General features: G+C 44.6%; 3 protein-coding genes across 7 annotated transcripts in view; 2 read left to right on the top strand and 1 right to left on the bottom strand.

Annotated features, from left to right (window-relative positions):
* LOC110515851 (phosphatidylinositol 5-phosphate 4-kinase type-2 alpha-like) overlaps window positions 1–9,697 on the bottom strand; it is a 49,954-nt gene extending 40,257 nt beyond the window's left edge. For 2 of the 3 annotated variants that reach the window (XM_036943733.1, XM_036943732.1), the window contains exon 1: window positions 9,036–9,697. In XM_036943733.1, the coding sequence (XP_036799628.1) occupies window positions 9,036–9,170 (135 nt within the window). In that variant the 5' untranslated portion in view covers window positions 9,171–9,697. The remainder of the gene's footprint in view (window positions 1–9,035) is intronic. The other variant, XM_036943734.1, reaches the window with a different exon arrangement.
* A 7,162-nt stretch (window positions 9,698–16,859) lies between these two features.
* On the top strand, window positions 16,860–38,403 carry armc3 (armadillo repeat containing 3). Of its 3 annotated transcripts, none has more exons than XM_036943737.1 (18): window positions 16,860–16,991; window positions 17,215–17,263; window positions 17,361–17,478; window positions 17,728–17,853; window positions 18,056–18,124; window positions 18,244–18,419; window positions 18,521–18,715; window positions 18,921–19,104; window positions 20,269–20,421; window positions 20,504–20,612; window positions 24,905–25,154; window positions 25,320–25,456; window positions 25,643–25,811; window positions 27,183–27,283; window positions 33,674–33,772; window positions 34,063–34,263; window positions 34,454–34,616; window positions 38,351–38,403. In XM_036943737.1, exons 2-18 carry the CDS (start codon window positions 17,216–17,218, stop codon window positions 38,363–38,365), a joined length of 2,313 nt encoding a protein of 770 aa, XP_036799632.1. In that variant the 5' UTR covers window positions 16,860–16,991; window position 17,215; the 3' UTR covers window positions 38,366–38,403. The 3 variants fall into 3 exon arrangements, with proteins under 3 accessions (XP_036799632.1, XP_036799630.1, XP_036799631.1); XM_036943735.1 differs by lacking the exon at window positions 38,351–38,403 and adding an exon at window positions 34,702–35,727; XM_036943736.1 differs by lacking the exon at window positions 38,351–38,403 and adding an exon at window positions 34,702–35,728 and having other exon boundaries at window positions 16,980–17,110.
* A 15,582-nt stretch (window positions 38,404–53,985) lies between these two features.
* Window positions 53,986–62,816, top strand: LOC100135934 (lipocalin). Its single transcript, XM_036943738.1, has 6 exons — window positions 53,986–54,270; window positions 54,529–54,668; window positions 54,743–54,822; window positions 54,898–55,011; window positions 62,377–62,478; window positions 62,598–62,816. Exons 1-6 carry the CDS (start codon window positions 54,181–54,183, stop codon window positions 62,615–62,617), a joined length of 546 nt encoding a protein of 181 aa, XP_036799633.1. The 5' UTR covers window positions 53,986–54,180; the 3' UTR covers window positions 62,618–62,816.
* The last annotated feature ends 8,013 nt before the right edge of the window (window positions 62,817–70,829 follow it).

Here is a 70,829-nt window from a genome sequence, read left to right on the forward strand (position 1 = left end):
CTACCACCAGGTACTACTACTACTACTACCACCAGGTACTACTACTACTACTACTACCACCAGGTACTACTACTACCACCACCACCAGGTACTACTACTACCACCACCACCAGGTACTACTACTACCACCACCACCAGGTACTACTACTAATACTACTACCACCACCAGGTACTACTACTACTACTAGCACCAGGTACTACTACTACCACCACCACCACGTACTACTACCACCACCAGGTACTACTACTACTACTACCACCACCAGGTACTACTACTACTACCACCACCAGGTACTACTACTAGTACCAGGTACTACTACTACTACCAGTACCAGGTACTACTACCACCACCACCAGGTACTACTACTACCACCACCACCAGGTACTACTACTACTACTACCACCACCAGGTACTACTACTACTACTAGCACCAGGTACTACTACTACTACCACCACCACCACCACCACCAGGTACTACTACTAGTACCACCAGGTACTACTACTACTACCACCACCACCAGGTACTACTACTACTACCACCACCAGGTACTACTACCACCACCACCACCACCACCACCACCACCAGGTACTACTACTACCACCACCACCACCAGGTACTACTACTACTACCACCACCACCACCACCAGGTACTACTACCACCACCACCACCACCACCACCAGGTACTACTACTACCACCACCACCACCAGGTACTACTACTACTACTACCACCACCACCACCACCAGGTACTACTACTACCACCACCACCAGGTACTACTACTATTACTACCACCACCACCACCAGGTACTACTACTACCACCAGCAGGTACTACTACTACCACCACCACCAGGTACTACTACCACCACCAGGTACTACTACTACCACCACCAGGTACTACTACTACTACCACCACCACCACCATCAGGTACTACTACTACTACCACCACCACCACCAGGTACTACTACTACCACCACCACCAGGTACTACTACTACTACTACTACCACCACCAGGTACTACTACTACCACCAGCAGGTACTACTACTACTACTACTACTACCACCACTACTACCACCACCACCAACTACTACTACCACCAGGTACTACTACTACCACCACCACCACCAGGTACTACTACTACCACCACCACCAGGTACTACTACCACCACCACCACCACCAGGTACTACTACTACTACTACCACCACCAGGTACTACTACTACTACTACTACCACCACCACCACCACGTACTACTACTACCACCACCACCAGGTACTACTACCACCACCACCACCAGGTACTACTACTACTACCACCAGGTACTACTACTACTACCACCACCAGGTACTACTACTACTACCACCACCAGGTACTACTACTACTACCACCACCAGGTACTACTACTACTACCACCACCAGGTACTACTACTACCACCACCAACACCACCTTGTTTTGGGATGAGTTGGACCGCAGAGTGAAGGAAAAGCAGTCAAATGCTCAGCATATGTGGGAACTCCTTCAAGACTTTTGGAAATGCATTCCAGGCAAGCTGGTTGAGAAAATGCCAAGAGTGTGCAAAGTTGTCAAGAGAAAGTGTCTACTTTGAAGAATCTAAAATGTATTTTGATTTGTTTAACACTTTTTTGGTTACTACATAATTCCATATGTGTTATTTCACAGTTTTTATGTCTTCACTATTATTCTACAATGTAGAAAATAGTAAAAATAAGAAAAGCCCTTGAATGAGTAGGTGTGTCCAAACTTTTGACTGGTACTGTGTAGATGGTACTGGTACTGTGTAGATGGTACTGGTACTGTGTAGATGGTACTGGTACTGTGTAGATGGTACTGGTACTGTGTATATGGTACTGGTACTGTGTATATGGTACTGGTACTGTGTATATGGTACTGGTACTGTGTATATGGTACTGGTACTGTGTAGATGGTACAGGTACTGTGTAGATGGTACAGGTACTGTGTAGATGGTACTGGTACTGTGTAGATGGTACTGGTACTGTGTAGATGGTACAGGTACTGTGTATATGGTACTGGTACTGTGTAGATGGTACTGGTACTGTGTAGATGGTACTGGTACTGTGTAGATGGTACTGGTACTGTGTATATAGATTTTTAGCAAATATTTTCTTACTTTTAAAATAATTCTGCATTGTTGCTTAAGGGCTTGGAAGAAAGAATTTCACAGTAAGGTCTACACCTTTTGCATTCGGTGCATGTGACAAATAAAATGTGATTTTACACACACCATTCACTTCTGGTGGGGCCTACTGTACACACATTGATAGCCATGCAGGGCAACGAGGGCACTAGGATATCTACTGCTGGTGACTAAAGCTATATTTTAAATCAATGTCCTTGTCTCCTCTGGCATAACATTATTTCCCTCTGCTCTACACCATGCTACAGTGGACACCTGTCTCTCACACACACACACACACACACACACACACACACACACACACGAGTAGAGGGCGCAACAGAGGTCCTAACCCCAACTGTGCACAAAAGACGACCTCTCCTGCTTCATCAAGTTGCCCCTCTCCAACCCGACCACCCAGACATAAGAAGTGACAGACCATGTGGAAAGACACACACGTACACCACACACTGAATGTGCTCGGCTGGTCCCTGGGGAATCCAGGTCCTTTGTGAGATCCCATCTATTCTGTTCTTCATCCATATTCACCACATAATAGTTGTAGGTCAATCCTGTGGCTATTAATAGGAACAGCCTCTTACGTCACACACAGACATAGTCACTGGCTCAGAAAGACAGGGGAGAGAGAGCAAGGGGTAGAGGGATGGAGGAATAGGCAGCAGGAGAGAGAGCGAGGGGGAGAGGGACGGAGGAATAGGCAGCAGGAGAGAGAGCGAGGGGTAGAGGGACAGAGGAATAGGCAGCAGGAGAGAGAGCGAGGGGTAGAAGGACGGAGGAATAGGCAGCAGGAGAGAGAGCGAGGGGGAGAGGGACGGAGGAATAGGCAGCAGGAGAGAGAGCGAGGGGGAGAGGGACGGAGGAATAGGCAGCAGGAGAGAGAGCGAGGGGGAGAGGGACGGAGGAATAGGCAGCAGGAGAGAGAGCGAGGGGTAGAGGGATGGAGGAATAGGTAGCAGGAGAGAGAGCGAGGGGGAGAGGGATGGAGGAATAGGCAGCAGGAGAGAGAGCGAGGGGGAGAGGGACGGAGGAATAGGCAGCAGGAGAGAGAGCGAGGGGGAGAGGGACAGAGGAATAGGCAGCAGGAGAGAGAGCGAGGGGGAGAGGGACGGAGGAATAGGCAGCAGGAGAGAGAGCGAGGGGGAGAGGGACGGAGGAATAGGCAGCAGGAGAGAGAGCGAGGGGGAGAGGGACGGAGGAATAGGCAGCAGGAGAGAGAGCGAGGGGTAGAGGGACAGAGGAATAGGCAGCAGGAGAGAGAGCGAGGGGGAGAGGGATAGAGGAATAGGCAGCAGGAGAGAGAGCGAGGGGTAGAGGGATAGAGGAATAGGCAGCAGGAGAGAGAGCGAGGGGGAGAGGGATAGAGGAATAGGCAGCAGGAGAGAGAGCGAGGGGTAGAGGGATAGAGGAATAGGCAGCAGGAGAGAGAGCGAGGGGGAGAGGGACGGAGGAATAGGCAGCAGGAGAGAGAGCGAGGGGTAGAGGGACAGAGGAATAGGCAGCAGGACAGAGAGCGAGGGGTAGAGGAATAGGCAGCAGGAGAGAGAGCGAGGGGTAGAGGGATGGAGGAATAGGCAGCAGGACAGAGAGCGAGGGGTAGAGGGATAGAGGAATAGGCAGCAGGAGAGAGAGCGAGGGGTAGAGGGATAGAGGAATAGGCAGCAGGAGAGAGAGCGAGGGGTAGAGGGACAGAGGAATAGGCAGCAGGAGAGAGAGCGAGGGGTAGAGGGACAGAGGAATAGGCAGCAGGAGAGAGAGCGAGGGGGAGAGGGATAGAGGAATAGGCAGCAGGAGAGAGAGCGAGGGGTAGAGGGACAGAGGAATAGGCAGCAGGAGAGAGAGCGAGGGGGAGAGGGATGGAGGAATAGGCAGCAGGAGAGAGAGCGAGGGGTAGAGGGACAGAGGAATAGGCAGCAGGAGAGAGAGCGAGGGGGAGAGGGACAGAGGAATAGGCAGCAGGAGAGAGAGCGAGGGGGAGAGGGACGGAGGAATAGGCAGCAGGAGAGAGAGCGAGGGGGAGAGGGACGGAGGAATAGGCAGCAGGAGAGAGAGCGAGGGGGAGAGGGATGGAGGAATAGGCAGCAGGAGAGAGAGCGAGGGGTTCGAGTTGCCGAAGGGTCGAGTTGCCAAACGTCAGCCTCAACCTTACAACAAGGGTTTTGCCACCAAGTACTAAGTCATGTTTTGCAGAGGGGTCAAATACTTATTTCCCTCATTAAAATGCAAATCAATTTATAACATTTGTGTCATGTGTTTTTCTGGATTTATTTGTTGTTATTCTGTCACTCAATGTTCAAATAAACCTACCATTAAATTTACAGACTGATCATTTCTTTGTCAGTGGGCAAACATACAAAATCAGCAGGGGATCAAATACTTTTTTCGCTCACTGTATGTATGATGATGATTCACCAGAGGTGTACAGACATTCTAGAAAACAGTATTTCTCATCCTCCTGTCCATGGATGGAGTGCCACAGGTTCCTGCCTGTCATGTTGCTGGACGGCAAAACGGCTGGGCTGCATGTCAACAGTCAGGGTGTCTCTCTCTAAACTAAGTCCTATATCCTCAGGGTGTTAAGACAGAGTAGGAATGTCTGAGGCTTTGGGTGTCAGACAGAGTTTGTTAATCCCCCCGTGTGGAGAGGGAACTATCATCTGCTGTCACTCACTACCACCAATCACACAGCCGAGGCTTTAAAATCACAAACGCAATTTGTGATTTGAATGACCTATGGTAGAGGTGCTGCATCAAATCAAGTAATCTAGTGACTCCCCTGTTCTCTCTACCATGGCCATCTAGTGACTCCCCTGTTCTCTCTACCATGGTCATCTAGTGTCTACCAGTTGAGTTGTCTACGTCGGTCCTGATGTTTCAGCAACAGGAATGCAGAGTGCTGGCGAGTTTCCAGAAAGTGCTGGGTTTAATTGATGGGTCTCTCAGGAGATAAGGAGGGTTCTGTTTCTTTGCCAGCCTCAGAGTGTGTGTGTGTGTGTGTGTGTGTGTGTGTGTGTGTGTGTGTGTGTGTGTGTGTGTGTGTGTACACATTGTCAGGCCTCCCCCTCTCTCCATTCCAGTGTTGTCGCTAGCAGACATTCCATCTGACCCCTACTCAAACTTGGGGAAAGACAGCAGCTCTCACACAATCAGCAGGCTTTTTCCAACCAGAATTCTACAAGAACCTCAACTATCACCCTCAATACAGTGTTTCCCCTAGGATTTTTTTATTTTATAGCAGAGGTGGCAAAGTTAGCGTTAGAGGGGTAGGGGTAGTGAGCGTGGCCAATGGAGTGGTCTCCGACTGAACATTTTACAGACCCTCCTCTTGGCCACAGAGGAAGGATTTGGCTGTTTTAAAGCAAATTTCCTGAAAATCTACACATTTTGTCATGGGGCTGAGAGATTGTTCTCTTATGCTATCTGAGGGACTCAAATTATAACTAAATTAAATGGGGGCTCCATGCCATGACATTCTTTACATTTTAGATTCTGCCTGTCTAGTTTGTATTTTGGTGGTTGTTAGCTCTTAAAGATGATGTAAACAACATTCTTTACATGTGGTTTTAGTTGTTTAAGTTCACACTGAAAACATTTTATAGTCCCAAATCAAATAACTAGTGGTTTAAGCAGTACGGAAAGAAATAAACTCTAAACCGATCAGTTAGTGCAGTGTTGCAAAGTCCACAAGAAAGAGACTGGTGACCAGGAGGTGGGTACCTGGAAATCAAGCAGCTTCTGGCATAAAACTATTATATCCATCACCCTGTGGAGTGTTAGGCAATGCAACAACACAAAGGTTTGGACATGTTGGCTAGGGCTAGCTGGCTGGGAATCAAACCCAGATACTGTCTGAGACTAAAGAGGACCACATAAGCCCACTGAGCCAGCCCTCTCTGGAGCTAACATAAGTATTCCAGTCCAAGGTGTGGTCACGACAAGCCTGGCGAAGGCAAACTACCACTGGGATAGAATTTCATGTAGGGCTAAACTGTTGTGGTAGTGACACGCTGGTTGAGATACAAGTCGGAAGTTTAGATACACTTAGGTTGGAGTCATTCAAACTCGTTTTTCAACCACTCCACAAATATCTTGTTTACAAACTATAGTTTTGGCAAGTCCGTTAGGACATCTACTTTGTGCATGACAAGTAATTTTTCCAACAATTGTTTAAAGATAGATTATTTCACTTCTAATTCACTGTATCACAATTCCAGTGGGTCAGAAGTTTACATACACTAAGTTGACTTTAAACAGTTTGGAAAATTCCAGAAAATTATGTCATGGCTTTAGAAGCTTCTGATAGGCTAATTGACATACTTTGAGTGAATTGGATGTATTTCAAGGCCTACCATCAAACTCAGTGCCTCATTGCTTGACATCATGGGAAAATCAAAAGAAATCAGCCAAGACCTCAGAAAAAAAACTGTAGACCCTCACAAGTCTGGTTCATCCTTGGGAGCAATTTCCAAACGCCTGAAGGTACCACGTTCATCTGTACAAACAATAGTATCCAAGTATAAACACCATGGGACCACACAGCTGTCATACCGCTCAGGAAGGAGACGTGTTCTGTCTCCTAGAGGTGAACGTACTTTGGTGCAAAAAGTGCAAATCAATCCCAGAACAACAGCAAAGGACCTTGTGAAGATGCTGGAGGAAACAGGTACAAAATTATCTATATCCACAGTAAAACAAGTCCTATATTGATATAACCTGAAAGACCGCTTAGCAAGGAAGAAACCACTGCTCCATAACTGCCATAAAAAAGCCAGACTACGGTTTGCAACTGCACATGGGGACAAGATCATACTTTTTGGAGAAATGTCCTCTGGTCTGATGAAGCAAAAACACAACTGTGCCTCAAGGTATTGGAGTGGTCATCACAAAGACCTGACCTCAATTGGGATATTGAAGTTCTAAACCAAAGTTTGCTGAATTCTTTAGCCTACATCTGAGTGTCTCTTCAAAATATGAATGATCACCATATTCACCATTCAATTCTCTCTGCAATGCTACACTGGCCTTTTTTAAAGGAAGAGATGTTTACTGTACGTGTTATATCTGGCATGCTAAATTGTAGGCTACAGACAAACTGAGGGGTTTTAAATAGTGAGCAGAGGTTATTTATTAGCTGGGCCTGAAAGGATTACCCCAGCCCAGCCAGCAGACGAAACCAGAGTTTGCTTTAAACAGAAGGTTTGTCCAAGAGTAAACTGTGGCTTTGTGTCTAAGAGTGAAGTGTTGGCCAGACAGTGGTGGTCTCTCCCCCCACAAAAGCTTGTGGAAGGCTCCCCGAAACATTTGACTCAAGTTAAACAATTTAAAGGCAATGCTACCAAATACTAATTGAGTATGTAAACTTCTGACCCACTGGGAATGTGATGAAAGAAATAAAAGCTGAACTAAATCATTCTCTCTACTATTATTCTGACATTTCACATTCTTAAATTTAAGTGGTGATCCTAACTGACCTAAGACAGGGAATTTTTACTAGGATTAAATGTCAAGAATTGTGAAAAACAGAGTTTAAATGTTTTTGGCTAAGGTGTATGTAAACTTCCGACTTCAACTGTACCTCCCTTGGATCCTCTTCCTGACTTACACAGATGTGACTGGGACTAGAAACCTCCTGTGGCTCGTGACATGCTAGTCTTTGCTTAGTTAGGCCCTGAGCAGATCACAATCAACACTGTTTCCATATAGTGTGTGCCCCCCCCCCCCCCCCCCCCCCCCCCTCCCTCTTGTCATACACACTAGTAACCCTGCACCCTAAGAGACTGTTTTCATGTAGAATTTTGAGGTGGACTGACCAGCCTCTGATGCAGCGTGACTGAGGGAGAACACCACTGTCTGGCCAACACTTCACTCTTAGACACAAAGCCACGGTTTACTCTTGGACTAACCTTCTGTTTAAAGCAAACTCTGGTTTCGTCTGCTGGCTGGGCTGGGGTAATCCTTTCAGGCCCAGCTAATAAATAACCTCTGCTCACTATTTAAAACCCCTCAGTTTGTCTGTAGCCTACAATTTAGCATGCCAGATATAACACGTACAGTAAACATCTCTTCCTTTAAAAAAGGCCAGTGTAGCATTGCAGAGAGAATTGAATGGTGAATATGGTGATCATTCATATTTTGAAGAGACACTCAGATGTAGGCTAAAGAATTCAGCAAACTTTGGTTTAGAACTTCAATATGCCAAACAATCGCAACATTCTAGTTCCAATGCAAATTAGTATGTTATGTCATGAAACATTGGAACAGTGAGCCTATGTTAGGCTATATGGCTCTAACTGTGCCTTCTGTGCAGTCACAGTGACTGAAAGAGACATTGAGGAAGGGATCGATGATAAGCTCTCTGACATGGGAATATCTGTTCTCTCAAGATACTGGACCCTGAGAGCTCGGAGAGTTTATACCACTGACCCACCCACACACTAAGCTACTTGTAGTATGTCACATCAAGAGTGCAGAGTTGACTATTATTATTACAACTGTTCTATCAGCAATTCACATTGACCAAAGTCAGTGTGGCAAGTAATGGAGAATCGAGACACGACAGACAATCTATCCAACACCCTCTGAAAGGCTAATTAGTTAACTAGTTAGAAGTGAATTGTTGCCAAGTGGAATTTAAAATCAAGCCTGTTGCGATAAGATGCAAATGTGCATTGCCACGACGATAACTACTGCTAGCCGTCATCCCTGATTTGCGCCTGACAGTCTCGAGTCTGTCAAGTCAAATCACACTTTGACACATAGCTGACACTATTTCTAGCTAGTTTAACGTTATGTTTAGTAGTACAGGGTCATGAAAACATCGATTTGACCACCACTAACCAACCCCAATGGACAGACTCACCGAATGGTTGACTCCCCACATGAGGACGCTGAGCAGAGGGTCGCTGGCTCGGAAAAGCTTCACTTTTTGAGCCACGAAGTGTTTCTTCTTCGTCTTGCTCGCAATAGATGCGGCAATGCTGCTCGCTGTAGCCATCTTTAGTGGCAATTGGCTGGATATCACCCAGTCTGTGACAGTTCGTTATGGAGCTGGGAGAGTAGCCTCTCAATGATCACCTACACTCTGCATTTAGCTAGCGAGCAATCAAAAACAACTGTAGTATTTTCTGTATTAGCTAGATACTCCAATTTGCCTTAGGTTTTAGATTCCAACGGAGCTCGCCTGCCTACTACACACTCCGTCCTTAGCTAGCTGTTGCAGAGCAGCGGCTGCACTGGCCAAAGCTAACGATAGCTTGCTAAACTAGAAAGCTAGTCAGTCCTTTTATATTTTCTGTTTCTTACGCGTTCGTTGGTCAGCCCCAAAATATGCTAGTGTCCCAACTGTTATTGCAGTGACAAAGAGGAGAAATCTAAAATCTACGGTGTATCAAATCTGTGTTATTTCCTACGATGCTTCCGGCTCGGTGTTGCGCTGTCAACTGACAGCTCAAAGGAGGGAGGTGATAGCGTTTCATCTACGCCTTCCTCAGTCAGTGGGTGTGTGGCACATCAGCGTCTCGTCAGCAACACTAAAACATTATTTCCGGGTCGCGGAATTTCGGCAATTAACTACACCTTTCTAATAGTAGAAATTTGTAGTTAACCTGCATTTATTCATGATATACAAATGCCCACAATGCAATACACGGTATATTAAATACATATTCGTTTATAGAGAGATAACTTTTCTAGGTGCCGAGGAAAAGTGGGTCTGGGATTATTCTGCGTTCAAAACAACTGGGAACTCGAAAAAGAACGAGCTCCGACTGGGAAAAATCGATTTGAACGGTCATACAACTCTGAATTCCAACTTTGGAAATCGGGTCTCTTTCTATAGCTCCGAATTTTCTGACCTGAAGTTCACTGGCGTCATGATTTGACCAAATCATTTTCAGAGTTCAGAGCTGTTTTGAACGCAGCATTACTCACTAGGGTCTGTAGAATCTAGTGTCCTCCGTAATTATTGGGACAGTGACATTGTTGTTGTTGTTTTGGCTCTGTAATCCAACATTTTGGATTTGAAATTATACACTATGACTATGACGTTAAAGTGCAGACTGTCCGCTTTAATTTGAGGGAATTTGTGTCCATATCGGGTGAACCGTTTAGAAATTACAGCACTTTTTGTACATAGTCCACCCATTTTAGAGGACCCAAAGTATTGGTAAAAATTAATTTATGTGTATTAAAGTAGTTAACCGTTTAGTGTTTGGTTCCAAATTCCCAGCACGCAATGATTACAACAATCGTGTGACTCTACAAACATGTTGGATGCAATTTGCAGTTTGTTTTGGTTATGTTTCGTATTATTTTGTGACCAATAGAAATCAATGGTAAGTAATGTATTGTGTAATTTTGGATTCACTTTTATTGTAAATAAGAATGTAATATGTTTCTTATTAACACTTCTACTGTAATGTGGATGCTACCATGATTACGGATAGTCCTGAATTAATCGTGAATAATGATGAGTGAAAAAGTTACAGAAGCACAGATATCATACCCGCAAGATAATGCTAACCTCTCACCATTACAATAGCAGGGGAGGTTAGCATTTTGGGGTGGTATGATATTTGTGCGTCTGTAAATTTCTCACTCATCATTATTGATGATTCATTCAGGACCATACGTAAATTGTAGGCCTACTATAGTTCGGTGCCGTTGTACTCTGGAATACATGTACAAAACAGGATAACAGTACTACAAGAACCAGAGCGCTGCCTAACCTATGTACACTGATCTCTTTCCTCCATTGGAAAAGCCTATTCAACTGTTACACTTGAGATAACTACGCTCGGTAAAGCGGGACAACTAAAACAATGACTGAATTACAAAATTGAAAGATAATATTGGCATCTTTTTACATTTTATTTTGATGCGCCAGTACATAGTATGCACATTTAAATCACAATTTGGCACAGTGCATTATTTATGACAGTTTTATAACCTTAACATAAAAACATAAAAAGCTACATCACTGATCTTACTATGTGCTTCGCGGGGTGAGCTTCCTAATTGAAGCTTGCTTTGTCCTGTTTTATGACGTCACATAGATGAAGTGACGTGATTTAGATCATGTGATTTCTCTGCAACGGTTGAGTAACACTAGTTTTGATTTACACTTGTCAGACCATTAAATAAAAGCATCAGGATCAAGCAGTCCCAGTTTGTATGATGACCCACTTTTTCTGAATTCACCCTATGTAATTTATAGGCCTACAGTGGATTGCATTTGGGACCAATGGATTGTGTGGAGTAGAAAGTGTTGCTGGGTATTTAGACCTCAGTCCCTCATGAAATAACACCATATATAGATTATACAGACCCTACTGAGTAATCCCAACCTCACTTTTACATCAGCACATAGCATCTCTTTTTCTCTAAAAGGCAATATGTAATTTATAGGCCTACAGTGGATTGCATTGGTACCAATGGAATGGGTGGAGTAAAACGTGCTGCTGGGTATTTAGACCACAGTCCCCCAAGAAATAACACCATATATAGACTTTAGTGCGGGATCAATATGTTCTTAACATTCATTTACTTTAGCTCCAACAATTTCTCAATGTGCTCCACCTTATAAAATTATTTATCTTATATAAATTAGTAATCATCTTTAGTTTTTCCCCCGATGTAGTTATAATTTTGTAACATAATTGTAACATTATGCACTATGCAAAGCTGCAAAATGATTGACTTCATATCATCCTCATAGCGTATTATTGCAGAGTTTTATTTTGAAGGCTAAATATAAAAACGGAAGTCTTAACGTTGCTGCCTGGATTCTAATGTTGCTGCCGTGACGTTAACAGGTGACGGCCAGAACGACGATCCCTCGCGCAGAAAGATTGGATAATGGTAGCGTTCCAGGTAGCCTAATTTGGAAGACACGTTGCGCAGATGACCAAATTGTTAAATCCAGTTCAGCATTTATATAGATTTTAGAGCTATCAGATCTGTATTAGATCTCTATAAAAACGTAAGTAGTGTTTACTATTACTAGAACCCCAGAAATATGACATAATGATGCGATAATATGCGTAATGTAGGCGGCCTGGAACAATACCATTCTGTTCTGGTTTGCCCTCTAATATATACACTGCAATCCAACCTCCCCCAAGGGGTCTCGCTCTTGTCTCACTCACTCTCGCTCTCTCTCTGCTGTAATTCCCTTCTCTCAAATACTGTATTGATACATAATGTGACCTAACCTCATAAATGCTGGTGACTTTTTATTTTAAAGGAATATTATCAGCTGTGCGTGTGTCTATGCACTGTATACATGTCCTTTTGCAACCCCTAATAATGCATTAGTTAAAATCCATACAATATCCGCACACCCCCATCCCCTAACCTTGGATGCTTTATTGAGATGAATCTGTATCACTCAGGGCAGGCAGGCCACTGACAGTGTCCCGCATGGCCAGAGGTGCTGTAATGCTTTTAGAGGGCATTTGGGTGTTTTGGTGCAGAGCAGTGCAGAGTGTGCTTTTTTCAGCTGTGGTTGTGGTGGAGGAAGTCCTATTCTGTCTGTTCTCTCTGTTCTGTCTGTTCTGCCTGTTCTGTCTGTTCTGTCTTCTCTGTCTGCTCTGTCTGTTCTGTCTGTTCTCTCTGCTCTGCCTGTTCTTTCTGTTCTATCTGTTCTGTCTGCTCTGTCTTCTCTGTCTGCTCTGTCTGTTCTGCCTGTTCTGTCTGTTCTGTCCATTCTGTCTGCTCTGTCTGTTCTGTCTGTTCTCTCTCTTCTGTCTGTTCTATCTGTTCTCTCTCTTCTGTCTGTTCTGTCTTCTCTGTCTGCTCTGTCTGTTCTGTCCATTCTGTCTGCTCTGTCTGTTCTGTCTGTTCTCTCTCTTCTGTCTGTTCTGTCTGTTCTCTCTCTTCTGTCTGTTCTCTCTCTTCTGTCTGTTCTGTCTGTTCTCTCTCTTCTGTCTGTTCTCTCTGTTCTCTCTGTTCTCTCTGTTCTCTCTCTTCTGTCTGTTCTCTCTGTTCTCTCTCTTCTGTCTGTTCTGTCTGTTCTCTCTCTTCTGTCTGTTCTGTTTGTTCTCTCTCTTCTGTCTGTTCTCTCTGTTCTGCCTGTTCTGCCTGTTCTGTCTGTTCTGTCTGTTCTGTCCGCTCTGTCTGTTCTGTCTGTTCTCTCTGTTCTGTCTGTTCTGTCTGCTCTGCCTGTTCTGTCTGTTCTATCTGTTCTGTCGTCTCTGTCTGCTCTGTCTGTTCTGTCCATTCTGTCCGTTCTGTCTGTTCTGTCTGCTCTGTCTGCTCTGTCTGCTCTGTCTGTTCTGTCTGTTCTGTCTGTTCTCTCTGCTCTGCCTGTTCTTTCTGTTCTCTCTGTTCTGTCTGTTCTCTCTCTTCTGTCTGTTCTGTCTGTTCTCTCTCTTCTGTCTGTTCTGTCTGTTCTCTCTCTTCTGTCTGTTCTGTCTGTTCTCTCTCTTCTGTCTGTTCTCTCTCTTCTGTCTGTTCTCTCTCTTCTCTCTCTTCTGTCTGTTCTGTCTGTTCTCTCTCTTCTGTCTGTTCTGTCTGTTCTCTCTGTTCTGTCTGTTCTCTCTCTTCTGTCTGTTCTCTCTGTTCTCTCTCTTCTGTCTGTTCTCTCTGTTCTCTCTCTTCTGTCTGTTCTCTCTCTTCTGTCTGTTCTGTCTGTTCTCTCTCTTCTGTCTGTTCTGTCTGTTCTCTCTGTTCTGTCTGCTCTGCCTGTTCTGTCTGTTCTATCTGTTCTGTCTGTTCTCTCTGTTCTGTCTTCTCTGTCTGCTCCGTCTGTTCTGTCCATTCTGTCCGTTCTGTCTGCTCTCTCTCTTCTGTCTGTTCTGTCTGTTCTCTCTCTTCTGTCTGTTCTGTCTGTTCTCTCTCTTCTGTCTGTTCTCTCTCTTCTCTCTCTTCTGTCTGTTCTCTCTGTTCTCTCCTGTCTGTTCTCTCTCTTCTGTCTGTTCTCTCTGTTCTGTCTGTTCTCTCTCTTCTGTCTGTTCTCTCTCTTCTGTCTGTTCTGTCTGTTCTCTCTCTTCTGTCTGTTCTGTCTGTTCTCTCTCTTCTGTCTGTTCTGTCTGTTCTCTCTGTTCTGTCTGTTCTGTCTGCTCTGCTTGTTCTGTCTGTTCTGTCTGCTCTGTCTGTTCTCTCTGCTCTGCCTGTTCTTTCTGTTCTATCTGTTCTCTCTGTTCTGTCTGCTCTGTCTGTTCTGCCTGTTCTGTCCATTCTGTCTGCTATGTCTGTTCTGTCTGTTCTCTCTCTTCTGTCTGTTCTCTCTATACTGTCTGTTCTCTCTCTTCTGTCTGTTCTCTCTGTTCTCTCTCTTCTGCCTGTTCTGTCTGTTCTCTCTCTTCTGTCTGTTCTCTCTGTTCTGTCTGTTCTCTCTCTTCTGTCTGTTCTGTCTGTTCTCTCTCTTCTGTCTGTTCTCTCTGTTCTGTCTGTTCTCTCTCTTCTCTCTCTTCTGTCTGGTCTGTCTGTTCTCTCTGTTCTGTCTGTTCTCTCTCTTCTGTCTGTTCTGTCTGTTCTCTCTCTTCTGTCTGTTCTCTCTCTTCTGTCTGTTCTCTCTGTTCTCTCTCTTCTGTCTGTTCTCTCTGTTCTCTCTCTTCTGTCTGTTCTCTCTCTTCTGCCTGTTCTGTCTGTTCTGTCTTCTCTGTCTGCTCTGTCTGTTCTGTCTGTTCTCTCTGCTCTGCCTGTTCTTTCTGTTCTATCTGTTCTGTCTGTTCTGTCTTCTCTGTCTGCTCTGTCTGTTCTGCCTGTTCTGTCTGTTCTGTCTGTTCTCTCTCTTCTGTCTGTTCTATCTGTTCTCTCTCTTCTGTCTGTTCTGTCTTCTCTGTCTGCTCTGTCTGTTCTGTCCATTCTGTCTGCTCTGTCTGTTCTGTCTGTTCTCTCTCTTCTGTCTGTTCTGTCTGTTCTCTCTCTTCTGTCTGTTCTCTCTCTTCTGTCTGTTCTGTCTGTTCTCTCTCTTCTGTCTGTTCTCTCTGTTCTCTCTCTTCTGTCTGTTCTCTCTGTTCTCTCTCTTCTGTCTGTTCTGTCTGTTCTCTCTCTTCTGTCTGTTCTGTTTGTTCTCTCTCTTCTGTCTGTTCTCTCTGTTCTGCCTGTTCTGCCTGTTCTGTCTGTTCTGTCTGTTCTGTCCGCTCTGTCTGTTCTGTCTGTTCTCTCTGTTCTGTCTGTTCTGTCTGCTCTGCCTGTTCTGTCTGTTCTATCTGTTCTGTCGTCTCTGTCTGCTCTGTCTGTTCTGTCCATTCTGTCCGTTCTGTCTGCTCTGTCTGCTCTGTCTGCTCTGTCCATTCTGTCTGCTCTGTCCATTCTGTCCGTTCCGTCCATTCTGTCTGCTCTGTCCATTCTGTCTGTTCTGTCCATTCTGTCTGCTCTGTCTGCTCTGTCCATTCTGTCTGCTCTGTCCATTCTGTCTGCTTTGTCCATTCTGTCCGTTCCGTCCATTCTGTCTGCTCTGTCCATTCTGTCTGTTCTGTCTGTTGATATGGAGCTAATTTGGTTGATGACTCACTCTCCTCTTGCCAATAGCCTCTGCTGCTGTGGGAGACAGGCAGGCCACATCTTAAAGGCACAGCCACAACAATGCTTAATAGAATAGAATAGTGGGTGTGGGTGACATTCCGATGAGCAGAGAGTACAGTACACACATAACAGCACAATTACACACATCCATATTGCCTTATATAAATAAGGTAAACCAATAAGCCCTAACCAAACAGTTAGTAAAATGTTCAGGTTGTTCTTTTAATGCAAATCTTTTCTAAAAATCTAGTTTATTCAACTGCTGTGTGAAATGTAAGTGTCAAGGCATACAAAGCTATTGCTGAGGACGTTGGAAAGTAACTAGAACAACCAGTGGATAGAAAACCACCGTCTGTGATTTCCAGAATTAAATGAGGAAATAGACCTTCATTTTGTGCTGTCATCATCAACCAAATAAAGGACCGACCTACTTCATTCCCTGAGCACCACTTCAACTGCTACATGCATGTGAAATGTGATGGGATGCACTCCACTGTTTGTTTTTGTTGATGGTCCAATCTTTGTTATGCACATCGGCCCAATGTAAACCAGCAACGGCTCTCCATCATTTCAGGTAAATCCCCTGGTGTAAACTAAGTAAAAATACTTAGAAGTAAGTCGTTTTTTGGGGCATAAGTACTTCACTTTACTATTTATATATATATATATTTTTACAACTTTTACATTCCTAACGAAAATAATATAAAGGACGACGGCATACATTTGCCATGGTACCCAAAAGTACTCGTTACATGTTGAATGCTTAGCAGGACAAGAAAATAAATACAATTCACTCACTTATCAAGAAAACATCCCTGGTCACCTACTATCTCTGATCTGATGGACTCACTAAACACAAATGCTTAGTTTGTAAAGGATGTCTAAGCGTTTGAGTGTTCCCCTTGCTATCTGTTAATAAAAAAACAAGAAAATGGTGCGGTCTGGTTTTCTTACATTTACTCTTACATTTACTTTTGATACTGAAGTATATTTTTGAGATTACATTTACTTTTGATAGTTAAGTATATTTAAAATAAAATACTTTCAGACTTTTTCTCAAGTAGTATTTTACTGGGCGACTTTCACTTTAACTTGAGTCATTTTCTATTAAGGCATCTTTACTTTTACTCAAGTATGACAGTTGGGTACTTTTTTCCACCACTGGGTAAATCTTTCTACGTCTGTCTTCCGGTTTCAACCACTAAAACCTCGTGGTATCTGTCGCCTAGCAACGAAATGTCAACTTCAGTTTCCAAACAAACATTGATAACCTTAGCTAGCTAACAAGCTAGCTTAAAACCTGTAGGTTAGCTAGGTACTGACCGTCCGCAGACTACAACAACAGGTAACAAAAGGTTATTTATTCAAATGGCTATAAGGAAGGTCATCATTAATTACCTAAAGCCACCTCGTTTGGACGTCCAGTGTAATTAGCACGCTCTCTTGCAACGTTGCCTGTTCTGTGTAAGCCTGTTCTTGCCAAGTTGACACCCACGTAAACATTGACAGCATGTAATAATGGGTAAATAAGTTTGCTAAAAAAAAAAGGTGTGGCTTTATTGTTTCAGGATGGGGAAGAAAGTGAAGAAAGAGAGTGAGCCTCCTTCTAAGGATGTGGTAAGAAGATGAAGATAATATTGCTGTTGTGATGAGGTCAATTTAATGAGTCGTCAAACGCTCTCTGCCTCTCTCTTTTCTCTCTCTCTTTCTCTAGTTTGACCCCTTGCCGATTGAGAGTAAGAAAGCAGCCACTGTGGTCCTCATGCTCAATTCCCCCGAAGAGGAGGTTTTGGTTAAAGCTTGCGAAGCCATCCACAAATTTGCAGAGAAAGGTATTTTTTACCATTGATGTTCATGTTGGTGAGAGAACCAATATCATAGCCATATGGTATAATTTCTTCCAAAAGTAATCACATTATCGGAAATAACTGGACTGTGGAAAGCAATGTAATGAAGGTGATATGTTAATTTGAACCTGGACCAAACCTTGGGAGCAGCTTATCTACTGAGCATAATGCCATCTCTTGCTCTCTCTCTTTATGTCTCTCTCTCTCTCTCTCCCTGTCTCCCCCTGGTGACAGGTGATGAGAACAGGAGTTCTCTGCTGGGGCTAGGGGCGGTGGAGCCTCTGTCTCACCTCATCTCCCACGAAGACAAGTTAGTCCGCCGCAACGCTTTCATGGCCCTGGGGGTCATGGCTGCCAACAGTAAGGACCCCTCCCCTAACTACTGCCGTAGGACAGTAACTACTGATTTAGGAGGAGTAACACAACGCACAATGCAAAATCAGTTGTTTAGGGTCGGTCTGGAGTCTGTTCACAGTCTGTTCACATGTGACTGAAGACAAGATTGTGGCCTTTGGGTAACTTCTTACCTTTGGGTAACTTCTGTTTCTGTTCTCTTTGAAAGGCGATGTAAAAAGACTTCTGAAGAAACTGGATGCCATTCCTTCTATCATCAGAAAGCTGTCACCTGAAGGTATGCTCTGGCTGGATGTTCTCAAGTATCAATCATATATTAAATCATTGTGACATTTCTTTGTATCTGCCTGTCTGTCTATATCTGTGTTTGTGTTTATGTGTGTATTCCTGTGACAGAGGATGTTGTGGTCCATGAGTTTGCCACACTGTGTCTGGCCTCCCTGTCGGTGGACTTCAGCTGTAAGGTCCAGATCTCGGACCAGGAGGGACTAGAGCCGCTTATACAGCTTCTGTCCAGCCCTGACCCTGATGTCAAGAAGAACTCTGTGGAGACTATCTGCAACCTGGTGCAGGTGTGTGTGTGTGTGTGGCTGAAGGGGCTTGAACCCTAGTTCCCTGCTCGCCACAAGACTGTGTTAGCCTGTTGAGCTAAAGCCCCATGTTACGTGTGTAGGACCTCCCCAGCCGCGTGGCAGTGCGTGAGCTAAATGGCGTCCCCCCGCTCCTGGAGCTGTTGAGATCTGAGTTCCCGGTCATCCAGCAGTTATCCCTGAGGACGCTGGTGGTCGTAACCACGGATACCGACACACGAGCCACCTTCAGGGAGGAGCAGGGCTTTGACAGGCTGCTGGAGTTCCTCTGCAACAAGGTCTGTGTGGCCCAGAACTACCTGGGTCAAATATATTTATCAGATACTTGGAAGTACCTGTAAATTATTTGAGATGCTCTTGATCAAGCTTGCTAGCTCGCACTTTTGGGACCACTCTATTGAATTCATTCTACCGGGTAAACAAAATGAAGCGTATCTCAAGTGTGAAGGAATTTGACTCCTGCCTTGTGTTTGTGTCCTGTAGGAGTTCAGTGATCTGCATGTAGAAGCCCTCCAGGTGTTGTCTAACTGTCTGGAGGACAGAGACAGTCTCCAGCTGATCCATGAGACTGGAGGTCTCCAGAGGTTACTACAGTTCATCACCACTCCCACCCTGCTGGACATACAGACAAACGCTGTCAAGGCCATCTCCAGGGTGGCTCAGAGCTGTAAGTGCTAAGTGTGTTTGTGTGTTTGAATGTTTAACCCTTGTGTGGTGTTCATGTTTTTGTTATTCACCCCAATGTTCACGGGTCTGATGGACCCACAACATTTTTAGTTTTTTTAGCTTCCCTCTGTTCCAATCTGGGTTCAGCGCCATCCAGATGACAAACGCGTTGTACACCGAGATGTCCAAGATGTTGAAGAATATCACAAGTGACCAGCGTAGGGTTCTTCTGTTGCAGCTGTAGCCAGTCACTAGCTTGTCTAAATTGTCCACCCCTCCCTTTGTGGCAATGTAATGCATTATGATTTCTGTTTTTTGATGTTCCTGGCCACAGATTCACCCATCCCTATGCAGCGTACTCATGAGTACCACATTTCTGCTTTTCTTTGGCACGTAGGACACTAGGGATGTGTCGGCCTTGAACACAAACTTAGAGGAAATGATAGGCCTGTTCCATGTATTCAACAGATAAGGTGGGAGCTCTGGCTTGTTTTTTCGTACTGTTCCTACCATTGTCAGCTTCCTCTTGAGGAGCTCCTGTCCCAGCTTGTGCAAAGTAAAACAAGTTATTGCATGTGGCCAGAGTCACTGTGTCACTTCCAGGACAACCCGCAGCACTTGGTTCTTCTCAGGGGCTCCACTTGCAAGTTCCACACATATGATGAAGCAGCATCACAGGCAGCCAAGATCTTGATTCCATATTTTGCGGGTTTAGACATTATGTACTGCCTGAAGGAGCAGCGGCCCCTAAATGGCATAAGCTGCTCATCAACAGTAACGTTGGGCCCAGGGTTGTAAAACAGGGGAAGGAGGTCCACCCACTGACCTGATTGCAGCTAGCTTGTCTCTCTGCCGCCGACTGGTGTCTCGGTTATCGAAGCGGATAATCCTGGAAATAATGTGGAAGTTTTCCAGAGACATTGTTGCACGGAAAAGTTCTCTGGTAGTTTCTGCATCCCACAGGGATTCAGTGGATTCCCCATTGGATCTGAAAACACCAGCAAGGATAATAACCCCAAAGTATGCATGTAAATGAGTTTGGGCCATCTCCTTCCATCTCTATTTATCTCTCTATATCTCTATCTATCTATTGACTCTATCTACCTCTCTGTCTCTCTTCTCTCTCGCTCTCCCCCCTCTCTCTTTCTGTCTCTCTGTCCCTCAGCAGAGAACCGCAAGCTGCTCCATGAGCAGGACATCGAGCGGTCTCTGGTGGAGCTGCTGTCTCTAGAGGGTGATAGTTTGAGGACTGCTACCTGTCAGGCTGTCGCTGCCATGAGTCTACACCTGGCCAGCAAAGACGCTTTCAGAGACCTGGGTGAGACACACACACATAGGCGTGTGCAAACACACACCGACACACACCCGTGGCCCAACCCTAAACTTTCCTTGTTTTCCAGACGGTATCCGTGCGGTGGTGCAGCTGCTTGGTAGTGAGGGGGGCGAGGTGAGAGAGGCAGCAGCCCAGGCCCTGTCTAGCCTTACAAGCAGCAACCAGCTCAACTCATAGTGGGTTTCACACACACCTAATGTACTATATAGTAGTTCTCTCTCTCTACCTCTCTGCCTCTCTCTCTACATCTCTCTCTCTCTCTCTACATCTCTCTCTCTCTCTCTACCTCTCTGCCTCTCTCTCTACATCTCTCTCTCTCTCTCTACATCTCTCTCTACATCTCTCTCTCTCTACCTCTCTGCCTCTCTCTCTACATCTCTCTCTCTCTCTCTCTCTACCTCTCTGCCTCTCTCTCTACCTCTCTGCCTCTCTCTCCTCTCTCTCTTTGGGCCCATCTGTATGAATTTCTGATGTTGTACAGCTTACTGGGCTGTGACTGTGTGGTTGTTTCCATGTCTGTTATTTTGAGGAACAACGTAATTTGGCTGTGATCAGACAGAGGTGTTAGTGGCTTTATGGTGAATGAGCTGAGAGAGGAAGGGTCAATGTCTGTAATCATATAGTCTACTGTACTGTGGCCAAGAGGTGAGCAGTAGGTGAATCTCCCCAAAGAGTCCCCCCGTAGCCTACCATTGACAAAGTACAGACCCAGGCTTCTACAGAGCTGCAACAGATCCCTTCTGTTGTTGTTGACGGTGCTGTCACTGTTTATATGGGGGAGATGAAGACAGTTAGAGGCACTATGGCCTGTAATAAAGCTGTCCCCTCATGTGGTCTGTCACTGTTGTTTCTATGGGGGAGCTGAAGACAGTTAGAGACACTATGGCCTGTAATAAAGCTGTTCCCTCATGTGGTCTGTCACTGTTGTTTCTATGGGGGAGATGAAGACAGTTAGAGACACTATGGCCTGTAATAAAGCTGTCCCCTCATGTGGTCTGTCACTGTTGTTTCTATGGGGGAGATGAAGACAGTTAGAGACACTATGGCCTGTAATAAAGCTGTCCCCTCATGTGGTCTGTCACTGTTGTTTCTATGGGGGAGATGAAGACAGTTAGAGACACTATGGCCTGTAATAAAGCTGTCCCCTCATGTGGTCTGTCACTGTTGTTTCTATGGGGGAGATGAAGACAGTTAGAGACACTATGGCCTGTAATAAAGCTGTCCCCTCATGTGGTCTGTCACTGTTGTTTCTATGGGGGAGATGAAGACAGTTAGAGACACTATGGCCTGTAATAAAGCTGTCCCCTCATGTGGTCTGTCACTGTTGTTTCTATGGGGGAGATGAAGACAGTTAGAGACACTATGGCCTGTAATAAAGCTGTCCCCTCATGTGATCTGTCACTGTTGTTTCTATGGGGGAGATGAAGACAGTTAGAGACACTGTAATAAAGCTGTCCCCTCATGTGGTCGTTAGATCAGGTAGTGTTCCTGTGTTCACATTTGTGTCCCCACAGATGAGCACATTTCCCTGGGCCTGGAAATGGCACGTCTCTTCCTCAAGGGTGGGGGAGATCTCCTCTGAGTAATATGAGGATTCTGGGGGGGGGTTATATATTGCGCAAAGAAACACATATTTTTCTGTCAGTACGAATTATTTTTTCAGTTTTAACCAAATGAGATATTTGCCCATTTTGAGGGGATCAATTAGATGTTGTAGTTGGGATTTGTACCAAATGATAATCAGTCCTCCAGAGTCTCTGCCTCTATTGACAGAGCTGTGCTTTTTTGTTACGGCACAATTACCTCTCTGTAGCCTGTGGGACAGTGAGTGACAATGTCAGCCTTACACCATGTCTCCTGCAGAATGATGACGTCAACATCTTTAAGAGTGTGCTAAACTCTTCAGTCCAAAGGTTGATGAGTTTAGGCCCTGAATGTTCCACATGCTAACTGATAGGTTGATGAGTTTAGGCCCTGAATGTTCCACATGCTGACTGATAGGTTGATGAGTTTAGGCCCTGAATGTTCCACATGCTAACTGATAGGTTGATGAGTTTAGGCCCTGAATGTTCCACATGCTAACTGATAGGTTGATGAGTTTAGGCCCTGAATGTTCCACATGCTAACTGATAGGTTGATGAGTTTAGGCCCTGAATGTTCCACATGCTGACTGATAGGTTGATGAGTTTAGGCCCTGAATGTTCCACATGCTAACTGATAGTGATTTCATGTTGCAAAAAGAAAGAATAGCAGTCATAAATACAGTAACTACTAACTAATAAGTTGTTAAGAGTGAGATAAACAGGATAACAGCTAACATTCTTTATATAAATATTCCTATTCATTGAACAAATAAATTCTACTACAATAGGTGTGTGTGTGTGTGTGTGTGTGTGTGTTTAGAGCAGATGTATTGGAGGAGCTGTTTAATCTCACTCAATCCTACAGGGTTCTCCTGTCCTCTGGGGGCCTCTGCAAAGCTGCGCTGGTCCTGCTGTTGGGCCCTGTGGAGTGGAGGAGGGCCAGTTCTGGGCCGTGGGGCTTCCTCTCTGGTCTGGTAGGGGTGGTGGTCTGGTGCGGGGTAGTAGGCTGGGCCCGGTCCGGTCTGGCTAAGCCGATGGAAGTGGTGATGCTCTGGTGGTGGGCGGGGCCTGTGCGGTGCGCTGGGTCTGGTGTGGCGTTGAAGGGGCCTGGGGCTCCTTGGTGGTGCAGTGGTCTGGTAGGGGTCTCCTGGTCCCCTGTCTAGTGCAGCATGGGGTGTTTATCTACCAAGTGCCACGTCCTTTAGAGACTTGGCAAACATCCCTACTGTCTGCTTCCTCAGGTGGGAGTGGTCGTGCAGGTGCTCTGGGGTGATTGTTGGGGTTGTGAGCTACATGCACGTTCGGGAGTAGGCCACACCCTCTGGTGATGTCAGTGTTGAGTTTCTGAATGGTACGGGGATGAAAGTCTTTGCAGGGCAGTAGAGTGGAGATGGTGATGTGGGAGTTGGGGAACCACTCAGAGGCCCTCTCTGCTACTCTGTTGACCAGGCTGCCTACTCTCTCCTGCTCCTCTCGCAGGTTGTTGGTGCCGGTGTGAATAATAATGTGGCATGGTATGCCAAAGTCAGGCTTGGACAGGATGTGGAGTGCATCCTGTGTTTTTGGGCACCATATATTGCACACCTTGTGGTGGGGGAAGAGTTTATCTTCTTGGATGAATTTCCCATTTGAGTCAATGAGGATGGTCACTTCAGTTTTACCGTCTGGGGCTGGAGTACACAGGGCCTGTGTACATGGAGGGGTGTGTGGGGAGGGTGTCAGGGGGGGGGGCAGAGAGCTTCTCTCTGTAGTATGTGTCCTCATGTGAGCCTCCTTGTTGATTGGGGGTGTGGGTAAAGGGTTGTTGGTATGGGGGGGGGGTTGTGGGTAAAGGTGAGTCAGTGGGGTTGTTAGGAGTGGTGAAGGGCTGCAGCTTCTCTCTGGGAGTCTCTATAGTCTGTTCTCTGTGCTCTAGCACCCTCTTGATGACAGACAACTCCTTTGCCATCTCCTCCTTTACCTGCACCAGCGCTCTCCTCATGGTGGCCTTGGTCTTGGTTCTGGTGGTTGTCGGCAGGCAGGGGGGGAGGATGGTCCTGCTGTTGGGGTGCCTGAGGTGAGGGGAGAGGTCGGGTGCTGTCCTTGTCTTTTTTGCTTTCCGCTATCTTCGTTAGAGTGGGGAAGTCCTGCACAACAGAGCTGAGTGCAGCCTCACTGCCCTGGACCATGACAGTGCCGTTCTGATACATGTTTACCGTCAGAAAACTGTTTTCCTGGTCCTTATCGCTGTCCTCAAAAATGTGGATTTGCCTTCCCTTGCAGATGCCTTTTTTTGTGGTATAGCTGAAATCCCTGGTTACAGCTGTACACCAGGCAGTAGTGTGGTCTGTGTAAAATAACAGGTTTGTAACAGTCCTGTTTTGTGAGCAGTCGGCAAACAAAGTGAGGGGGGAAAGTCTCTCACTCTGTTGCTGCTAGCGCTGCCTCAGTGGCCATGTTGCTATGGTTACCACCAGTAAACAGTTGAAGCTAGACGGTAAGCTAGTTGACCGATTTGAATTTGGCCAGATACCACGATTAAGATTGGTCTTTTAGCTCACTCTCTGTCAATCTTTTCCTCCTGTGTTGATCTTCAGTTGTACAATTTGATTACCTATATATTTTTTGCTAATTTAATCGTGTCAATCTCGCTCTTAACAACCAAAAAGTTATAACAAGTCAGGAGTTGTTCTTCTGCATGACTTCTCTCTCTCTCTCCATTCTCATTTCTCTCTCTACTTCTCTCTCTCTCTTTCTCTCACTACCTTTCTCTCTCTACCTCTCTCTCTCCACCTCTCTCTCTCTCTACCTCTGTCACTCCCTCAGTGTTATGTATAAGGCAGATGTGATGAGGTCTCACTTTGTGTGTGTGTGTGCATTCATGCGTGAGTGTCTGTGTGTGTCAGTGCTGTCTATGAGGCTGAGGGAGATGAGGGCTTGGTTCAGCAGCTCCATGACGTTATTCCCGGTGCGGTGGCTCACGCTGCGGCCGTCCTCACCAATATGGCTGAACAGGAAGTCCTCCGCTGCAGCATCCTGTCCCACGGGGCCATGGCTGCCCTCCTGGAGCCGCTGCAGTCTGCGGACACACACACCCTGGTTCGAGCCACGCAGGCCCTCGCCGCTCTCGCCTGCGATGCTGAGGGACGGGCAGACGTGAGTGTGTCTTTGTCCGTAGTGCTGGTGTTTCAGACCTGGATCAAATATTTGTCTAATTCTTGAGCTGCACATAGTTTTCCTGGTACAGTGGAACCAATGGAATAGTCCCAAAAGTGCAAACTCCAACTCCTTCCTCTCATTCCATCTCTTCCTGTTGTTTAGCTGAGGAATGCGGGAGGCCTAGTTCCATTGGTCCAACTGCTACGGTCCAATCACAAGGAGGTACGCCGCAATGCATGCTGGGCCATCAGCGTGTGCGCTAACGATGAGCCCACTGCCGTGGAGTTGTGCAAGCTGGGGTGAGTGTGTGTATGTGAATACCACAGATTGCATAATTAAATGCTGTTGTGATTCTAATCTCTAGGGAGGTGGTAGTGTTTTAGTGGTGATCCACGGGAGAGATTTACTAAGGAGCCAGCAGGTGGCAGTATTTCTCTGTTCAATTTATTGTCAGCTCTGAAGGTGTGTGTTGTGTTGTGTATCAGGGCCCTGGACTTGTTGCAGGAGATCAACAGCTCAGCTAACCGTAGGAATAAGTTTAGTGAGATTGCTCTACAAAGACTGCTGGACTCCAACCTGTCTCTGAAATACAGCCTGACCAACACACTGGCCCCCACAGACATCACTGTGGACGGCTTCTACGACCCCGGACAGGTAGAGTTGTGTGTTACATCCTTCTCAGCACTTACATCTCTCTCTCTCTCTCTCAAAAGTGAAATAAACAATACAAATTAACAGTAAACATTACACTCACAGTTCCAAAAGAATAAAGACATTTTCAAATGTCATATTATGTCTACATACAGTGTTATAATGATGTGCAAATGGTTAAAGTACAAAAGGGAAAATAAGTAAGCATAAATATGGGTTGTATTTACAATGGTGTTTGTTCTTCGCTGGTTGCCCTTTTCTTGTGGCAACAGGTCACAAATCTTGCTGCTGTGATTGCACACTAGTATTTATCAAAGTTTATCAAAATTGGATTTGTTTTTAAATTATTTGTGGGTCTGTAATCTGAGGGAAATATCTGTCTTTAATATGGACAACTTTATTTGTATTGCTTTTAATTCATTTTTATCTTATTAACACTTTATTCTAGCTAGCTATTTGTGTAGGTAGCTATCAAGTAAACACAGTGACCATTTGGCAGGAGGTTAGGAAGTGCAGCTCAGTTTCCACATCATCTTGTGGGCAGTGTGCACATAGGCCACCGTAGGCTCTCAAGAGAAGACAGGCTTTCTCAATAGCAAGGCTATGCTCTGTACATAGTCAAAGCTTTCCTTAAGTTTGGGTCAGTCACAGTGGTCAGGTATTCTGCCACCATGTACTCTCTGTTTAGGGATAAATAGCATTCTAGTTTGCTCTGTTTTTTTGTTTAATCTTCCCAATGTGGTTGTAGAATTTAACGTCTCTTTTCTGTAGTTTGATCATTAGCGGGTATCGGCCTAATTCTGCTTTGCATGCATTCTTCATTGGTGAGCGGACCCCAGACCTCACAACCATAAAGGGTGGTAGTGTTTTAGTGGTGATCCACGGGTTCTATAACTAATTGAAGTATTTTTAGCCAGATCCTAATTGGTATGTCAAATTTTATGTTATTTTTGATGGCATAGAAGGCCCTTCTTGCCTTGTCTCTCAGATCGTTCACAGCTTTGTGGAAGTTACCTGTGGCACTAATGTTTAGACCGAGGTATGTATAGTTTTGTGTGTGCTCTAGGGAAACGGTGCCTAGATGGAATTTGAATTTGTGGTCCTGGCGACTGGACCTTTTTTGGAGCACCATTATTTTTGTCTTACTGAGATTGACTGTCAGGGCCCAGGTCTGACAGAATCTGTTCAGAAGATCTAGGTGCTGCTGTAGGCGCTCCTTGGTTGGTGACAGAAGCACCAGATAATCAGCAAACTGTAGACATTTGACTTCAGATTCTCTCTCTGTCTGTCTTTCTGTCTGTCTTTTCCTTTCTGTCTTTCTCTCTCTGTCTTTGTCGCTCTTTCTCACTCTCTGTCTTTCTGTCTGTCTGTCAGGCTCGTTCTGGCCAGAGGGTGTTGACTCTAGAGGATCTGTCTAAACAGCCAGTAAACCAGCGACGGCCTGTCATTGCTATTAACGCCAAACCCCTCGACACGTGAGTATGATTATCCTTCACACCAACCCAACCACATACATAGATACAGTACCAGTCAAAGTCTGGACACACCTACTCATTCCAGGGTTTTTCCGATTTTCTACATTGTAAAATAATAGTGAAGACATCAAAACTATGAAATAACACATATGGAATCCTGTAGTAACCAAAAAAAGTGTTAAACAAATCTAAATCTATTTTATATTTGAGATTCATCAATGTAGCCACCCTATGAATTAACCCTGGTGTCTGGGTCCTGGGTTTAGGGATTGTAGCTTCTAGATTCCCTCTTTTTTTCTGTGGGCCTCTCTCTGCCCACTTCCAAACTTTGTCATCCTCTCATTTGCCTTTGCATTGTTGACACTCCCTTCAGTGTGTCTGGTCTGGGAGCCCTGACTCTGGGAGCCCTGACTCTGTCCTCCACTATGCCCCCCTTTCACCTTGTCACTGTTTGTCCAAAACTTCAGCTATGAGGTCAGAATTACTTAGCGAGGCTATTTAAGGACTCTATAGGCTACACATTATAATTGTATCAGTGCCCTCTCAGCCCAGTGTTCGAGTACTCTATCACTACAACTAGTGATAGAGTAGTGTGTAGTGGTGGAGTAGTGGTAGAGTAGTGTGTAGTGGTAGTGGAAGAGTAGTGGTAAGTAGTGTGTAGTGGTAGAGTAGTGTGTAGTGGTAGTGGTATAGTAGTGTGCAGTTGTAGAATACAGTGGGGCAAAAAAGTATTTAGTCAGCCACCAAATGTGCAAGTTCTCCCACTTAAAAATATGAGAGAGGCCTGTAATCTTCATCATAGGTACACTTCAACTATGACAGACAAAATGAGGGAAAAAAATCCAGAAAATCACATTGTAGGATTTTTAATGAATTTATTTGCAAATTGTGTTGGAAAATAAGTAATTGGTTGCACTAGATCTTATGTAGGGACTTGAGAGGGTGAATGCATATGCACGCACCACTTTTCATTGTTTTACATTTTTTGCAACAAGTTATTTTTTTCATTTCACTTCACCAATTTGGACTATTTTGTGTGTGTCCATTACATGAAATCCAAATAAAAATCCATTTAAATTACAGGTTGTAATGCAACAAAATAGGAAAAACGCCAAGGGAGTGAATACCTTTGCAAGGCACTGTAGTACCCTTTAGGCTTGACCACCCTTATCTTGTTGCCTTGCTTAGTTTCCATTTTCTTATTGGCTCAGACATTAGGGCATAGATTATATTGGTGACGTGACATTGCAAAAATAAACTGACATGCACACTCCTAATACAAGTGCATGCCTATGGTGACTATAACTGATTAACTAATGTTCCTGTCCAGGCCTGTGTTGATCCAGCTTTGTACATTCACATGATTTATGCTTACATATGTCTAAATATTAACCCCATATTGATTCTGTTTCACTACTTCTGGGAAAACAGTATAGAAACTTGAAAATCACCAAAGCACTGGAAATTCTCCTGCAATGACGCCCCACTGATGTACCCTCTCTGTAGTGCCTTGCAGTCGGAGGCCGAGCAGTTGCCGTACCAGGCAGTGATTCCCCATGCTCTCGATGTTGCAGCTGTAGAACCGTTTGAAGATCTGAGGACCCATGCCAAATCTTTTTAGTTTCCTGAGGGTGAATAGGCTTTGTCGTGCCCTCTTCGTTACTGTCTTGGTGTGTTTGGACCATTCTAGTTTGTTGATGATGTGGACACCAACTTGAAGCTCTCAACCTGCTCTACTACAGCCCCATCGATGAGAATGGAGGCGTGCTTGGTCCTCGTTTTCCTGTAGTCCACAATCATCTCCTTTGTCTTGATTATGTTGAGGGATAGGTTGTTATTCTGGCACCACCCGGCCAGGTCTCTGACCTCCTCCCTATAGGCTGGTGTGTCGTCAGCAAACTTAATAATGGTGTTGGAGTCGTGCCTAGGCACGCAGTCATGGGTGAACAGGGAGTACAGGAGGGGACTGACCTCGCACCCCTGAGGGGCTCCAGTGTTTAGGATCAGCGTGGCAGATGTGTTGCTACCTACCCTCACCACCTGGGGGCAGCCCGTCAAAGTCCAGGATCCAATTGCAGAGGGAAGTGTTTGGTCCCAGGATCCTTAGCTTAGTGATGAGCTTTGAGGGCACTATGGTGTTGAACGCTGAGCTGTAGTCAATGAATAGCATTCTCACGTAGGTGTTCCTTTTGTCCAGGTGGGAAAGGGCAGTGTGGAGTGCAATAGAGATTGCATCATCTGTGGATCTGTTTGGGTGGTATGCAAATTGGAGTGGGTCTAGGGTTTCTGGGATAATGGTGTTAATGTGAGCCATTACCAGCCTGTCACGCTCGTTATAAGGATCGGACCAAGGCGCAGCGTGGTATGCGTACATTCTTATTTATTTAAAGAATGAACACTGAACAAACTAACAAAATAACAAAACGAAACGTGAAGCTATACAAATGAGTGCTGACAGGCAACTACACATAGACAAGATCCCACAAACACCAAAGGGAAATGGCTACCTAAATATGATCCCCAATCAGAGACAACGATAAACAGCTGCCTCTGATTGTGAACCATATCAGGCCACCATAGACATTCCGGAGCCTCCGGTCCGGAGCCTCCAGAGACGGTCTCCAGTCCGGAGCCTCCAGAGACGGTCTCCAGTCCGGAGCCTCCAGAGACGGTCTCTGGTACGGAGCCTCCAGAGACGGCCTCCGGTCCGGAGCCTCCAGAGACGGCCTCCGGTCCGGAGCCTCCAGAGACGGCCTCCGGTCCGGAGCCTCCAGAGACGGCCTCCGGTCCGGAGCCTCCAGAGACGGCCTCCGGTCCGGAGCCTCCAGAGACGGCCTCCGGTCCGGAGCCTCCAGAGACGGCCTCCGGTCCGGGGCCTGCAACGAGGGTGCCCAGTCCGGGGCCTGCAACGAGGGACCCCAGTCCGGCGAGGGTCCCCGCACCAGAGGTGCCACCAAAGTGGGGTGAGACAGTGGTGGAGCGGGGTCTGCGTCCCACACCTGAGCCGCCACCGCGGATAGATGCCCACCCAGACCCTCCCCTATAGGTTGAGGTTTTGCGGCCAGAGTCCGCATCTTTGGGGAGGGGGGGGGGGGTACTGTCACACCCTGACCTTAGAGATCCTGTGTATGTCTCTATTTTTGTTTGTTCAGGGTGTGAGTTAGGGTGGTTATTCTATACTCTATTACTTGTATTTCTATGTTTTTTCCGGGTAGGGTTCTCAATCAGGGACAGCTGTCTATCATTGTCTCTGATTGAGAACCATACTTAGGTAGCCCTATTTTTCCACCTGTCTTTGTGGGAAGTTGACTTTGGTTATGGCACATATCCTTTAGCTTCAAGGTTTGTTTTGTAGTGTTTATTGTTTTGTTTGTCTTTTCTAAAATAAAATAATATGTACGCTAACAACGCTGCACCTTGGTCCAGTTCTTTCAACAGTCGTGACATCTGTAGTTGTTTAGGGAGGTTGCCTTAGTGTTCTTGGGCACAGGGACTATGGTGGTCTGCTTTATTATGTTGATATTACAGACTCAATCAGGGACATGTTAAAAATGTCAGTAAAGACATCTGCCAGTTGGTCAGCACATGCCCGGAGCACACGTCCTGGTAATCCGTCTGGCCCCGCAGCCTTGTGTATGTTGACCTGTTTAAAGGTCTTACTCACGTCGGCTATGGAGAGCGTGATCACACAGTCGTCCGGAACAGCTGATTCTCTCATGCATGCCTCGGTGTTGCTTGCCTCGAAGCGAGCGTAGAAGTGATTTAGCTCGCCTGGTAGGCTCGTGTCACTGGGCAGCTCGGCTGTGCTTCCCTTTGTAGTCTAATAGTTTGCAAGCCCTGCCACATAAGACGAGCGTCGGAGTCGGTGTAGTACGATTCAATCTTAGCCCTGTATTGGTGCTTTGCCTGTTTGATGGTTCGTCAGAGGGCATAGCAGGATTTCTTTTAAGCTACTGGGTTAGAGTCCCGCACCTTGAAAGCAGCAGCTCTACCCTTTAGCTCAGTGCGAATGTTTCCTGTAGAGTAGTGTGTAGTGATATAGTACTGTGTAGTGATAGTGTAGAGTGTAGTGATGGAGTTGTCCTATTGTTAGTGTTTAGGGGGAGAGAGGTGTGGAAGTGGGACTGATGCTGCTACATGTTAAACAGGCCTGCTCTGGTGGAGAGAGAAGCCCAGGGGCAGTTGTCAGGGGCAGTAGTCAGGGACAGTCAACAGAGACAGTAGTCAGGCACAGTCGTCAGGGACAGTCAACAGAGACAGTAGTCAGGGACAGTCAACAGAGACAGTAGTCAGGCACAGTAGTCAGGGACAGTCAACAGAGACAGTAGTCAGGGACAGTCAACAGAGACAGTAGTCAGGCACAGTCGTCAGGGACAGTCAACAGAGACAGTAGTCAGGGACAGTCAACAGAGACAGTAGTCAGGCACAGTCAACAAAGACAGTAGTCAGGCACAGTCAACAAAGACAGTAGTCAGGGACAGTAGTCAGGGACAGTCAACAGAGACAGTCAACAGAGACAGTAGTCAGGGACAGTCAACAGAGACAGTAGTCAGGCACAGTCAACAAAGACAGTAGTCAGGGACAGTAGTCAGGGGGCAGTAGTCAGGGACAGGAGCTATAGGGCCTCAGAAAGACAACAATCATGCTTGCTTGTTCCATCAGACTCATTAATAAACTGACATTTAACTCCTTAAGGCCTCACCGTATGCAGCATATTCAGAAAGTATTCAGGCCCCTTGACTTTTTCCACATGTTGTTATGTTACAGCCTTATTCTACAATTGATTCAATTATTTCCCCCCCCCCCCCCCTCATCAATCTACACACAATACCCCATAATGACAAAGCAAAAACAGGTTTTTAGACATTTTCAATATCAAAACTTAAATATGACATTTACATAAGTATTCAGACCCTTTACTCAGTACTTTGTTTAAGCCCTTTTGGCAGCAATTACAGCCTTGAGTCTTCTTGGGTATGATGCTACAAGCTTGGCACACCTGTATTTGGAGAGTTTCTCCCATTCTTCTCTGCGGATCCTCTCAAGCTCTGTCAGGTTGGATGGGGAGTTTTGGTGCTCAGCTATTTTCAGGTCTCTTCAGAGATGTTCGATCGGGTTCAAGTCCGGGCTCTGGCTGGATGACTCAAGGACATTCAGAGACTTGTCCTGAAGCCACTCCTACATTGTCTTGGATGTGTGCTTAGGGTTGTTGTCCTGTTGGAAGGTGAACCTTCACCCCAGTCTGAGGTCCTGAGCGCTCTGGATCAGGTTTTCATCAAGGATCTCTCTGTACTTTGCTCCGTTCATCTTTCCCTCGATCCTGACTAGTCTCCCAGGCCCTGCCGCTGAAAAATATTCCCACAGCATGATGCTGTCACCACCATGCTTTACCATAGGGACCGTGCCAGGTTTCCTCTTGACATGAGGCTTGGCATTCAGGCCAAAGAGTTCAGTCTTGGTTTCATTAGACCAGAGAATCTTGTTTCACATGGTCTGAGAGTCCTTTAGGTGCCTTTTGGCAAACTCCAAGCTGTCATGTGCCTTTTACTGAGGAGTGGCTTCTGTCTGGCCACTCTACCATAAAGGCCTGATTGGTGGAGTGCTGCAGAGATGGTTGTTCTTCTGGATGGTTCTCCCATCTCCACAGAGGAACTCTGGAGCTCTGTCAGAGTGACCATCGGGTTCTTGGTCACCTCCCTGACCAAGGCCCTTCTCCCCTGATTGCTCAGTTTGGCCTGGCGGCCAGCTGTAGGAAGAGTCTTGGTGATTCTAAACTTCTTCCATTTAAGAATGATGGAGGCCACTGTGTTCTTGGGGACCTTCAAAGCTGCATAAATGTTTTAGTACCCTTCCCCAGATCTGTGCCTCGACACAATCTTGGAGCTCTACGGACAATTCCTTCGACCTCATGGCTTGGTTGTTGCCCCGAAATGCACTGTCAACTGTGGGACCTTTATATAGACAGGTGAGTGCCTTTCCAAATCATGTCCAATCAATTCATTTTAACATAGGTGGACTCCAATCAAGTTGTTGAAACATCTCAAGGATGATCAATGGAAACAGGATGCACCTGAGCTCAATTTCGAGTCTCAAGTAAAGGGTCTGAATACTTGTGTGTAAATAAGCTATTTCTGTTTTTTATTTTTAATACATTTGAAAACATTTCTAAAAACCTATTTTTGCTTCGTCATTATGGGGTATTGTGTGTAGATTGATGAGGACTTTTTTTGTTTAATCAATTTAAGAATAAGGCTAACGTTTCAAGTGTTCTGAATACTTTCCGAATGCATTGCATATCAATGCATGTACAGTATGTGCTTGGAGATGTTTTTGTCGTCTGACCAAAAGGAGAAAGGAAGTGTGTGTAACTGTACTGTACCTGTCCTGCAGGGTGTCAGTCGATCAGTCAGAGGAGAGACAACAGGACAGCCCCACCGAGACTCGCACTGCATCTGTACTCAGCAGCAAGGGCTCCACCAGGACCCCCAGGTGTGTGTGAGAGAGAGACGAAGAACACGAGAGAGGGTGTGTGTGTGTGAGAGACGAAGAACACGAGAGAGGGTGTGTGTGTTAGAACTGAAGTACAGTAAATCAAATCAAATGTATTTGATAAAGCTCTTTTTACCCAGCGGAAAACCACAAAGAGAAAACAAGTCAGATTTAGAAGCACATTGGAACCTGGCTCTGTGGGGTGGCCAGTTCTCTTCTGGCTGTATGTATCAATAGGACAGGTAAAGTGGCTGTCTCTTTCCTTTCTCTTTCACACTGTCTTCCTGTAGTAAAGGGAAGAGTAAAGGGCGGAAGGAGGACGAGAAACTGAGAGATGAGGATGAGAGTAAGCCCCAGCAGGAGGTAGCCACGGTAACAGAGAAGCCGTGGATGCTCCCGTATGATGCTGCGTTCCACGCCCTGGTTACCGAGGCCACCAAGACCATCCTCCCGCTGCACGTGGAGAGTGAGCAGTACAGCGCCTTAGCCAGGTCAGAAAGACAGTACTTAAATAACCTACAAATAATCAACTGACAACCAACACACAACCTCAAATGACTAACACACAACTAAGAATAAGGTACCCAAAACTAACACAAAACCCCACTAACAGGCAGTTCCTTTATCATTGGTTGTGGCTGCTGCCGTTCAGCCCCTATCTGCTGTGTGATTGGCTGTTAGGCTGGTGAGTGAGGTGATGGGCGGGGCGGTGGAGGTGGACAGACAGCATGACTTCCTGTGGGAGCTCCACCTCAGTGAGCTGCGCTACGAACTACAGTCCAACATCATCCCCATCGGACAGATACGCAAGGGAACCTACTACCACAGGGCTCTGCTTTATAAGGTGGGTAGTGTACTATCTCTTTCCTCTCTTTCTCTTTATCGCTCTCTCTCTCTTATTCTAGTCCCTAACTCCTCTCTCTCCTCAGGTGTTGGCTGACCGTATAGGTGTGAGTTGTAGCCTGGTGAGGGGGGAGTATAACAGGGTGTGGAATGAGGTCCTTCTCTCAGTTGGGACGCCCCACTACCCAGGGTGCCAGCCCCAGCCCAGAGCTCACCTGGTGGACCTCATACACCAGCCTGGCAGGCTGCTGAGAGCCAATACACCCCAGGCCAAACAATACCAGACTATATAACCACACGTTAAAATACACTTCATAACTACACAATACCAGACTATATAACCACATGTTAAAATACACTTTATAACTAAACCATACCATGTAACCACATGTTAAAATACACCATACCAGACTATATAACCACATGTTAAAATACACTTTATAACTACACCATACCAGACTATGTAACCACATGTTAAAATACACCATACCCTGGGAGGCTGCTAAGGTCTACCACACAACCCCAAGTTATACAATGCCAGACTGTACTGTACTTTGTAAACAACACTAGACCTTATAAACTGTCTGATCTAGACTGTGCAGCTATCCCATTCTTTCTTTGTGCTGAGTTATTTTACCCAGAAGACACTGTTACCATTTAAAGTATCGCATGGATTTCTGATTCTCAGCATCTTGACGTTAGTAAAGTTGGGTAATGTCTTGTCAACAAAACACAGATGATGTTGAAACATCTGTGATTATTGGGCAAAATACATTAGAATTTAGTTCTGAATGTTGTGCATTGACCTTTTGACATGGGTCCATAGTGTGGTAGGATGGGGAGTAGCACAAGGTCAGACTGGCCACTGATCAACCAGTCAGTCCCTCTGCAGGCAGGGAGTGCTCATTGGTTGTTTTCAAAACTATTGAACAAAAATATAGTATAATATAAGTTCATGTAGTCGTAAGGGGTTTGAGGCAAATAGTCATGTGAATGACTCTTTTGAGATATCCCCCCCACTGTAACGATCGTCCTCTTCTTCTGACGAGGAGTAAGAGATGTCAGACCAATGCGCAGCGTGGTAAGTGTCCATAACGATACTTTATTTACATGAACACCAAACTACAAAATAACAACGTGAAATACCGAAACAAACAAAACAGTCCCGTGTGGCACAAACCCTGACACGGAAAATAATCACCCACAACTCAAAAGTGAAACCAGGCTACCTAAGGAGGGTTCTCAATCAGGGACAACGATGACAGCTGCCTCTGATTGAGAACCATACCAGGCCAAACACAGAAATCCCAAATTATAGAAAAAGGAACATAGACAACCCACCCAACTCAGGCCCTGACCATACTAAACAAAGACATAACAAAAGAACTAAGGTCAGAACGTGACAGTACCCCCCCCCCCCCCCAAAGGTGTGGACTCCGGACGCAAAACCTGAACCTATAGGGGAGGGTCTGGGTGCGTGTCTGTCCGCGGTGGCGGCTCTGGCGCGGGACGTGGACCCCACTGCACCATAGTCTTTCTCCGCCTCTTTAACCACCTCCGTGGCCTCTTTAAAGCTGCGACCCTCGCCGCCGACCTCGGACTGGGGACCATAGCCACGGGTCCCGAATGGACGAGAGATTCTGGCAGCACCAGACGGACGGGAGATTCCGGCAGCACCAGACAGGCGGGAGACTCCGGCAGCGCCAGAGTGACGGACGATTCCGGCAGCTCCTGACTGACGAGCGGCTCTGGCAGCTCCTGGCTGACGGACGGCTCTGGCAGCTCCTGGCTGACGGGCGGCTCTGGCAGCTCCTGGCTGACGGGCGGCTCTGGCAGCTCCTGGCTGACGGGCGGCTCTGGCAGCTCAGGACAGACGGGCGGCTCTGGCAGCTCAGGACAGACTTGCGGCTCTGGCAGCTCAGGACAGACGGGCGGCTCTGGCAGCTCAGGACAGACAGGCGGCTCTGGCAGCTCAGGACAGACGGGAGGCTCTGGCAGCTCAGGACAGACGGGAGACTCTGGCAGCTCAGGACAGACGGGAGACTCTGGCAGCTCAGGACAGACGGGAGACTCTGGCAGCTCAGGACAGACGGGAGACTCTGGCAGCTCTGGGCAGGAGGGAGACTCTGGCAGCTCTGGGCAGGAGGGAGACTCTGGCAGCACTGGACAGGCGGGAGCACCTGTAGGGAGGAGGCGGAGAGACAGCCTGGTGCGGGGGGCTGCCACCGGAGGGCTGGTGCGTGGAGATGACACTGGATAGACCGGACCGTGAAGGCGCACTGGAGGTCTCGAGCACTGAGCCTGCCCAACCCTACCTGGCTGAATGCTCCCCGTAGCCAGGCCAGTGCGGCGATGTGGAATAGCCCGCACTGGGCTGTGCTGGCGAACCGGGGACACCATGCGTAGTGCTGGTGCAATGTACCCCGGCCCGAGGAGACGCACTGGAGACCAGATGCGCTGAGCCGGCTTCATGGCACTTGGCTCGATGCCCACTCTAGCCCGGCCGATACGAGGCGCTGTTATGTACCGCACTGGGCTATGCCTGCGCACCGGGGACACCGTGCGCCTGCCCGGTCCCTCTCTCTCCACGGTAAGCACAGGGAGTTGGCGCAGGTCGCCTACCTGACTTCGCCACACTCCTCGTGTGCTCCCCCAATACATTTTTGGTGCTGCCTCTCGGGCTTCCAGCCACGCTGCCGTGCTGCCTCCTCATACCACCACCTCTCGGCTTTCGCTGCCTCCAGCTCTGCCTTAGGGCGGCGATACTCTCCAGCCTGTGCCCAGGGTCCCTTGCCATCCAGAATCTCCTCCCATGTCCAGGAGTCCTGAGATTGCTGCTGCTGCCCGTTACCACGCTGCTTGGTCCTTTAGGGGTGGGTGATTCTGTAACGATTGTCCTCTTCTTCTGACGAGGAGTAAGAGATGTCAGACCAATGCGCAGCGTCGTAAGTGTCCATAACGATACTTTATTTACATGAACACCAAACTACAAAATAACAACGTGAAATACCGAAACAAACAAAACAGTCCCGTGTGGCACAAACCCTGACACGGAAAATAATCACCCACAACTCAAAAGTGAAACCAGGCTACCTAAGGATGGTTCTCAATCAGGGACAACGATATACAGCTGCCTCTGATTGAGAACCATACCAGGCCAAACACAGAAATCCCAAATCATAGAAAAAGGAACATAGACAACCCACCCAACTCACGCCCTGACCATACTAAACAAAGACATAACAAAAGAACTAAGGTCAGAACGTGACACCCACAAATCTTGAATTTGGCTACTATTTATTCTCTCTGTTGGAAATAAGACAATTACTCTAACTATTTCATGTCTTGTGACTGCTCAACATTTTTACAAAATATCATGAATCATTTTGATTGGTTAGATTTGGATCTTTAGTATAAGACATGTACAGTATTTCACAGAACCATCCTGTCCAACAACAAAATAAGGGATTGGCCTCTAACTCTCAGTCGATGTTCCTTATCAACTCTGACCTATATAATATATCATCTAGTAAGGGCATTTGTCGCGTTCAAGACAACTGGCAACTCAGGGGGGAAAAAAACTAGCTCAGACTAGGAAAAATCGTTTTGAATGGTCATCCAACTTGGAATTTATCCCTGTGTTTCTTGTCTCTCTGTGCCAGTTTGTCTTGTATGTTTAGTCAAGTCAACCAGCGTGTTTTTCCCGTACTCCTTTTGCTATTCTCCTTTTTCTAGTCCTCCCGGTTTTGACCCTTGCCTGTTTCTGGACTCTGTACCTGCCTGCCTTGACCACGAGCCTGTCTGCCACTCTGTACCTCCTGCTCTGATCTGGTTTTGACCTTTTTGCCTGTCCACGACCATTCTCTTGCCTACTCCCTTTGGATTAATAAACACTGCAAGACTCCAACCATCTGCCTCGTTTGTCTGCATCTGGGTCTCGCCTTGTGCCTTGACAAGAGGTCCGACTTTCAGACCTGAAGATCACTGACATCAAGATTTGTCCTCGTTGTTTTCATGGTGCTTTCAAGACAACTGGGAACACGCAAAAAAAAAAAAAATGTCAACTCATGATGTCAGTGATCTTCAGGCTGGAAAGTGGGCGTTCTTTTACCCAGAGAATAATTGTTGTAACGTTGAGAGAAAAGCTAGCAGATTCATTACTGTCAGGGCTCCACCATTAACACACAAAAAATATTGTTTCTAGCCCAAACAGTTCAAAAGATATGCTACTAGTGTAATGTTTTTTCTTACTATAATAGACAGAGGATTGGCGTCAGTTCTAAAACTACTCGAGGGCATTTGTTTACATCTTGTTCAGTCATGTTACCTCATTAGCTAGCTAGTTAACAACCCGGTAACTTTACCAGTACATCCAAACATGTGGCGACACAGAAAGAAAATAAAGGGGATAGCTTCTTCAGGAAGTCAATGATCATGGTCGTGCTCCCCTGCTCAGACGTTGCTTGCATCAACCAATGGTTGCGTGCTACGTCGTCGACTCTGTCATCAACTGACTGATTGCTATACTCCGAGTCGTTATTCACGTAATAATAAGAAATTCCCCTCGACCACGCCCACAAATTGGGGGGAAACCATTGACCCCCATTGTAAAAGAGCCAACTTCATTGTCGACTTTTTGTTATACAGAAATAACAAAACATGCCGAAAAGCTGCTGTGTTGTTCAATGTACATGTAAAATAAAAAATAAAAATAATCCCGAACTACAGTGCTCCCACATAGGGAAATAGAGCCTGCGAGGAGAGCCCTGTGGCTTCAGGCTGTTCTGCGTGGGAAATGTGGGGACCTGGTGTACAAGTAGACTACACGTAGCTATGTGTGTGGAAAACATTAGCTAGCACTCATGTAACGGATGTGAAACGGCTAGCTTAGTTAGCGTGGGCGCGATGGGTAACGATGCTTCGAGGGTGACTGTTGATGTGTGCAGAAGGTCCCTAGTTCGCGCCCGGGTATGGGCGAGGGTACGGTTTAAAATTATACTGTTACACTCACTCATGTGGCTGCTAGCACCTTCATGAAAAGGGGAGCTCTACAATATTCTGTTTTTCTAAGTAGTGAGAACGCTTGGGAGCAGGACATGTTGAAAAGTCATTCTTAGACATGTACTTTTCTTAAATGTAGTTTTTTGCTGTGAGCCAATGGGGTAACGACGAACTTGACTTTCTTAAGACACTACAATTTCAATGTAATGCATCGCAATAGGTCAATTGTGCTTGTACACAATGTAGTAACCTAATATTCCACCAGTGGCTTTGTAATTACAATGGCAGTTTTTTGTATCAACATTTGAGCTTTTTATAAAACACATCTTTACAGGATTCCATATTTAGATTTTAGGGCACAACATGTGCTTCAAAAGTAGCTAGAATGCATATAGGCCTAATATAGGCTATATGCAATACATGTTTTTTTTTTTAAGTTGCTGTTGCTCCTAAATGTTATTTTATAATGTTATTTTATATTTTTAATGTTTTTAAATTGGAAGCACCAGTACCAATGAAAATGTTTAATTTAGAGCTCTCCATCAAGTTTGTGACCGGGTCTTCCTACTACCTTTATACTGGACAGCAGGGTGGGCTATTGGGGAGAAGGTCAGGCAGTGACCAAAAGGAACTCGCTGGAGAGTTCAAAGTCCCCATTGAGCGCAGATTAGGTCAGAGCAGCGCTGATGCCAACCGCCTGCACTTGACTTTGATACAGACACTTGCTGCGCAGAGGACTGGAGCGCACAGCCTCAAACTGCAGGAGAAAACATGTCTCGTTTTATCGTCCGACTTTCGCTCGTCATTGCTCAGAGAGCGCCTGCCAAGTCCATATTATTGCCCAAGACTAGAGTTCCTGCTTTCATCCGTCCTGCCTCCACTGGTTCAGGTATGAGTTATTAGGCTTTATAGAATGGAATTGCATAGTTTGCATCTGGATAAGCTCCTTTGTTGTAAGTTAGTACATTTATTAGATACTATTGTAATATGTCCTATTCATAGTCTTTCTATATTTTTTAAACAAAATCAACAAGTGTTTTTGGTCTGGTTGTGTAAGTGGTTGATGCAGAATAGACCAGTGGAAGTTGCCAAAGAGCCATCTGACACAGGCCTACTGTCACATTTTCCCTGGGGACATATTTACTCCAAAGAGCCATCTGACACAGGCCTACTGTCACATTTTCCCTGGGGACATATTTACTCCAAAGAGCCATCTGACACAGGCCTACTGTCACATTTTCCCTGGGGACATATTTACTCCAAAGAGCCATCTGACACAGGCCTACTGTCACATTTTCCCTGGGGACATATTTACTCCAAAGAGCCATCTCACACAGGCCTACTGTCACATTTTCTCTGGGGACATATTTACTCCAAAGAGCCATCTGACACAGGCCTACTGTCACATTTTCCCTGGAGACACATTTGCTGCAAAGAGCAGAAACCCATTGTGCTCTTAGTAGGCTACAGTGGGGAAATGAAAAGCTAAACGCAATTCAAAAATAATTGAATTACAAATAAAGTGCAACAAAACTCTCACCAAATTTTGCTTATCAATGTTCGCATGTGTGTGTTTGTGTGTTACGGGCTTGCGATCACTGACTCGTTGTGATGCGATGACCGACTGGCAGAAGAAACTGACCTCTAAACAGAACATGGTAACGAGGGAGAAGGGGACAGATGGTGAGTCACACACACACACACACACACACACGTCTCCTGTCCTCAGCATCAATGACCATGGACTGACAATTCATAACCATCGGTTGGTTCATTGAGTAGGTTTGTATGGACTTTGTTTATAGTCTTCCAGTGTGGAAGATGGGAGCAGTTGGTTAAAGAATGACATACTGTATGGGCTGCATCTCAGTAGTCTACAGTGGCTCCCTCTCCTCACCTTCATTTGCACTGATCTGAAAACATAGGCTAGGTTAAAGCAATATGGTGGAAGCCTCAAAAGACAACATATAGTGTGCCTACTCTGTATGTGTCCTCAGCCTTTCAGCGGTCTCTATCAGAACCATAGTGAAGTAGGGATGTACCAGCGTGTGTCCTGCGACCCTCCCCTCTTCAGGTAACCATCTAGCCTCCCTATACCAACTGGTCACACTAAAATCTTCATTTCGACCTTTCTGTAATCCTAACCCGAATATGAGCATTTAGACTCAATCTCTTTCTAGACCTCCCGCTCTCTCCTCTAGTTCAGAGGTGAAGTGTGACTCGGGCATGGGCTGGCCGGCATTCAAAGAGGCTCATGGGATTTGGGAACACCACTAGAGCCACATATACATCATCCGTCACCCTGACAACACCCTGGGTAGTGTAGAGACAGAGGTCGTCTATAAACATGTGAGTTGCATTCTGGGTAATTATGCTGAGAGCCTATCAGACTATTGTGTATTGCAGGTGTTAGTGTGTTGGTGTGTTTGTTCTGTCTCCTCTAGTGTGTGTGTATCGTTACAGTGTGACGCCCATCTGGGTCATGTGTTTGAGGATGGACCGGACCCCACAGGAGAGAGGTTCTGCATCAACAGCTTCTCTCTAAACTTCAGGCCCAGAGAACCCGGACCCGGTGACCAGTAGAACCCCCTAGAACCATCTTAAATCACCTAAGCCTGACCAGAACCAACCTTCAAACCCAGAGAACACAAACCCGAGGACCAGTAGAACGCAACAGGCCCAATATCTGGATCCCTAACCAGAGATCTCAGCATCAGGAATACTGTTTTATATGTCTGTATCTTTCTGTAACTGATCATAGATGAGCTTGTGACCTATATTTACCTGGCTGTGTGGTCTTCCCAACCATAGCCACAACTACTGTACATTATATAGTGCCTTCGGAAAGTATTCAGACCCCTTGACTTTTTCCGCATTTTGTTACATTACAGCCTTATTCTAAAATGTATTCAATAGATTTTTTTCATCAGTCTACACACACACACACACAATACCCCATAATGGCAAAGCAAACAGTTTTTAGAAATGTTTGCAAATGTATAAAAACATACATTGTTTACATAAGTATTCAGACCATTTGCTATGAGACTCGTAATTGACCTCAGGTGCATCCTGTTTCCATTGATCATCATTGAGATGTTTCTACAACTTGGAGTCCACCTGTGGTAAATTCAATTTATTGGACATTATTTGGAAAGGCACACATCTGTCTATATAAGGTCCCACAGTTGATAGTGCATGTCAGAGCAACAACCAAGCCAGCTCTGAGACAGGATTGTGTCAAGGCACAGATCTAGGGAAGGGTACCAATGCATTTCTGCAGCTTTGAAGGTCCCCAAGAACACAGTTGCTTCATCATTCTTAAATGGAAGAAGTTTGGAATCTCCAAGGTTTGCCGCCCAGCCAAACTGAGCAATTGGGAGAGAAGCACCTTGGTCAGGGAGGTGACCAAGAACTCAATGGTCACTCTGACAGAGCTCTAGAGTTCCTCTATTGAGAGAAAGGACAACTGTCTCTGCATCACTCCACCAATCAGGCCTTTATGATAGAGTGGCCAGACGGAAGCCACTCCTCAGTAAAAAAGGCACATGAAAGCCCACTTGGAGTTTGCCAAAAGGCACCTAAAGACTCTCAGACCATTAGAAACCAGATTCTCTGGTCTGATGAAACCAAGATGGAACTCTTTGGCCTGAATGCCAAGCATCACGTTTGGAGGAAACCTGGCGCCATCCCTACGGTGAAGCATGGTGGTGGCAGCATGATGCTGTGGGGATGTTTTTCTGGGCTAGTTACTGAATGTCCTGGAGTGGCCCAGCCAGAGCCCGGACTTGAACCCGATCGAACATCTCCGAAGAGACCTGAAAATAGCTGAGCTGCAATGCTCCCCATCCAACCTGAGAGCGTGAGAGGATCTGCAAAGAAGAATGGGAGAAATTCCCCAAATACAGGTGTGCCAAGCTTGTAGCGTTGTACCCAAGAAGACTCGAGGCTGTAAGTGCTACCAAAAGTGCTTTAAGAAAGTACTGAGTAAAGGGTCTGAATACTTATGTAAATGTATTTGTTTTTTGTTCGTAATATATTAGCAATAATTTCAAAACTGTTTTTGCTTCGTCATTATGAGTTGTGTGTAGATTGAGGGAAAAAACAACAACATTTGAATCAATTTTAGAATAAGGCTGTAATGTAACAAAATGTGGAAAAAGTCAAAGGTCTGAATTTCCGAAGGCACTGTTTGTTAATGGTCACATTTTGTAATGCTTCTTAAAGGGTTTTCAATCAAGTTCACTGGGAATCTGAGTTTGAACTGATAGGCCATTATGAGGTGACGTCACTAAAGCTGCTGTAGGTCCCATGACAGAAAAGTCTGAAATTAGGAAGGAATTCTAGTATTGGCTCTAGAACTAAAAGGAAACCCCTGTTGTTGCTCAGCAGGACCAGGTTTGAAGACCATTGATGAATGACTGTTGTATGACTACAACGGGCCGCAGATTTAGGGTCTCATTCCTGGGCACTGAACACCAGGGCTTAGTGTCTGCTGTTGTGTACAGTTAGTATGTCTGTGCTAGAATTTAGGGGGTCTACACAGTCTATGCAAACGGAGTCAAAGGATGTCCATTTGTGTTGCTCTGTAAGTAGTTCTACGTACATTTGTGCGGCTGACTTCCTTTGGCTCCGTTTCCATAGACTGTAGACCCCTTTACTGTCACTTGAACCATTCAACATGGAGCATAGTCCGGGTTAGCGGAGGGTTTGGCCGGCCGGGATATCCTTGTCCCATCGCGCTCTAGCGACTCCTTGTGGTAGGCCAGGCGCATGCACGCTGACTTCGGTCGGCAGTTGTACAGTGTTTCCTCCGACACATTGGTGTGGCTGGTTAAGTGAGCAGTGTTGGAGGCTATTTTGTAAATGATATCGCAGAAGTCAAGGATCGGTAGGAAGACAATTCTAGATTAAATTTTGGATTGGAGATGCTTAATATGAGTCTGGAAGGAGAGTTTACAGTCTAACCAGACACCTAGGTATTTGTAGTTGTCCACATATTCTAAGTCAGAACCGTCCAGAGTAGTGATGCTAGTCGGGCAGGGAGGTAGCAATTGGTTGAAGAGTATGCATTTAGTTTTACTAGCATTTAAAAGCAGTCGGAGGCCACGGAAGGAGTGTTGTATTCCTCCTGACAGTGCTGGTGTAACTGTGTCAGATTTCTAGGCCTCCTTGCTCGCTTTTTCAGTTCTGCCCACAAATTCTCTATGGGATTGAGGTCCTGGCTTTGTGATGGCCACTCCAATACCTTGACTTTGTTGTCCTTAAGCCATTTTGCCACAACTTTTGAAGTATGCTTGGGGTCATTGTCCATTTGGAAGACCCATTTGCGACCAAGCTTTAACTTCCTGACTGATGTCTTGAGATGTTGCTTCAATATATCCACATAATTTTCCTGCCTCATGATGCCATCTATTTTGTGAAGTGCACCAGTCCCTCCTGCAATAAAGCACACCCACAACATGATGCTGCCACCCCAGTGCTTCACGGTTGGGATGGTGTTCTTCGGCTTGCAAGCCTCCTCCTTTTTCCTCCAAACATAACAATGGTCATTATGGCCAAACAGTTGTATTTTTGTTTCATCAGACCAGAGGATATTTCTCCAAAATGTACGATCTTTGTCCCCACGTGCAGTTGCAAACCGTAGTCTGGCTCTTTTATGGCGGTTTTGGAGCAGTGGTTTCTTCCTTGCTGAGCGGCCTTTCAGGTTATGTCGATATAGGACTCGTTTTACTGTGGATATAGATAATTTTGTAAGTGTTTCTTCCAGCATCTTCACAAGGGCCTTGTTGTTCTGGGATTGATTTGCACTTTTTGCACCAAAGTACGTTCACCTCTAGGAGACAGAATGCATCTCCTTCCTGAACAGTATGATGGCTGTGTGGTCCCATGGTGTTTATACTTGCGTACTATTGTTTGTACAGATGAACGTGGTACTTTCAGGTGTTTGGAAATTGCTCCCAAGGATGAACCAGAGTTGGAGGTCTACAATTTTTTTTCTGAGGTCTTGGCTGATTTCTTTTGATTTTCCCATGATGTCAAGCAAAGAGGCAATGAGTTTGAAGGTAGACCTTGAAATACATCCATATGTACACCTCCAATTGACTCAAATTATGTCAATTAGCCTATCACAAGCTTCTAAAGCAAGGACATAATTTTCTGGAATTTTCCAAGCTGTTTAAAGGCACAGTCAACTTAGTGTATGTTTTTGTGCTGGTCAAGGGAAGTTTGAAGTCTGGGGTGAACCAAGGGCTATATTTGACCACGGACCCATTACGGATGCAGGCAATGAGGCAGTGATCGCTGAGATCCTGGTTGAAGACAGCAGAGGTGTATTTAGATGGCAAGTTGGTCAGGATGATATCTAAGAGGGTGCCCATGGTTACGGATTTAGGGTTGTACCTGGTAGGTTCCTTGATAATTTGTGTGAGATTGAGGGCATCTATCTTAGATTGTAGGACGGCCGGGGTGTTAAGCATATCCCAGTTTAGGTCACCTAACAGTACGAACTCTGAAGATAGAGGGGGGGCAATCAATTCACATATGGTGTCCAGGGTACAGCTGGGGGCTGATAGAGGGATTGAGAGAGAGAGGGGTTCTGATATTACACTAGACAATCATTTAGCAGTGATTCAAAAACCAGAACCAACCAGACTACACCAGAATGGTAAGAGAAACCTTGTGGGACAGAGAGAGTGAGGAACGGACACGTCACAGCAGAAAACAAAGAACAGAGGTATTGGAGTGTTTTGGGGACAGTGCTAGGCTGACCGGGGTGTGGTGGCGTGTTACCATGGTGATGTGTGTCTTTGGGGGTTGGTAGAAGTGGTGGGGGGGCAAAGAGCTGACCATGACCCCAGAGGAGACCCCACAGGAAGCACAAGGTCAACCCGCCCAGCTCAGAACATTGATTTACAACAAGTATAGGTGTGTTCATGCAAACACTCATAATTTACATGATGTCACAACTACAGCATAAACACACAGTCATTAATCAGTGGCAGACTTGCAATGTTGAATTCTTCTATATCGTGTTTGTTGTAGATGGGAGATGACGTGTTACCTTGTCAGCGTACCTGATTATAAGGTCACAGGGCGAGACCCAGATGCAGACACGGGAGGCAGATGGTTCGAGTCTCTGATATTTATTATAATCCAAGGGGCAGGCCAGAGAATGGTCGTGGACAGGCAAAAGATCATAAACAAGGTCCTGGGAAACATATGTTAACATTTCCAAAGCAAGTGAAATACATAATCAAATAAACAATACAAATTAGCAGTAAACATTACACTCACAAAAGTCCCAAAAGACTTGTGGTCACAATTATGTCATATTATGTGCAAATAGTTCAAGTACAAAAGGGAAAATAAATAAACATAAATATGGGTTGTATTTACAATGGTTATTTACAATGGTGTTTGTTCTTCACTGGTTGACCTTTTCTTGTAGCAACAGGTCACAAATCTTGCTGCTGTGATGGCACACTGTGATATTTCACCCAGTAGATATGGGAGTTTATCAAAATTGGGTTTGTTTTCTAATTCTTTGTGTATCTGTGTAATTACACACACAGCATTATGCAATGTTAAAGGTACCCGAGTAGATAGACAGATCAGCAGAGGTACCCCTATCACCCACACCCCAGTATGCCATCTCCTCCAGCTGTCTCTATAAAGGTAAGAGTCCTTTCCTCTCCACCCGGCCGTCTCTAGCTATCTTTAACGGTAAGAGTCCTTTCCTCTCCACCAGGCCGTCTCTAGCTATCTCTAACGGTAAGAGTCCTTTCCTCTCCACCCGGCCGTCTCTAGCTATCTCTAACGGTAAGAGTCATTTCCTCTCCACCCTGCCGTCTCCTCCAGCTATCTCTATAATAGCTCTGCTTTGTCTTTTTAAAATACAACTGGAACCCACAGGCTACCCAACATTCCAAAGCTCCAAACTGATTGGCTCTTCATTAAAATATTTTACTATATGCATCATCACAGTTTGGGAACAATCACTGTGGTAGATTTACTTTGTGTTTCAATGGTGAGCCAGAGGAGATTTCATCATATGTTCATGTCCAAATTACATCATTTGAGAATAAGATGCAAAATTGATCTGAAGACAAAGTTGGCGTCCTTTCCATTTTGAACAATCACTACATTCCCTGTGTAGATAGCAGACCGGTGCTGAACACATTCCCTGTGTAGGTAGCAGACCGGTGCTGAACACATTCCCTGTGTAGATAGCAGACCGGTGCTGAACACATTCCCTGTGTAGATAGCAGACCGGTGCTGAACACATTCCCTGTGTAGATAGCAGACCGGTGCTGAACACATTCCCTGTGTAGGTAGCAGACCGGTGCTGAACACATTCCCTGCGTAGGTAGCAGACCGTAGCCGGTGCTGAACACATTCCCTGCGTAGGTAGCAGACCGGTGCTGAACACATTCCCTGTGTAGGTAGCAGACCGGTGCTGAACACATTCCCTGCATAGGTAGCAGACCGGTGCTGAACACATTCCCTGTGTAGGTAGCAGACCGGTGCTGAACACATTCCCTGTGTAGGTAGCAGACCGGTGCTGAACACATTCCCTGCATAGGTAGCAGACCGGTGCTGAACACATTCCCTGTGTAGGTAGCAGACCGGTGCTGAACACATTCCCTGCATAGGTAGCAGACCGGTGCTGAACACATTCGTAGGTAGCAGACCGGTGCTGAACACTGACATAGTGATTGGAGAGACAGACTATAGATCCTAAACAGTGTTTTACTACCAGAAACAAGGACAGTTCACCATCAACTCCTACAAAAATGTCCATTAATTATACTCTACATAATCATTCAAATTTCCTGTTGCTTAAATTATTATCCTACAGTTGTACATATATGAAATTAGAAGATTTATTTCCCTTAGTTATGTATATTAAAACAATAATGTTGAAATTGATTTGACGCTCTGTTTTTAATTTGTTGCCAGTCTGTGGATAAGGACCATGTGATCAGTGGGTATCCAATTTCAAAAAGTTTGTCCAGCCATTGGTAGTGGAGACCATATAAAACACTGCGCATCGTGGAGCTAAAATTGCAAACTACAGCGATATGATATAGACAATAGACTTCTTCTAGAGTTTGCTTAGTGAGTAGTGGTGACATGAGGACGGATTCTCTGCATTTTATTAGAATGCAGTGCTGCGTTTGTAGAGGGAGGCACGATTGAGACGCAGATTGGTGGAAAAGGCACATACCGACCTGTCAGGCACAGAGGTCAAATGTGGGTTTTTTTAAATGGATATTAGGTCGATATTCGTTAGCTCTTAAACAAACGATGCCTTGACTACGGTAATTATATATTCTTGATCGGGGGCGGATGGAGACCAACCCATGCTTTAAAAAAATATTTTTAAAAAAAAAGTGTTATTTTCATTTCAATCTTCAATACCTTTTAAACAAAGTGTGCCACAACTATGAAAATGATATGAGGCCTATTCTGAATCAGGAGAGGATGGAGCACAATCCACACCTATTTTGTTGATTATTTTTGTTGTCGATTATTTTTATTTGTAAAGGTTTTACCAGGATTTCAATCCTCAATATGTCTTAAACAAGGCTTGCCATGACTATGCAAATGATATCTTCTGAATCAAGGTAGGATTTGTTATCCATCTTCCCATGATTTAGAATATATACTTTTCATAGTCATGGTACACTTTGTTTAAAAACTATTGAAGATTGAAATCTGGAATCTTCATTTTTTTTATTATTTAACAACTGAAAAAGGTGTGGATCAATCTCCATTCTCCCGTGATTCAGAAGATATCATTTTCAGTCATGGCATGCTTGGTTCAACAGCTATTGATGAGAGAGCCACCGAATATCCAGTATACTTTTGTTTGTACCTCGGTTCATTGCGTCTTCATAGAGACCAATAAATTAAAAGCATCACGTTTACTCTTCATGCAGGGCATGTGGACATGTACTTGCATAACGATCAGTTACAAATTCCGTAAACAAGTTTATATAACTGTTACCAATTGTGAATACGCACCACAACTTCTATAGGCTGTAGAAACAGGTGTCCATGTAAATGTTAACAACTTTTTATGTCTTTTTCACTATTCAGTTGGTATGCTCGGGGTCTTTGTTTCTGTGTTTGTTCTGAGTTTGTCTAATCTCTCGTTCCCAGATTGAGTGGCAATATGTTGAAGAAGATTCAAAGGGAGACCAAGCACGAGTTCTGACTACTCAGCAAAATATGAAAAATTAAAACGATTTAATTGATTTTTGTGTGTGTGTGTGTGTGTGTTTTCCTATAAATTGTCTACAATATATTCACTATGAACAAATCATTTCTATAAGGGGGTGGGAGGGGATTCCCCCCAAACCCCAGCGTTACATGACCTACAGTGCCTTGCGAAAGTATTCGGCCCCCTTGAACTTTGCGACCTTTTGCCACATTTCAGGCTTCAAACATAAAGATATAAAACTGTATTTTTTTGAAGAATCAACAACAAGTGGGACACAATCATGAGGTGGAACGACATTTATTGGATATTTCAAACTCTTTTAACAAATCAAAAACTGAAAAATTGGGCGTGCAAAATTATTCAGCCCCCTTAAGTTAATACTTTGTAGCGCCACCTTTTGCTGCGATTACAGCTGTAAGTCGCTTGGGGTATGTCTCTATCAGTTTTGCACATCGAGAGACTGACATTTTTCCCATTCCTCCTTGCAGAACAGCTCGAGCTCAGTGAGGTGGGATGGAGAGCATTTGTGAACAGCAGTTTTCAGTTCTTTCCACAGATTCTCGATTGGATTCAGGTCTGGACTTTGACTTGGCCATTCTAACACCTGGATATGTTTATTATTGAACCATTCCATTGTAGATTTTGCTTTATGTTTTGGATCATTGTCTTGTTGGAAGACAAATCTCCGTCCCAGTCTCAGGTCTTGCAGACTCCATCAGGTTTTCTTCCAGAATGGTCCTGTATTTGGCTCCATCCATCTTCCCATCAATGTTAACCATCTTCCCTGTCCCTGCTGAAGAAAAGCAGGCCCAAACCATGATGCTGCCACCACCATGTTTGACAGTGGGCATGGTGTGTTCAGGGTGATGAGCTGTGTTGCTTTTACGCCAAACATAACGTTTTGCATTGTTGCCAAAAAGTTCAATTTTGGTTTCATCTGACCAGAGCACCTTCTTCCACATGTTTGGTATGTCTCCCAGGTGGCTTGTGGCAAACTTTAAACAACACTTTTTATGGATATCTTTAAGAAATGGCTTTCTTCTTGCCACTCTTCCATAAAGGCCAGATTTGTGCAATATACGACTGATTGTTGTCCTATGGACAGAGTCTCCCACCTCAGCTGTAGATCTCTGCAGTTCATCCAGAGTGATCATGGGCCTCTTGGCTGCATCTCTGATCAGTCTTCTCCTTGTATGAGCTGAAAGTTTAGAGGGACGGCCAGGTCTTGGTAGAGAAAGAGGAGAGAGAAGGAGGAGAAAAGGAGCGAAGAGGGGAGAGAGAAAGAGGAGAGAGAAGGAGGAGAAAAGGAGCGAAGAGGGGAGAGAGGAGGAGAGAAGGAGAAAAGGAGCGGAGAGGGGAGAGAGAGGGAGGAGAAAAGGAGTGAAGAGGGGAGAGAGGAGGAGAGGAGAGAGAAGGAGGAAAAAAGGAGCGAAGAGGGGAGAGAGAAGGAGGAGAAGAGGAGCGGAGAGAGGAGAGGAGAGAGAAGGAGAAGAGGAGCAAAGAAGGGAGAGAGAAGGAGAGAGGAGGAGAGAGAAGAGGGGAGAGAGGAAGAGAGGAGAAGGGAGAGAGAGGGAGGAGGAGAGAGAAGGAGGAGGAGAGGAGCAGAGAGAGAAGAAGAGGAGAGAGAAGGAGGAGAGGAGAGAATATTTTTACATCCTATAAGCTTCAGCACTTGGTGGTCCTGTTCTGTGAGCTTGTGTGGCCTACCGCTTTGCAGCTCAGCTGCTGTTGCTCCTGAACGTTTCCACTTCACAATAACAGCACTTACAGTTGAAGGGGCAGCTCTAGCAGGACTGACTTGTTGGAAAGGTGTCCTCCTATGACGGTGCCATGTTGAAAATCACTGAGCTTTACAGTAAGGCCATTTCACTGCTAATGTCTATGTCCTCGATTGTATACACCTGTCAGCAACGGGTGAGGCTGAAATAGCGAATCCACTCATTTGAAGAGGTGTCCACATACTTTTGCATATATAGTTTATTTAGATGCTATTTATAAACGTTTTTTTAAATTACGCATCAAATAGCCTAACAATGAGGAGAAAGGGAGTCGGTTTGAGGACAAATCTAGCCAATATTGTTGAACTCAGCTGGTTTTATCTGGCTAATAGCCTAACAATGAGGAAAAAGGAGTCAGTTTGAGGACAAACCTAGCCAATATTATGAACTCAGCTGGTTTTATCTGGCTAATAGCCAAAATAAATGGGATGCATTATTCACTGTAAATTCATTTAAATCAAATCCAACTTAAGAGGGTCTCCTGAAGTCCTAGTTTTTTGTGTGCAAATGTTTTTACCATGGCCTGTAGGTCCAGGTTGCAGGCCCAACTGTTTTCTATGCTGAGTATTGCCAAACCAGACATTCTTTCCTGAGACATTGTGCATTTTAGTCCGATGTCCATTGCGCTGCCCAGTTTCCCTGATGTTGCTACGGCAATCAAGCTGTTTTTACCTGCCCTGTAACTGTCGCTTCTGCAGAGAGATCGTTTTCTTAACTAAAACTCATAAAGAACTTTCTAAGAGGCATTAGGCTCTCGGTCTGATATTCGCTTTTGAACACCTGAATAAACTCCACTCATTGCACTGGCGCCATCGTAGCCTTGACCACAGCATTTGTTCACCGACCACAGCATTTGTTCACCGATGTCCTGAAACAAACACTTTGCTTCCTACTACATCTGGAAATGTAAAAGATGCATGACTGACTTTAGGGAGGGTTACTATCAAAAGGATTTACTGAATTTAAAAAATCACATCCGTGGGCCCCCAGAGCTCGTGGGCCTCGTGCCTTGCGGGTGCTGCGGGTGTGTCCAGTACGTCAATGTATGTCATCAGTATACAATTTCAAAACTTCGTCCAGCCATTGATGAGACCTTATCAACGGCTGTGCATCGTGGAGCTAAAATTAGTCTCCTTTAGAATGGATTCACAACATACAGGCTACAACCATATGAATACAGACAATATACTTCTTATACAGTAGGCTTATGTAGCGGTGACATGTAGACGGATTCTCTGGGTTGTATTGGGATGCGCTGCAGAACTGCATCTGTAGAGGGGGAATGAGAGGGATGCAGATCGGTGGAAAAGACACCGGTCAGGCACCGAGGTAAAATACATTTTATACTGAGGTAAAATTAGTTTTATACGGAATATTCCATGGATATTCATTTTTCTCTCATAACTAGCTATTGAACCAATCATGCCATGACTATGAAAATGGAATATTCTGAATCGGGGGAATGCAGAACGATCCTCACCTTTTTTTGGTTGTTGATTTTGATCTTCTCCATTCACCCCTGATTAAGAATATACAATGTTCATAGTCATTGCACGCTTTGTTAAAGCGCTAATGACGATTGAAATACGAAATCTTCATTATTTTTTTTTATGTAGGCCTGTGTATAAAAAGGTGTGGATTGTAAAAAAAAAAAATGTTTTTAATATCCACCGAATATCCAATATAAAATGTATTTTACATCTGTTTATTGGGCCTTCATGTAGTCAAATAACTTCCCCCCCCCAAAAAAACATAATTTAACGACCCTGGGTTTATAAGCGCGGATATCGACTTTGCGGGTGGAGCATGTTTTTGCGGCACAGTCGATAGCGCGCTGGACTTCGGGCTAGAAGGTCGAGGGTGCTGTTTCGTTAAAATAATGTTTACTCTGTCTTGCAGGGCATGTGGAAAGGTACTTACATAACAAACACGCAGCCGAAATTATATAGGCTATAGAAACAGATTTGTATGGACATGTTCATTGCTTTTTCTCTAAGTTTGTTTATTTCGTATAGTCAGTGTTTGTTTCTGTGTTCATTTTGCGCTTGTCTCATCTCTCCTTCACAGCCAATATGTTGAGGAAGACTCAAAGGGAGACAGAGCCCGAAGTCTGACTGCTCAGCAACATATTTTCTATGACACATTAAATTGGTTGAATTTATTTTGTGTGTGTTTTCCTATCAATTGTCTACAATGGAGAGGAGGAGAGAGAAGGAGAGGATAGTAGAGACAAGGAGAGAAAGAATGAAGAGGAGAGTGAAGGATAGGACAGGATAGGAGAGAGAAGGAGAGGAGGAGAGAGAAGGAGAGGACAGCAGCAAATCATTCTGCTTACATTGTTGACTTCTCCCCCACCTCGTGCAGTTGTATAAGGGTGAGATTTACATCTTTGAGGGATGGAGAGGGACTAACTGGAAACAAGGGGGGGAAGAGGGGAGGAGTAGAGAATAGAATAATGTTGGAGGATATAAGGACACTCAGTCAGCTCCCACCTTACTCATTTTCCTCCTCACACACACCCCGGAGAGTCGAGCTATCACACACACAGATCTGTAACCATGAGGCTGAGCATAATGGGAGTTCTGCTGTGCGCTACGCTGGTCGCCTGTGTCAACGTCATGCCTCAGAAAGACTTCAACCTGGAGAAGGTGAGAGAGAAAGAGAGACTGAGAGAACTGATAAAACAAATGAGATAGGCTACAACAACAAAAAGAGAGCAGGCAAAGAGTTGAGAGAAGAGTGTTGTACAGTACAAGTGCAGAGAGAGAAGAGATTCTGCAGTTGAGGAGGGTCAGAGTAGAGAGAGGACAGTGGATCACCTGCCATGACTATTAAATCCATTTGCATTGTGAGAATGAATGAATAGTGGTTCTTCTTTTTCTTCTAAATATATTCTCTCTCCCCAGATGGCTGGTAAGTGGTGGGTTGTGGGCTTTGCCACCAACGCCAAGTGGTTTATGAACCGTAAGGCTGGTATGAAGATGGGAACTTCCATGATGCTGCCCACTGCCGGAGGTAACCTGGACATCAGCAGCGCTATGCGCAAGTGAGTTTGTGTGTGTCTGTGTCCGTGTGTGTGTGTGTCCATTTCACTCATACTGATGCTGCTCTTTCTCTCAGCTCTGATGGCTCTTGCTGGAGGATGACCGAACTGGCCAAGAAGACTGACATCCCAGGCCGCTTCACCTTCATCAGCCAGCGTGAGTTCACACACACACACACACACACACACACACACACACACACAGTTAACTACATCTCTTTCTCTCTCTCAGGTTGGAACAATGAAAATGACATGCGTGTGGTAGCTGTCCAGTATGATGACTTTGCTCTGATCCACACCATCAAGACCAAACACGGAGTAACTGACGTTCTCAACAAACTCTTCAGTAAGTCTGTCTGGCTGCCTGCATGTCTGAAATGAATTCACACCTTTAGATTCTCATGTTTTGTGTCATTCATCACAGTTTCACTTTGGTCTCTGGTTTTAGCATGGTCATGTTACAGGTGGGGTTGTGGTAACCTCGTCATCTTGTGTTAACCTGGTAGTTTTGTGTTAACTTGCTTGTGTTAACCTGGTTGTGTTGTATTAACCTGGTTGTGTTGTATTAACCTGGTTGTGTTCTGTTAACCTGGTTGTGTTGTATTAACCTGGTTGTGTTCTGTTAACCTGGTAGTGTTCTGTTAACCTGGTTGTGTTCTGTTAACCTGGTTGTGTTGTATTAACCTGGTTGTGTTCTGTTAACCTGGTTGTGTTGTATTAACCTGGTTGTGTTCTGTTAACCTGGTTGTGTTGTATTAACCTGGTTGTGTTGTATTAACCTGGTTGTGTTGTATTAACCTGGTTGTGTTGTATTAACCTGGTTGTGTTCTGTTAACCTGGTTGTGTTGTATTAACCTGGTTGTGTTGTATTAACCTGGTTGTGTTGTATTAACCTGGTTGTGTTCTGTTAACCTGGTTGTGTTGTATTAACCTGGTTGTGTTGTATTAACCTGGTTGTGTTGTATTAACCTGGTTGTGTTCTGTTAACCTGGTTGTGTTGTGTTAACCTGGTAGTGTTCTGTTAACCTGGTAGTGTTCTGTTAACCTGGTTATGTTCTGTTAACCTGGTTGTGTTCTGTTAACCTGGTTGTGTTGTATTAACCTGGTTGTGTTCTGTTAACCTGGTAGTGTTCTGTTAACCTGGTTGTGTTCTGTTAACCTGGTTGTGTTGTATTAACCTGGTTGTGTTCTGTTAACCTGGTAGTGTTCTGTTAACCTGGTTGTGTTCTGTTAACCTGGTTGTGTTGTATTAACCTGGTTGTGTTCTGTTAACCTGGTTGTGTTGTATTAACCTGGTTGTGTTCTGTTAACCTGGTAGTGTTCTGTTAACCTGGTTGTGTTCTGTTAACCTGGTTGTGTTGTATTAACCTGGTTGTGTTCTGTTAACCTGGTAGTGTTCTGTTAACCTGGTTGTGTTCTGTTAACCTGGTTGTGTTGTATTAACCTGTTTGTGTTCTGTTAACCTGGTTGTGTTCTGTTAACCTGGTTGTGTTGTGTTAACCTGGTTGTGTTGTATTAACCTGGTTGTGTTGTATTAACCTGGTTGTGTTGTATTAACCTGTTTGTGTTCTGTTAACCTGGCTGTGTTAACCTGGTTGTGTTGTATTAACCTGGTTGTGTTAACCTGGTTGTGTTCTGTTAACCTGGTTGTGTTGTGTTAACCTGGTAGTGTTCTGTTAACCTGGTTGTGTTGTATTAACCTGGTTGTGTTAACCTGGTTGTGTTCTGTTAACCTGGTTGTGTTCTGTTAACCTGGTTGTGTTCTGTTAACCTGGTTGTGTTAACCTGGTAGTGTTCTGTTAACCTGTTTGTGTTCTGTTAACCTGGTTGTGTTCTGTTAACCTGGTTGTGTTGTGTTAACCTGGTTGTGTTGTATTAACCTGGTTGTGTTCTGTTAACCTGGTTGTGTTCTGTTAACCTGGTTGTGTTGTGTTAACCTGGTAGTGTTCTGTTAACCTGGTTGTGTTGTATTAACCTGGTTGTGTTAACCTGGTTGTGTTCTGTTAACCTGGTTGTGTTCTGTTAACCTGGTTGTGTTGTGTTAACCTGGTTGTGTTGTATTAACCTGGTTGTGTTCTGTTAACCTGGTTGTGTTCTGTTAACCTGGTTGTGTTGTGTTAACCTGGTAGTGTTCTGTTAACCTGGTTGTGTTGTATTAACCTGGTTGTGTTAACCTGGTTGTGTTCTGTTAACCTGGTAGTGTTCTGTTAACCTGGTTGTGTTGTATTAACCTGGTTATGTTCTGTTAACCTGGTTGTGTTATGTTAACCTGGTTGTGTTCTGTTAACCTGGTCGTGTTATGTTAACCTGGTAGTGTTCTGTTAACCTGGTAGTGTTCTGTTAACCTGGTTGTGTTCTGTTAACCTGGTTGTGGTAATCTGGTTATGGTAACCAGGTAGTCTTGTGTTAACCTGTTTGTGTTGTGTTGTCCTGGTAGTGCTGTGTTAACCCAGTTGTGTTAACCTGCTTGTGTTAAATTGGTTTTGTTCTGTTGTTTTATCCTGGTTGTGTTTACCTGGTTGTGTTAACATGGTTCTGTTGTGTTAACCTGGTAGTGTTCTGTTAACCTGGTTGTGTTGTGTTAACCTGGTTGTGTTCTGTTAACCTGGTTGTGTTGTGTTAACCTGGTAGTGTTCTGTTAACCTGGTTGTGTTGTATTAACCTGGTTGTGTTCTGTTAACCTGGTTGTGTTGTATTAACCTGGTAGTGTTCTGTTAACCTGGTTGTGTTGTATTAACCTGGTTGTGTTCTGTTAACCTGGTTGTGTTATGTTAACCTGGTTGTGTTCTGTTAACCTGGTTGTGTTATGTTAACCTGGTAGTGTTCTGTTAACCTGGTAGTGTTCTGTTAACCTGGTAGTGTTTTGTTAATCTGGTTGTGTTCTGTTAACCTGGTTGTGTTATGTTAACCTGGTTGTGTTCTGTTAACCTGGTTGTGTTATGTTAACCTGGTTGTGTTATGTTAACCTGGTTGTGTTCTGTTAACCTGGTTGTGTTGTATTAACCTGGTTGTGTTGTATTAACCTGGTTGTGTTCTGTTAACCTGGTTGTGTTCTGTTAACCTGGTAGTGTTCTGTTAACCTGGTAGTGTTCTGTTAACCTGGTTGTGTTATGTTAACCTGGTTGTGTTCTGTTAACCTGGTTGTGTTATGTTAACCTGGTAGTGTTTTGTTAATCTGGTTGTGTTCTGTTAACCTGGTTGTGTTATGTTAACCTGGTTGTGTTCTGTTAACCTGGTTGTGTTATGTTAACCTGGTAGTGTTCTGTTAACCTGGTTGTGTTGTATTAACCTGGTTGTGTTCTGTTAACCTGGTTGTGTTATGTTAACCTGGTAGTGTTCTGTTAACCTGGTTGTGTTGTATTAACCTGGTTGTGTTGTATTAACCTGGTTGTGTTCTGTTAACCTGGTTGTGTTGTATTAACCTGGTTGTGTTCTGTTAACCTGGTAGTGTTCTGTTAACCTGGTTGTGTTCTGTTAACCTGGTTGTGTTGTATTAACCTGGTTGTGTTCTGTTAACCTGGTTGTGTTGTATTAACCTGGTTGTGTTCTGTTAACCTGGTTGTGTTGTATTAACCTGGTTGTGTTGTATTAACCTGGTTGTGTTGTATTAACCTGGTTGTGTTGTATTAACCTGGTTGTGTTCTGTTAACCTGGTTGTGTTGTATTAACCTGGTTGTGTTGTATTAACCTGGTTGTGTTGTATTAACCTGGTTGTGTTCTGTTAACCTGGTTGTGTTGTATTAACCTGGTTGTGTTGTATTAACCTGGTTGTGTTGTATTAACCTGGTTGTGTTCTGTTAACCTGGTTGTGTTGTGTTAACCTGGTAGTGTTCTGTTAACCTGGTAGTGTTCTGTTAACCTGGTTATGTTCTGTTAACCTGGTTGTGTTCTGTTAACCTGGTTGTGTTGTATTAACCTGGTTGTGTTCTGTTAACCTGGTAGTGTTCTGTTAACCTGGTTGTGTTCTGTTAACCTGGTTGTGTTGTATTAACCTGGTTGTGTTCTGTTAACCTGGTAGTGTTCTGTTAACCTGGTTGTGTTCTGTTAACCTGGTTGTGTTGTATTAACCTGGTTGTGTTCTGTTAACCTGGTTGTGTTGTATTAACCTGGTTGTGTTCTGTTAACCTGGTAGTGTTCTGTTAACCTGGTTGTGTTCTGTTAACCTGGTTGTGTTGTATTAACCTGGTTGTGTTCTGTTAACCTGGTAGTGTTCTGTTAACCTGGTTGTGTTCTGTTAACCTGGTTGTGTTGTATTAACCTGGTTGTGTTCTGTTAACCTGGTTGTGTTGTATTAACCTGGTTGTGTTGTATTAACCTGGTTGTGTTGTATTAACCTGGTTGTGTTGTATTAACCTGGTTGTGTTGTATTAACCTGGTTGTGTTCTGTTAACCTGGTTGTGTTGTATTAACCTGGTTGTGTTGTATTAACCTGGTTGTGTTGTATTAACCTGGTTGTGTTCTGTTAACCTGGTTGTGTTGTATTAACCTGGTTGTGTTGTATTAACCTGGTTGTGTTGTATTAACCTGGTTGTGTTCTGTTAACCTGGTTGTGTTGTGTTAACCTGGTAGTGTTCTGTTAACCTGGTAGTGTTCTGTTAACCTGGTTATGTTCTGTTAACCTGGTTGTGTTGTATTAACCTGGTTATGTTCTGTTAACCTGGTTGTGTTATGTTAACCTGGTTGTGTTCTGTTAACCTGGTTGTGTTATGTTAACCTGGTAGTGTTCTGTTAACCTGGTTGTGTTATGTTAACCTGGTTGTGTTCTGTTAACCTGGTTGTGTTATGTTAACCTGGTAGTGTTCTGTTAACCTGGTTGTGTTCTGTTAACCTGGTTGTGGTAATCTGGTTATGGTAACCAGGTAGTCTTGTGTTAACCTGTTTGTGTTGTGTTGTCCTGGTAGTGCTGTGTTAACCCAGTTGTGTTAACCTGCTTGTGTTAAATTGGTTTTGTTCTCTTGTTTTATCCTGGTTGTGTTTACCTGGTTCTGTTGTGTTAACCTGGTTGTGTTAACCTGGTAGTGTTCTGTTAACCTGGTTGTGTTCTGTTAACCTGGTTGTGTTCTGTTAACCTGGTTGTGTTGTATTAACCTGTTTGTGTTCTGTTAACCTGGTTGTGTTAACCTGGTAGTGTTCTGTTAACCTGTTTGTGTTCTGTTAACCTGGTTGTGTTCTGTTAACCTGGTTGTGTTGTGTTAACCTGGTTGTGTTGTATTAACCTGGTTGTGTTGTATTAACCTGGTTGTGTTGTATTAACCTGTTTGTGTTCTGTTAACCTGGCTGTGTTAACCTGGTTGTGTTGTATTAACCTGGTTGTGTTAACCTGGTTGTGTTCTGTTAACCTGGTTGTGTTGTGTTAACCTGGTAGTGTTCTGTTAACCTGGTTGTGTTGTATTAACCTGGTTGTGTTAACCTGGTTGTGTTCTGTTAACCTGGTTGTGTTCTGTTAACCTGGTTGTGTTCTGTTAACCTGGTTGTGTTAACCTGGTAGTGTTCTGTTAACCTGTTTGTGTTCTGTTAACCTGGTTGTGTTCTGTTAACCTGGTTGTGTTGTGTTAACCTGGTTGTGTTGTATTAACCTGGTTGTGTTCTGTTAACCTGGTTGTGTTCTGTTAACCTGGTTGTGTTGTGTTAACCTGGTAGTGTTCTGTTAACCTGGTTGTGTTGTATTAACCTGGTTGTGTTAACCTGGTTGTGTTCTGTTAACCTGGTTGTGTTCTGTTAACCTGGTTGTGTTGTGTTAACCTGGTTGTGTTGTATTAACCTGGTTGTGTTCTGTTAACCTGGTTGTGTTCTGTTAACCTGGTTGTGTTGTGTTAACCTGGTAGTGTTCTGTTAACCTGGTTGTGTTGTATTAACCTGGTTGTGTTAACCTGGTTGTGTTCTGTTAACCTGGTAGTGTTCTGTTAACCTGGTTGTGTTGTATTAACCTGGTTATGTTCTGTTAACCTGGTTGTGTTATGTTAACCTGGTTGTGTTCTGTTAACCTGGTCGTGTTATGTTAACCTGGTAGTGTTCTGTTAACCTGGTAGTGTTCTGTTAACCTGGTTGTGTTCTGTTAACCTGGTTGTGGTAATCTGGTTATGGTAACCAGGTAGTCTTGTGTTAACCTGTTTGTGTTGTGTTGTCCTGGTAGTGCTGTGTTAACCCAGTTGTGTTAACCTGCTTGTGTTAAATTGGTTTTGTTCTGTTGTTTTATCCTGGTTGTGTTTACCTGGTTGTGTTAACATGGTTCTGTTGTGTTAACCTGGTAGTGTTCTGTTAACCTGGTTGTGTTGTGTTAACCTGGTTGTGTTCTGTTAACCTGGTTGTGTTGTGTTAACCTGGTAGTGTTCTGTTAACCTGGTTGTGTTGTATTAACCTGGTTGTGTTCTGTTAACCTGGTTGTGTTGTATTAACCTGGTAGTGTTCTGTTAACCTGGTTGTGTTGTATTAACCTGGTTGTGTTCTGTTAACCTGGTTGTGTTATGTTAACCTGGTTGTGTTCTGTTAACCTGGTTGTGTTATGTTAACCTGGTAGTGTTCTGTTAACCTGGTAGTGTTCTGTTAACCTGGTAGTGTTTTGTTAATCTGGTTGTGTTCTGTTAACCTGGTTGTGTTATGTTAACCTGGTTGTGTTCTGTTAACCTGGTTGTGTTATGTTAACCTGGTTGTGTTATGTTAACCTGGTTGTGTTCTGTTAACCTGGTTGTGTTGTATTAACCTGGTTGTGTTCTGTTAACCTGGTTGTGTTATGTTAACCTGGTAGTGTTCTGTTAACCTGGTTGTGTTATGTTAACCTGGTAGTGTTCTGTTAACCTGGTTGTGTTGTGTTAACCTGGTTGTGTTATGTTAACCTGGTAGTGTTCTGTTAACCTGGTTGTGTTGTATTAACCTGGTTGTGTTCTGTTAACCTGGTTGTGTTCTGTTAACCTGGTAGTGTTCTGTTAACCTGGTAGTGTTCTGTTAACCTGGTTGTGTTATGTTAACCTGGTTGTGTTCTGTTAACCTGGTTGTGTTATGTTAACCTGGTAGTGTTTTGTTAATCTGGTTGTGTTCTGTTAACCTGGTTGTGTTATGTTAACCTGGTTGTGTTCTGTTAACCTGGTTGTGTTATGTTAACCTGGTAGTGTTCTGTTAACCTGGTTGTGTTGTATTAACCTGGTTGTGTTCTGTTAACCTGGTTGTGTTATGTTAACCTGGTAGTGTTCTGTTAACCTGGTAGTGTTCTGTTAACCTGGTAGTGTTCTGTTAACCTGGTTGTGTTGTATTAACCTGGTTGTGTTCTGTTAACCTGGTAGTGTTCTGTTAACCTGGTTGTGTTCTGTTAACCTGGTTGTGTTCTGTTAACCTGGTTGTGTTGTGTTAACCTGGTTGTGTTGTATTAACCTGGTTGTGTTGTATTAACCTGGTTGTGTTGTATTAACCTGGTAGTGTTAACCTTTTTTGTTGTGTTAACCTAGTTGTGTTGTGTTAACCTGGTCGTGTTAACCTGGTCGTGTTGTGTTAACCTGGTCGTGTTGTGTTAACCTGGCTGTGTTAACCTGGTCGTGTTGTGTTAACCTGGTTGTGTTGTGTTAACCTGGCTGTGTTAACCTGGTCGTGTTGTGTTAACCTGGCTGTGTTAACCTGGTTGTGTTGTGTTAACCTGGCTGTGTTAACCTGGTCGTGTTGTGTTAACCTGGCTGTGTTAACGTGGTCGTGTTGTGTTAACCTGGTTGTGTTGTGGTTGTAGGTCGCACTCCAGAGGTGAGCGCAGATGTCCAGAAGAAGTTCATGCAGTTCTCTCTGGATACAGGAATCCTCTCTGGGAACATTGTTTTCCTGCCCAGGAACGGTACGACACCACACACACACACACACAGATGAACAATATTATTATGGTGATCAGATACATATGAATGTGCTTCCCTGGTAGAAATCATCTCCTCACTCTTTTCTCCCTCTCTATTGCAGGTGAATGTGCCGAGGCATAAATGTTCACTCATCCCATTCTCCCTCTACTACTCTTCTACTGGCATCTGTCTCCATTTCACATCCAAACTATTTTCCTGGAAGAAGACTGAAGACTGCATATATTGAGGGATTTATTCCACAAATTTGAGTTATTTTCAGCCAATTCCATTCAATATGAACAAAATAATAAAATATGATCAAAAAAAGCATATTTCTCAAGTTGAGTACTGTCTTTTATAGGGGGAAAACGGAAGTCATTTTTTCATGGCTCATGGATTTAAAAATAACCAGAGTTTCAGCTACATTCAAAAATAACAAAGTTAATGCGTTTACCTAACTAACTGCTTCCCAGGCTTTGTCTTCCTTCTGCTTAGAGCAATTCATAACTGAGACAAGAAACACAAATAACATTCTACAGTATAAGCTCTAAGTGTTCTGTTCCACCATTACAGACAGAGGCTCTAAGTGTTCTGTTCCACCATTATAGACAGAGGCTCTAAGTGTTCTGTTCCACCATTATAGACAGAGGCTCTAAGTGTTCTGTTCCACCATTATAGACTGACTCTCTATTGTCACGTGTCAAACTCATTCCATTGAGTGCCAACTGTGTACGGTTTTCACCCCTCCCTTGTACTTGATTGATGAATTAAGATCGCTGATTAGTAAGGAACTCCCCTCACCTGGTTGTCTAGGTCTTAATTGAAAGGAAAAACCAGCAGACACTATGCCCTCCAAGGGATGAGTTTGACACTCCTGCTCTAAGTGTTCTGTTTCATCGCTATAGACGGTCCTTCTCCATGTTAAAGTCATGTGAGTTGAATACAGGTTAGAATGCTGTCCTACGGCCTCCAGAGTGGCGCAGCGGTCTAAGGCACTGCATCGCAATCATCGAGGCATCATTACAGACCTGGGTTCAATCCCAGGCTTTGTCACAGTTGACCATGCCCGGGTGACCCATGAGGCGGTGCACAATTGGCCCAGTGTCATCCGGGTTTAGCTGGCCGCTATGTCCCTGTCCCATCGTGCTCTAGTGACTTTTTGTTGCGGACCAGGCACATGCACGCTGACTTCTGTCTCCAGTTGTACAGTGTTTCCTCGGACACATTGGTGTGTCAGGCTTCCGGGTTAAGCAAACGGTGTCAAGAAGCAGTGCGGCTTGGCAGGGTTGTGTTTCTGAGGACGTATGGCTCTCAACCTTCGCCTCTCCCGAGCCCGTATGGGAGTTGCAACGATGGGCCAAGACTGTAACTACAAATTGGGGAGAAAAGGTGGGAGATAAAAAGTTAAATAAAAAACTATTTAAGAATGCTATGCTACTATACAGTATAGCTTTGCATGACCTAAACCCTCCCTTAACCCGGGTGACACTGGGCCAATTGTGCCATCATGGCCTATTTGGTTGTCATTTTCAGTTCACCGATCTATACACGGTGCTGCCATGCGGCCGTTTTTACACTGCTGGCTGGTGGATATCATGTGATTACTTGTTCAGTAATTAATGTTGGAAATTCAAACATTTCAGATTGTAAAATACATTGTCGATGCAACAGCATACTAATCAGCTACGGATATATTTTTTAAATAATATACAACTGTCTTGTATAGGCTACCTTAAAATTAACAAATTACCTCAACTAACCTGTACCCCCGCACATTGACTCAGTGCCGGTACCCCCTGTATATAGCCTCGTTATTGTTATATAATTTTCTTGTGCTACTTTAAATTTTAAAAATGTACTTTGTTTATTTAGTAAATATTTTCTTAACTCTACTTCTTGAACTGCATTGTTGGTTAAGGGCTTGTAAGTAAGCATTTCACAGTGTTGTATTCGGCGCATGTGACAAATACAATTTGATTAGATTTGATTGAACCTGTCGGACATGAGCCGTCCTTGCGTTCTTTACTAGCTTGAATAGAAAGTTGCATAAAACCAGCCTATTACTGCCAAATAATACAGTCAATCCACCTTCAAAACAAAAGCTTACTAGGGGTTATTTCATTATGCAGTGCAGTCTCTTTAGCTATAGGCCTATAACTTATTTACTTGGTACTCTGCATTCAGGCAAGTAGCAAGTAGCGTTCTCCTTGCATCCGCCAAACCCAGATTCATTCATAGGACTGCCAGATGTTGATGCAAGATTCATCACTCCAGAGAACGTGTTTCCACTGCTCCAGAGTCCAATGCCATCGATCCTTACATCACTCCAGCCGATGCTTGGCATGGCGCATGGGGATGTTAGGCTTGTGTGCGGCTGCTCGGTCATAGAAAACCATTTCATGAAGCTCCCGACCAACAGTTCTTGTGCTGACGTTGCTTCCAGAGGCCGTTTGGAACTCGGTAGTGAGTGTTCAGATCTAATCAAATGTTATCTGTCACATGCGCCTAATACAACAGGTGTAGTAGACCTTACAGTGAAATGCTGAATACAACAGGTGTAGTAGACCTTACAGTGAAATGCTGAATACAACAGGTGTAGTAGACCTTACAGTGAAATGCTTACTTACAAGCCCTTAACCGTCAATGCAGTTTTAATCAAAAATAAGTAAATAATAAAATAGAAATATAACAAATAATTAAGGAGCAACAATAAAATAACAGTAGCGAGGCTATATACAGGGGGTTCCAGTACAGAGTCAATGTGCGGGGGCACTGGTTAGTCGAGGTAATTGAGTTAATATGTACTGTTGAAGTCGGAAGTTTACATACACTTAGGTTGGAATCATTAAAACTCGTTTTTCATCAACTCCACAAATTTCTTGTTAACAAACTATAGTTTTGGCAAGTCGGTTAGGACATCTACTTTGTGCATGACACAAGTCAATGTTCCAACAATTGTTTAAAGACAGATTATTTCACATATAATTCACTGTATCACAATTCCAGTGGGTCAGAAGTTTACATACACTAAGTTGACTGTGCTTTTAAACAGCTTGGAAAATTCCAGCAAATGGCTTTAGAAGCTTCTGATAGGCTAATTGACATAATTTGAGTCAATTGGAGGTGTACCTGTGGATGTATTTCAAGGCCTACCTTCAAACTCAGTGCTTCTTTTCTTGACATCATGGGAAAATCAAAAGAAATCAGCCAAGACCTCAGAAAAAATGTTAGACCTCCACAAGTCTGGTTCATCCTTGGGAGCAATTTCCAAACACCTGAAGGTACCACGTTCATCTGTACAAACAATAGTACGCAAGTATAAACACCATGGGACCGCGCAGCCGTCATACCGCTCAGGAAGGAGACGTGTTCTGTCTCCTAGAGATGAACATACTTTGGTGCGAAAAGTGCAAATCAATCCCAGAACCACAGCAAAGGACCTTGTGAAGATGCTGGAGGAAACAGATACAAAGTATCTATATCCACAGTAAAACGAGTCCTATATCGACATAACCTGAAAGGCCGCTAGGCAAGGAAGAAGCCCCTGCTCCAAAACCGCAATAAAAAAGCCAAATACTAATTGAGTATTAGCTTCAAAATACTAATTGAGTGTATGTTTACTTCTGACCCACTGGGATGTGATGAAAGAAATAAAAGCTGAAATAAATCCTTCTCTCTACTATTATTCTGACATTTCACATCCTTAAAATAAAGTGGTGATCTGAACTGACCTTAAATGGGGAATTTTTACTAGGATTAAATGTCAGGAATTGTGAAAAACTAAGTTTAAATGTATTTGGCTAAGGTGTATGTAAACTTCCGACTTCAACTGTACATGTAGGTAGAGGTCAAGTGATTATACATGGATAATAAACAGAGAGTAGCAGCAGCATAAAAATGGGGGAGGGGACAATGCAAATAGTCCGGGTAGCCATTTGATTAGCTGTTCAGGAGTCTTATGGCTTGGGGGTAGAAGCTGTTAAGAAGCCTTTTTGATCTAGACTTGGCGCTCCGGTACCACTTGCCGTGCGGTAGCAGAGAGAACAGTCTATGACTAGGGTGGCTGGAGTCATTGGCAATTTTTTGGGCCTTCCTCTGACCGCCTGGTATAGAGGTCCTGGATGGCAGGAAGGTTGGCCCCAGTGATGTACTGGGCCGTACGCACTACCCATTGTAGTGCCTTGCGGTCGGAGGATGTGCAGTTGCCATAGCAGTCCACAATCATCTCCTTTGTCTTGATCACGTTGAGGGAGAGGTTGTTATCCTGGCACCACATTGCCAGGTATCTGACCTCCTCCCTATAGGCTGTCTTATCGTTGTCAGTGATCAGGCCTACCACTGTTGTGTCGTCTGCAAACTTAATGATGGTGTTGGAGTTGTGCTTGGCCATGCAGTCAGGGGTGAACAGGGAGTACAGGAGGGGACTGAGCACGCACCCCTGAGGGGCCCCTGTGTTGAGGATCAGAGTGGCAGATGTGTTGTTACCTACCCTTACCACCTGGGGGCGGCCCGTCAGGAAGTCCAGGATCCAGTTGCAGAGGAAGGTGTTTAGTCCCAGGTCCTTAGTTGAACACTGAGCTGTAGTCAATGAATAGCATTCCCACGTAGGTGTTCCTTTTGCCCAGGTGGGAAAGGGCAGTGTGGAGTGCAATAGAGATTGCATCATCTGTGAATCAGTGAGGAAGGTATGCAGATTGGAGTGGGACTAGGGTTTCAGGGATTATGGTGTTGATGTGAGCCATGACCAGCCTTTCAAAGCACTTCATGGCTACAGACGTGAGTGCTACGGGTCCGTAGTCATTTAGGCAGGTTACCTTGGTGTTCTTGGGCACAGGGACTATGGTGGTCTGCTTTAATATGTTGGTATTACAGACTCGGTCAGGGACAGGTTAAAAATGTCAGTAAAGACACTTGCCAGATGGTCTGTGCATGCTCGGAGTACACATCCTGGTAATCCGTCTGGCCCTGCGGCCTTGTGAATGTTGACCTGCTTAAAGGTCTTACTCACGTTGGCTACGGAGAGTGCAATCACACTGTTGTCCGGAACAGCTGATGCTCTCATGCATGCTTCAGTGTTGCTTGCCTCGAAGCGAGCATAGAAGTTATTTATCTCGTCTGGTAGGCTTATGTTAATGGACAGCTCTCGGCTGTGCTTCCCTTTGTAGTCTGTAATAGTTTGCAAGCCCTGCCACATCAGACGCGCGTTTGAGTCGGTGTAGTACAATTCAATCTTAGTCCTGTATTTACGCTTTGCCTGTTTGATGGTTCGTCGGAGGGTATAGCCGGATTTCTTATAAGTGTCCGGGTTAGAGTCCTACTCATTGAAAGCGCCAGCTCTACTCTTTAGCTTGCAACTGAGGACAGACAATTTTGACATGCTATGTGCTTCAGCTCTCTGCATTCCCATTCTGTTAGGTTGTGTGGCCTACCACTTCATGGCTGAGCAGGTGTTGCTCCTAAACTTTTCTACTTCACAATAACAGTACTTACGGTTGACCGGGGCAGCTGTAGCAACCCAGAAATTTGACGAACTGACTTGTTGGACAGGTGCCATCCTATGACGGTGCCACTTTGAAAGTCACTGAGTTCTTCAGGAAAGCCATTCTACTGCCAATGTTTCTCTATGGAGATTGCATGGCTGTGTGCTCAATTTTATACACCTGTCAGCAACGAGTGGGGCTGAAATAGCGAATCCACTCATTTGAATGGTGTCCACATACTTTTGTATATATAGTGTAATTAGATGCTATTTATAAACGTTTTATAAAAATTACACATCAAATAGCCTAACAATGAGGAAAAAGGAGTCAGTTTGAGGATAAACCCAACCAATATTGTTGAACTCAGCTGGTTTTATCTGGCTAATAGCCTAAATAAATGGGATGCATTATTCACTGTAAATTCATTTAAATCAAATCCAACTTAAGAGGGTCTCCTGAAGTCCTAGTTTTTTGTGTGCAAATGTTTTTACCATGGCCTGTAGGTCCAGGCCCAACTGTTTTCTATGCTGAGTATTGCCAACCCAGACAGTCTTTCCTGAATAATGCTGTAGATATTGTTATAAGGGAGTGTGAGACTATTGACACATGTAACTTTCAGAGTTTTATTGTTGTTATTAATATAGTTTACAGAGTGCTAAAAGTGCTGCTGTTGCTAGCTAGCATGCCTTTCTGTGATGTAGACGATTAGCTGAGCTGCCGACGGTGCTGGCGTTGCATTATGGGAGATGTAGTTTAAGGTCTGAATGGGATAGAGGCGATTTCACGTTGTAACTTGTTTATGCACTGCAGTTGCAGTGTTTTTGTACATGAGTTGTTGTATTTTGCTACTGTCAACACTGAAAGCACCTAGCAATGTATTGGGGATGTGAGACAGGATATGTGTTTTACCTTTCTTTATGCTCCTGTGTAGAACAACTTGTCAGATGGTGCATTGGAGACTGATGTGTTCCTGTCCTGTCTTTTCACAATACTATTGCAGATCAACATAAAAGCCTAAAAGACAGCCGTGGTGTCGCTCTTCATTTCTTGGTTCTCCTGTGGTGCATATAAGACCCGCTACCCGACACCATTCTGTATACTTCTGGCCCTTCTTTGGACACTGTGTTAACAACCCTCCAGGCAAGCTTAAATGCCATACAACTCTCCTTCCGTGGCCTCCAATTGCTCTTAAATACAAGTAAAACTAAATGCATGCTCTTCAAGATCGCTGCCTGCACCTGCCCACCTGTCCAACATCACTACTCTGGAAGGCTCTGACTTAGAATATGTGGACAACTACAAATATCTAGGTGTCTGGTTAGACTGTAAACTCTGGAGCCTACCTGGTTAAATAATGGTGAAATCAAAATAAAATAAAGATGCACAACGATACATACCACAAATAAGGGTTTGTTGATATTTGAAACCACGCAACTCAAACACCGGTTCACCAGAATGAAGTAAATCGCAAACCGCTGTTTTGTTAAGACATCAAGAACTGTTCTCTGCAGAAGACGATCATCTGTTTGCATCTGCCAATTTATTGGCTGTATAGTATCCAGACGACCTGTCCCCAGAGCTTCCTATACAGTTAATCTCTTTCTGTAACTTGTTGAGTAGGCAATTAAAGCGAATGAGAGGCTCAATTAAAGATGTGTAGAACTGTAGTATTTCAAGCCCTCCTTCTTTCTGCCCAGTTTCCCTGATGTTGCTGTTTTTACCTGCCCTGTAACTGTCGCTTCTGCAGAGAGATCGTTTTCTTAACTAAAACTCATAAAGAACTTTCTAAGAGGCATTAGGCTCTCGGTCTGATATTCGCTTTTGAACACCTGAATAAACTCCACTCATTGCACTGGCGCCATCGTAGCCTTGACCACAGCATTTGTTCACCGACCACAGCATTTGTTCACCGATGTCCTGAAACAAACACTTTGCTTCCTACTACATCTGGAAATGTAAAAGATGCATGACTGACTTTAGGGAGGGTTACTATCAAAATGATTTACTGAATTTAAAAAAATCACATCCGCGTGGGCCCCCAGAGCTCGTGGGCCTCGTGCCTTGCGGGTGCTGCTGGTGTGTCCAGTACGTCAATGTATGTATGTCATCAGTATACAATTTCAAAACTTCGTCCAGCCATTGATGAGACCTTATCAACGGCTGTGCATCGTGGAACTAAAATTAGTCTCCTTTAGAATGGATTCACAACATACAGGCTACAACCATATGAATACAGACAATATACTTCTTATACAGTAGGCTGAGTAGCGGTGACATGTAGACGGATTCTCTGGGTTGTATTGGGATGCGCTGCAGAACTGCATCTGTAGAGGGAGGAATGAGAGAGATGCAGATCGGTGGAAAAGGCACCGGTCAGGCACCGAGGTAAAATACATTTTATACTGAGGTAAAATTAGTTTTATACGGAATATTCCGTGGATATTCATTTTTCTCTCATAACTAGCTATTGAACCAATCATGCCATGACTATGAAAATGGAATATTCTGAATCGGGGGGATGCAGAACGATCCTCACCTTTTTTTGGTTGTTGATTTTGATCTTCTCCATTCACCCCTGATTAAGAATATACAATGTTCATTTGTTAAAGCGCTAATGACGATTGAAATACGAAATCTTCATTTAAAAAAAAAATGTAGGCCTGTATATAAAAAGGTATTTTTTAAAAATATCCACCGAATATCCAATGTAAAATGTATTTTACATCTGTTTATGGCGCCTTCATGTAGTCAAATAACTCCCCCCCCCCCCCACCCACCCACAAAAAAAAAACAGTGTACTCCTTCTTGCAGGGTGTGTGGAAAGTTACTTGCGTAACAATCAGTTATATAAATTGCATAAACAAGTTTATAAA

Source organism: Oncorhynchus mykiss, chromosome 15 (genome assembly GCF_013265735.2).
Source record: "Oncorhynchus mykiss isolate Arlee chromosome 15, USDA_OmykA_1.1, whole genome shotgun sequence".
NCBI classification, from domain to species: Eukaryota; Metazoa; Chordata; class Actinopteri; order Salmoniformes; family Salmonidae; genus Oncorhynchus; species Oncorhynchus mykiss.

What these genes read in the sequence shown, in the direction of transcription:
- armc3 (XM_036943735.1), top strand. Translation starts at nt 17,216, where the DNA reads ATGGGGAAGAAAGTGAAGAAAGAGAGTGAGCCTCCTTCTAAGGATGTG. An exon ending in AGCCTCCTTCTAAGGATGTG is followed by an intron (nt 17,264 to 17,360) that starts GTAAGAAGATGA and finishes CTCTTTCTCTAG; the next exon opens with TTTGACCCCTTGCCGATTGA. An exon ending in TGGAGTTCCTCTGCAACAAG is followed by an intron (nt 18,716 to 18,920) that starts GTCTGTGTGGCC and finishes TGTGTCCTGTAG; the next exon opens with GAGTTCAGTGATCTGCATGT.
- LOC100135934 (XM_036943738.1), top strand. Translation starts at nt 54,181, where the DNA reads ATGAGGCTGAGCATAATGGGAGTTCTGCTGTGCGCTACGCTGGTCGCC. An exon ending in CTTCACCTTCATCAGCCAGC is followed by an intron (nt 54,823 to 54,897) that starts GTGAGTTCACAC and finishes TCTCTCTCTCAG; the next exon opens with GTTGGAACAATGAAAATGAC. An exon ending in CGTTCTCAACAAACTCTTCA is followed by an intron (nt 55,012 to 62,376) that starts GTAAGTCTGTCT and finishes TTGTGGTTGTAG; the next exon opens with GTCGCACTCCAGAGGTGAGC.